This window comes from Mobula birostris, chromosome 10 (assembly GCF_030028105.1).
Source record: "Mobula birostris isolate sMobBir1 chromosome 10, sMobBir1.hap1, whole genome shotgun sequence".
In the NCBI taxonomy this organism is placed as follows: domain Eukaryota; kingdom Metazoa; phylum Chordata; class Chondrichthyes; order Myliobatiformes; family Myliobatidae; genus Mobula; species Mobula birostris.
In genome coordinates, this window is record NC_092379.1 from 91,314,572 (window position 1) to 91,386,660 (window position 72,089).

General features: G+C 40.4%; 3 protein-coding genes across 9 annotated transcripts in view; 2 read left to right on the forward strand and 1 right to left on the reverse strand.

Annotated features, from left to right (window-relative positions):
• Positions 1-2,954: 2,954 nt before the first annotated feature.
• pin4 (protein (peptidylprolyl cis/trans isomerase) NIMA-interacting, 4 (parvulin)) lies at positions 2,955-16,575 on the reverse strand. 2 transcript variants are annotated; one of them, XM_072271256.1, is made up of 4 exons: positions 16,471-16,575; positions 9,229-9,293; positions 3,656-3,775; positions 2,955-3,329 (listed from the first exon to the last, which is right to left on the reverse strand). In XM_072271256.1, exons 1-4 carry the CDS (start codon positions 16,514-16,516, stop codon positions 3,171-3,173), a joined length of 390 nt encoding a protein of 129 aa, XP_072127357.1. In that variant the 5' UTR covers positions 16,517-16,575; the 3' UTR covers positions 2,955-3,170. The 2 variants fall into 2 exon arrangements, with proteins under 2 accessions (XP_072127357.1, XP_072127358.1); XM_072271257.1 differs by lacking the exon at positions 16,471-16,575 and adding an exon at positions 11,540-11,639.
• Positions 16,576-16,757: 182 nt separating this feature from the next.
• On the forward strand, positions 16,758-41,726 carry pla2g12a (phospholipase A2, group XIIA). 5 transcript variants are annotated; one of them, XM_072271258.1, is made up of 5 exons: positions 16,758-16,833; positions 28,397-28,968; positions 31,629-31,705; positions 37,903-38,068; positions 40,671-41,726. In XM_072271258.1, the coding sequence occupies exons 2-5, from the start codon at positions 28,770-28,772 to the stop codon at positions 40,787-40,789; spliced, it is 561 nt and encodes a 186-aa protein (XP_072127359.1). In that variant the 5' UTR covers positions 16,758-16,833; positions 28,397-28,769; the 3' UTR covers positions 40,790-41,726. The 5 variants fall into 5 exon arrangements, with proteins under 5 accessions (XP_072127359.1, XP_072127363.1, XP_072127360.1 ...); XM_072271259.1 differs by lacking the exon at positions 16,758-16,833 and adding an exon at positions 24,082-24,169; XM_072271260.1 differs by lacking the exon at positions 16,758-16,833 and adding an exon at positions 24,218-24,275.
• Positions 41,727-50,968: 9,242 nt separating this feature from the next.
• Positions 50,969-72,089, forward strand: part of LOC140204144 (transmembrane gamma-carboxyglutamic acid protein 3) — a 43,407-nt gene continuing 22,286 nt past the window's right edge. For both annotated transcript variants that reach the window (XM_072270560.1, XM_072270561.1), the window contains exon 1: positions 50,969-51,413. The gene's annotated coding sequence lies outside the window, so the exon portion shown is untranslated. The remainder of the gene's footprint in view (positions 51,414-72,089) is intronic.

A 72,089-nucleotide genomic window follows, 5' to 3' on the forward strand; every position in this document is an offset into this window, starting at 1 on the left:
GTTGGAGAGGTGGTCTTGAGCTGTGAGAACTGACCCAAGGGAGTCATGAAACGGTCCTCAAGCATTAACCCTTTCATTCCCAGAATCATTCTTGTGAATGTCCTCTGGACCTTCTCCAATGCCAGTGCATCCTTTCTTAGATAATGTACTCAAAACTGCTCTCAATACTTTGTGTGGTCTGACCAGTGCCTTATAAAGCCTCATCATCACATCCTTGCTCTTGTATTTTAGTCCTCTCAAAATAAAAGCTAACATTGCATTTGCCTTCCTTACCAGCAACTCAAACTACAAGTTAACCTTGAGGGAATCCTGCACCGGGACTCCTAAGTCCTTTTGCACTTCTGATTTTTTCACTTTCTCCTCATTTAGAAAATAGTCTGCTTTTATCTCTTTGACCACACTGCATAACCATACACTTCCCTACAATATATCCCATCTGCCACTTTTTTGCCCATTCTCCCAATCTAAGTCCTTCTGCAGACTCCCTGCTTCCTCAATGCTCCCAGCCCCTCCAGCTATCTTCCTATTATCTGCCACAAGCCATCTATTCCATTATCCAGATCATTGACATATAACATGAAAAGGAATGTTCCCAATACCAATCCCTGTGGAACACCACTCGTTACTGGCCAACCAGGATAGACCCTCTTTATTCACATTCTTTGCCTCCTACTGGTCTGCCAATGTTCTATCCATGCTAATATCTTTCCTGTAATACCTTAAGACCATAAGGCATAGGAGCAGAATTAGGACATTTGGCACATCAAGTCTGCTCCACCACTTTATTATGGCTGATCCATTTTTCCTCTCAGCCCCAATATCCTGCCTTCTTCCCATATCCCTTCATGCTGTGACCAATCAAGAATCTATCAACCTCTGCCTTAAATGTACATAAAGATCTGGTCTCCACAATGGCCCGTGGCAATGAATTACACAGGTTCACCACTCTCTAGCTTAAGAAATTTCTCCTCATCTCTGTTCTTAAAGGGCACTCCTCTATTCTGAAGCTGTGTTCTCTGGCCCTAGACTTCCACCATAGGTAACATCCTCTCCACATTCACTATCAATGCCTTTCACCATCTGATAGGTTTCAATTAGGTCATCCCTCACTCTTCTAAATTCCAGTGAATACAGACCCAGAGCCATCAAACGCTCTTCATGATAGGCCATTTCAACCTGGAATCATTTTCGTGAACCTCTGTTGAACCCTCTCCAGTTCAGCACATCCTTTCTGAGACTAGGGCCCAAAACTTCTCACAAGACTTACCAGTGCTTTATAAAGTCTCAACATTACATCCTTGCCTTTATACTCTAGTCCTCTTGAAATGAATGCTAATTTTGCATTTGCCTTTCTCACCACAGACTCAACCTGCAAATTAACTTTTAGGGAATCCTGCACAAGGACTCCCAAGTCCCTTTGCACCCCAGTTTTTGCATTCTTTACCCGTTTAGAAAATAGTCAACCTTTTAATTCCTTCTACTGAAGTGCATAACCATACACTTCCCAGCACTGTATTCTGCCATGCCTTTGCCCATTCTCCTAATTTAAGTCCTTCTGCAGCCTCTTTCCTCAAAACTACCTGCCCCATGCCTATCTTCATATTGTCTGCAACCTCGGCATCCAAATCAATAACATATAGAATGAAAACAATCTGTCCCAACACAAACCCCCATGGAACACCACTAGTCAGCGGCAGCCAACCAGAAAAGGCTCCCTTTATTCCCACTCTTTGCATCCTGCCAGTTAGCCACTGCTTTATCCATGCTAGAATCATCCCTGTAATACCATGGGCTTGTAGTTTGTTAAGCAGACTCGTGTGGCACCTTGTCAAAGGACTTTTGAAAACCCAAATAGACAACATCAACTGGCTCTCCCTTGTCTATTCTGCTTGTTATTTCTTCAAACAATTCCAGCAGATTTGTCAGGCAAGATTTTCCCTAGAGGAAACCACGCTGACTACAGTCTATTTTATCATGTGCCTCCAAGTACCCCGAAACCACATCCTTAACAATCGACTCCAACATCTTCCCAACCACCAAGGTCAGACTAACTGGCTTATAATTTCCTTTCTTCTGCCTCTCTCCCTTCTTGAAGAGTGGAGTGACATTTGCAATTTTCCAGTCTTCTGGAATCATTCCAGAAACTATGATTCTTGAAAGATCATTACTAATGCCTCCACAATCTCTACACCACCTCTTTCAGGACTCTAGGGTGTACACCATCTGGTCCAGGTGACTTACCTACCTTCATATCTTCCAGTTTCCCAAGAAACTTCTCCCTAGTAATGGTAACTTCACATAGGTAGGAGATGAAGAGAAGCTGTTTTTCCCAGAGAGTACTGAATCTGTGGAATTCTCTCCCCAGGGAAGCAGTAGAAGCTACCTCATTAAGTATAATGAAGACACAGTAAGAGAGATTTTTTCATAGCAGTAGAATTAAAGATTCTGGGGAAAAGGCAGCTGGATGGAGCTGTCCACAGCCAGATCAGCCATGATCTTATTGAAAGGTGGAACAGGCTTGATGGGCCAAAATGGCTACTCCTTTATCGACTGATATCATTTGGCAATATTCTAGGTCACTCCAGATGCTGCTTATGAAGCAAATCTTTAGCTGTATGCAAGAGTTACACGGAAGGTCTTTATTTCTAACCACTGCACTTGAGAATGGATGTATCTTGATTCTAGATTCAAATAGCTGATGTAGAGTTTGATCCTTCCAATAATGCCCTTTTCTTGTTTGAATTAAGATATTTTGGTGCCAATATGACAGGTGTGAAAGCAATCAATTGCTGAAGGGGAGATTAGAATGGAACTCAGAAGTGAATTGCAGATGAGACAGTGGACTCTCACAATGTTCAAGTGATGTAGTAAATCATTAATCCAAAGGGAAGAATTCTTTTTGAATCAAGGTTGACAAATATGTTTAACTTTAAATCATATTTACAATACAAGCATGACAATTAATTGTTTATTCGGACATATTAAATCAGAATATTTAAAAAACACAACTTGGATTTTCTCTAATAAAAAGTAATGGTTCTCCAATGTAATTATTGCATAAAGAAAAGGATATACAAAGGGAGTATTTCTTCAATTTCATTTTACAACCAATAAAACTGATATGTGTCTAAACAGGTAAAGTTTTTCTGAGAAATGAAGATAAATTTATTTTACTTTTTTCCTTCAACCATGATTATATGGTAACCAAATTTAGTTTTTACAGGTGGGTCTGTGTATATGGGTTTATCTGTTGTGCTGTGGGAGAGGGCAAAAGCAGCTTCCTGGAAGGGTCCCACCATTGAACCTCTGGTCATCCAGCCCAGATCACCCTAAAAATAGAAACAACTATTTACACATCTGCAATTTATTTGAAACACATAGAAAGAAAACTTTTAATGAGCATTTTCAGGTCTTGATGCAGTAAAGATGCCCAAATAACTAGGCTGCAGCCTTTAATTGTGAACTTAAACACACATCATAGCAAAGTTATGCAGGTTCACTGAAATGTCAGCAAACACACAAACTTGTTTTTCAACTAACATTGCAGCCATATACATTTAGTAACAAGACAGTTCAGAAATCTTTACAATCTACAATTCATCAGCATACTACCATAAGGAATCAAATGTTCACATATTTTTTGTTTTGTACTTACTCCTTGCCTAGCTTTGTCTTCACTGTATTGACTAGCTACTTCATTAAATTTCATGCCGGACTTCAACTTCTCCATGGCTTCCATGATTTTACTGTGCTTTTCACAGAGGATGTGTCTTACCTGCAACAACAGAAATATTGTAATGCTTCCACTAGACAACCAAAATCAAATTTTAACAAAAAACAATTGAACCCCAAACTTTCCTGATGGAATTGTAGGTAAATATACCACCAAATCCAGTACTAAGTCCCACAGAACAGGACGAGTGAACACTGAACTCTGATTTCCTTAAACATTATCTTATATAGGAATCAGGTTAGTTTTTCTGGAACTGCAAATTAAAAAGTTAACAAAAAAAATCTACCAGAATTCCTGTATATGATTGTTCCTGTTTCTTGGGCAATTGAAATGATTGAGCCTGTGGGAACATGAGGTGATTAAAATTGGATTAGTGTAAAAATAGAAGCATGGTAGTTGGTGCAGACTTGCGGACTAAAGATTCTGTTTCTAAGCTGCTTCTTCCTACGACACTATGAATCACTTCTATTCTGACTTTTGGGTTCAGGGGAGCTTGATGAAGCCCTATGTACATATGGGACAAGAGGTGCTTGATAGGACAGAATATTTGGGTAATTTCTGAAATGACGAACTCCTGCCACATAAGCAGTACTTCTACAGTGGCATGCAAAAGTTTGGGCACCCCGGTCAAAATTTCTGCTGGCCAAGCGAGTAAAAGATGACCTGATTTCCAAAAGGCATAAAGTTAAAGATGACACATTTCTTTCATATTTTAAGCAAGATTACTTTTTTATTTCTATCTTTTACAGTTTCAAAACAACAAAAAAGGAAAAGGGCCCGAAGCAAAAGTTTGGGCACCCGGCATGGTCAGTACTTAGTAACACCCCCTTTGGCAAGTATCACAGCTTGTAAACGCTTTCTGCAGCCAGCTAAGAGTCTTTCAATTCTTGTTTGGGGGATTTTCACCCATTCTTCCTTGCAAAAAGCTTCTAGTTCTGTGAGATTCTTGGGCTGTGTTGCATGCACTGCTCTTTTGAGGTCTATCCACAGATTTTTGATGATATTTAGGTCGGGGGACTGTGAGGGCCATGGCAAAACCTTCACCTTACGCCTCTTGAGGTAGTCTATTGTGGATTTTGAGGTGTGCTTAGGATCATTATCCTGTTGTAGAAGCCATCCTCTTTTCATCTTCAGCTTTTTTACAGACGGTGTGATGTTTGCTTCCAGAATTTGCTAGTATTTAATTGAATTCATTCTTCCCTTTACCAGTGAAATGTTCCCCGTGCCACTGGCTGCAACACAAGCCCAAAGCATGATCAATCCACCCCCATGCTTAACAGTTGGAGAGGTGTTCTTTTCATGAAATTCTGCACCCTTTTTTCTCCAAACATACCTTTGCTCATTGCGGCCAAAAAGTTCTATTTTAACTTCATCAGTCCACAGGACTTGTTTCCAAAATGCATCAGGCTTGTTTAGGTGTTCTTTTGCAAACTTCTGACGCTGAACTTTGTGGTGAGGATGCAGGAAAGGTTTTCTTCTGATGAGTCTTCCATGAAGGTCATATTTGTGCAGGTGTCGCTGCATAGTAGAATAATGCACCACCACTCCAGAGTCTGCTAAATTTTCCAGTCAAACGGACTTTTGCAGTCAAACGGGGATTTTGATTTGCCTTTCTAGCAATCCTATGAGCAGTTCTCTTGGAAAGTTTTCTTGGTCTTCCAGACCTCAACTTGACCTCCACCGTTCCTGTTAACTGCCATTTCTTAATTAAGTTACGAACTGAGGAAACAGCTACCTGAAAATGCTTTGCTATCTTCTTATAGCCTTCTCCTGCTTTGTGGGCATCATTTACTTTAATTTTCAGAGTGCAAGGCAGCTGCTTAGAGGAGCCCATGGCTGCTGATTGTTGGGACAAGGTTTGAGGAGTCAGGGTATTTACAAAGCTTTGAAATTTGCATCACCTGGCCTTTCCAAACGATGACTGTGAACAAGCCATAGCCCTAACAAGCTAATTAAGGTCTGAGACCTTGGTAAAAGTTATCTGAGAGCTCAAATTTCCTGGGGTGCCTAAACTTTTGCATGGTGCTCCTTTCTTTTTTTCACTCTAAAATTGTACAAAACAAAAATAATACACTAATCTTGCTTAAAATGTTGAAAAGAATGTTTCATCTTTAACTTTATGACTTTTGGAGATCAGTTCATCTTCTATTCACTTAACTATTCACAGTAACAGAAATTTTGACCGGAGTGGCCAAACTTTTGCATACCACTGTATGCGCTCCCCATGCAACTTTAATATCATTAATATACCTAGCATTGATGCCATTGTTGCTTTCAGCTGGCTCTATTGCATACGCTGATCTAGCGATTCAAGGGTTTAAACACCATCCTGAACTCCTTTACTTTAGGCGGTTATGGATCAACAATTCTCAGGAATCACTGAGGTAGCTATAATTCAAAGAAGCTTTGAGGGCTTCTTGTTTGTCTGGCCAGTAATCTCCTGTCATGGCAGAACTCAAAACAGAGAACAGTCTGTTTTGGGAATCTGCTGTTCGATATACAAGCCACGTGGTCTACCCTACTGAGTGTAAATAGAAGTTGGGGTTATGGTACCAGGAGATGACCCTGACACTGGTTTAGTTATCCTTCCACTGAGCTTGGAGGAATTTATAGAGCAGTTGTTCTGATCCAGCCTTACTACCCTGTGACCAATACAGCTGAACAGGTCTTGTTTTAACTACGATTAGACAAGGCTAGGTGAGAAGACAGTATCCCAGATGAAGCTGGAAAGGTCAATGGTAAAGTGGTTTAGTTACATTAGTAATGTCACTACTCACATCTGGAAAGGGGAGGGAACCAGAGATACTATAATTATAACCATATATCGGCATGGTAGCCGTCAGATAACCTCCTTCCATGGGTAATATCTTTATTCAAGTTCTTTTAATTGTCATTCAAACATACATGCGTACAAAGCCAAACGAAACAACGTTCCTCCAGACCAAAGTGCACAACACAGTACATAAACTCACACACATAACACATAAAATAATATTACCACAAGCAAATTAACAAATAATAAGGTGCATTTATGGCAAAAGTAATAAAAAAAACAGTATACTGCTACCGATATTTCATTTGTGATGAGACCTGGGTGGTGACAAGGAGTTCAGTAGTCTTAGAGTCTGGGAGAAGAAGCTGTTTCCCATCATAACAGTTCTTGTTCTAAAGCTACGGTACCTCCTGCCTCATGGTAGGGGGTCAAAGAGATTGTTGGATGGATCATTGCCAATGCTAAGGGCCCTGCATTTGCAGCACTCCTGAAAAATATCTCTGATGGGTGGAAGAGAGACCCTGATGATCTTCTCTGTAGGGACTTGTGGTCAGATGCCTTGCAATTCCCATAGTGTCAGTTGCTCAGGACACTTTTGATGGGTGATCTGATAAAAAAGTGGGTAGAATGGGGGAGGAGGGGTGGAAAGGAGCCTCACTCACCTCTATATCCTCAGGAAGTGGAGCTACTACTGTGCTTTCTTAACTAAAGAGGTGGTGTTGAGGGAGCAGGTGAGATCACCTGCGATGTACACTCCCAGAAAGTGTTTGTAACTCTCTCCACAGAGCGCTGTGTATGTGCAGTGAGGGGCAGTCAGCCTGCACCTTCCTGAAATCCATGATCATTTCCTTGGTCTTATCCTCGCTGAGACTCAAGTTGTTGTGGTCACACCATTCTACCAGCTACTCTGCCTCCTTGCTGTACGCCGTTTTGTTGTTGGTGATGAAGCCAATGACTGTTGTGTCATCAGTGAACTTGATAAATCAGTTTGAACTGGATCTAGCAAAGCAGTCACGCGTCAACAACGTGAACAGCAGCGGGCTGAGCACACAGCCCTGGGGGTCATCGTGCTCAGTGTCATGGAGTTAGAAATGTTTCTGCCAACATGGACTGATTGTGGCCTTTCTGTCAAGAAGTTACAGAGGGACGTGTTGAGACCCAACGAGGACAGTTTACTCACCAGCTTCTGAAGGATGATCGTATTAAGCACCAAGGTGAAACCTATAAGCAACATCCTGGCACATGAAGCACCATTTTCCAGGTGGGGCAGGAGAGAGTGGAGTGCAGAGGCTTTGGCATCATCAGTAGACCAATTTGAGTGATGAGCGAACCGGAAATGGTCCAATGTAGCAGGAAGATAAGATTTAATGTGACTAAAAGTACTTAATTATCATTGGGATCAGTGCCTCTGGATGGTAGTCATTGAGTCAGGAAGTCTTGGGCACCAAGATGATGATGCTGCCTTGAAGCCTGAGGGGGCAGTAGACTGTTTCAGAAAGATGTTGAAGATGACTGTTCGAACCTCTGGGCTGCATTGTCTCTCAGTACCTGACCAAGTACGCTATCAGGCCCCACAGCTTTACATGGGTTGACCCTGGCCAGGGTCTTACACTCGGCAGGTGTGACCAGACAAAGTGCCTGCTCCTTGGCGGTCGGGGGCAAGGGGACCTTCCTCGTGGGTACATCATTCCATCCACAAACTGAGCGTAATAGGCATTCAGCTTATCAGGAAGAGAAATACCACTGTCGATGACACACAGGGTGGCCTTATGGTCTATCATGGTCTGAATGCCCTGCCATATGCACCTCACGTGTCTGGTGTCACAGAAATGGTTGTATATTTCGCTGTGAATAATTCCTTTTGCCTTCCTGATGTTGTGGGAAAGCGCAACTCTTGCTGACCTAAGAGCTGTTTTAATGCCCGATCTGAAGGCAGAATCCCGATCACCTCAGCTGTGCTGGGTCCTCAGCTCTCAGCCCTTGTTTCTGATTTGTCCTCACATAGATACGTTCAATAACACTGACACGCTTCTCTATGTAGCCAGTCACAGCTTTCGCACATTCATCGATGCTAGTGGGATGGCCAAAGGTAACTGCCTTGCTGAACACATTCCACTCTGTGTTTTCACAACAGTCCGCAATGCTGTGTTTGCCCCTTCTGGCCGGGTCTTTATCTCCCTGTGAATGGATTTAACTTATATACTCAATGGACAGTATGCAGGAATTAGCATAATGGAGAATCCAAGGTGAGGGCAGGGAGCAGCTTTGTGTGCACCAGGGACGTTGGCATAAACCAGGTCTAATGTGTAAAATCAACGTGCTGATAGAATTTAGGCAGGACTGTTTTTAGGTTAGCATGGTTGAAGTCGTCAGCAACGATAAAGAAACCTTCAAGATGTGTTTTGCAGGTCACTGATGGCGCCACAGATCTCACACAGATTCCTGTGAAGCGCTTTCCTCTAGCTGTATGTGAAAACCAAATAAACTGCAGATAATGGAAATCTGAATTAAAGGCAGGACATGCTGGAAACACTCGGCAGATCAGGCAGTGTCAATGGAGAAGGAAACAGAAGAAATACTGCTAGGGTCAATGACCCTCATCAAAACTGGGACAGATTAAAAACAAGCATTCATTTTAATTTCAGAGAAGATGGGGGAGGAATGAATCAGATAAGAGCACAGTTCCCAAACAAAAGGCAGACAATAGAATCTGATTATTTACCTTAACTGCATTACCCCCTTTGGGTCCTTTATCTTTCTTATCGGCATTATCACCGCCAGCTGCACCTTAAGGACATAAAAATGGAATGTGTTTATTTATTGAAGTACAGCGTGGAATAGGCCCTTCTGGTCCCCTGAGCTGCGCCACCCAGTAACGCCCTGATTTAATCCTAGCCTAATCACAGAACAATTTACAATGACCAATTAACCTTTCCAATTGATCAATTTCTTTGTCTTTAATGCATTAGTAATTCAGAATTACAGGGAATCATTGAATAGCAGCATAATTGAATAATGAACACATCACTTTTTATCCATAATAAGCTATCCCTCAAAGAGTAAATAATTAATTTGTTAACCAGCTTCCATACCATAGTACCTCCTGTGCTTTTGCATTGTGAGCATATGAATATAAAGCTAATTACAGAAACTAGATTACTCTTAGGGAAAAAATTCTAACCAGAAAGTAAGCTTTCATAAGGAGATATTGTATTTGCAGGAAGACAGTTGAGAATTTTATAGATCTGCAGCCGACAAAAAAATGGGCAAATTGCATTGGTAACTTTCACCCATTATACAATAGAACCAGGATTCCCCTTTAGGAATTGTATTTCCCACATAAAATGAGGTCCGAAGAGCTCAGTAAAATCACTTAACAACAGCAACTGGATCAAACACCAATAAACTACCACCTTTGTAATTTAATCATAACGAAATGAGGAGTACATTAATGTTGAAAGTTGTGAATTCTGTCTGATTTAAAGAGTTACCGCTGGGATCTTGTCATTATACTTTATAATTTAACCTATTGGTTTTTCGGTGAATATTATTGCATCCAAATGTCTGCCGAACAATATATAGGGCACGATCACAACCCTGAATCAAACCTAGCCTGACCTCAGCTGATGAGGTCTGCTGATTTATTATTGGCCCAATTACAACATTTAACCACCAGTCGGATTTCCAACCCCCCACCCCCCCACCTTTCAGCCATCTCAGGGGATCATTCCCTTCCGGACTCTGTCATTCAATCTTCTACCTCGACCAGCCACTCTCCTTGTTAGGGCTCTTTTCCGTGCAATTCAGTAGATGAACCACATGCCACTTTCCCTCTCCCCTTACCATCATCCAGGGACAATAACACATTTCCCACAAGAAGCAGTTACACTTTTTCCAATCAGGCCCACCACATTCCACACTCACAATGCGGCCTTATCGATGTTCATTTAGTCTGCAGTAGCAAACCTGAACTTCAGCTTGCCTGTCACTTTAATTCCCTGGTTGACTCTGTCTGTCGCCTCCTGGATCGTTATAATGAGGCCCGATATGAGCTTGAGGAATGACGACACCCCTAGCGTGCTGCAGCCTTCGAGGCTCAATAGTGAACTCAACAAATTCAGGTTAATTGCTTCCCTGTATCAGAATTGGCAGCCCTGCTGCATTGTGAGACTAACTTTCTCTCTTTCCTAATTCTGCAAAAGGTTAACTTTGCACCCTTTTCCACACATGCCGCCTGACCTGCTGTACCCTGCATTTTTCCCCCCATTTAAGGTGATTATGCTGCTTCGTAGCTCAAAAGGATTCATGAACCATTAAAATCCTTAACTCAAAATCCCAAATTCCTCATGGCTGACATGGACAGATCCCTTTACTGTTGCAGGACCCAAGCACAAATGCCATTGTTAATGTGAATCTAAGAAAGCAGTGCTGATTGAGAAATAACAATGTTGGGTGTTAGTGTACTAATGTCTCTAAAAGATAATAAACCACTGTATTGTTTCATTACAATCTTCGTAATCTCTTGTGACTTTGGACTTTTAACTCCACTTGCATGACAGTTGGGTTCATTTCTTTTCTGTTATAATATAATATATAGAACTGACTGAATTAAGTGCATTCAATTTTGACTTTTTTCTGTATATTACTTTGATGTGAATTAAAATAGATATTTCTATTTGCATGTTATTTTTCAAACCTACTTAAAAACATTGCCTTGTTCTTATACCAATTGGCAAAAACTGGTGACTGAAGCCCCTCACATTCAAATAATCTGCATACGAGGTTTAAAAGATCATACAGAGCTTACAGACGTGATTGATAGTAAAAGGCAGGAGGTACAGAATCCTTGGGTCCCACACCACCAGGTTTAGGAACAATTATTATCTTTCAACTATCAGGCTCTTGAACCACCATGGATAACTTAATTACTCAGTGCTCTAAATTGATTCGTCTTGAATCTAGGTGAGTATGCTGCAGTTGTTACCGACTTCATTGAAACCTGTGTGGATGAGTGTGTGCCTACAAAGACTTACTGTACATTTCCAAACCTATAGCCAGGGATGAACCAGGAGGTACATCGTCTGGTGAAGGCTAGATCTATAGCAATCAAGGCTGATGACCCAGGTCCGTACCAGAAAACCATCCCTCTGCCATCCGATTCCTAAATGGATATTGAATCCATGAACATTAGCTCACTTTTTAAAATTATATATTATTTCTATGTTTGCACATTTTAAAATCTATTCAATATACATATACTGTAATTTATTAATTTATTCTTCTATATCATTATGGGTTGAGCTAAGAAGTTGCAGGGGTAAAAGGACCCTGACGGCAGTTATATACAGGCTTCCAAACAGCTGCAGTGATGTGGACTACAAATTACAACAGGAAACAGAAAAGGCTTGTCAGAAGGGCAGTGTTATGATAATTGTGGGGGATTTTAACATGCCAGTAGATTTGGAAAATCAGGTTGGCACTGGATCTCAAGAGAGAGAATTTGTAGAATGTCTGCGAGATGGCTTTCTAGAACAGCTTTTTGTTGAGCCCACTAGGGAATCGGTTGCACCGGACTGGGTATTGTGTAATGAACCAGAGGTGATTAGAGAGATTGAGGTGAAGGAGCCCTTAGGAGACAGTGATCATAACGTGATTGAGTTCACTGTGAAATTTGAAAAGAGATGTGTCGGTATTTCAGTGGAGTAAAGGAAATTATAGTGGCACGAGAGAGGAACTGGCCAAAGTTGACTGGAAAGAGACACTGGCGGAAAGGACGGCAGAGCAGCTGGAGCTTATGCGAGAAGTGAGGAAGGTGCAAGACAGGTATATTCCAAAAAAGAAGAAATTTTCAAATGGAAAAAGGATGCAACCATGGCTGACAAGAGAAGTCAAAGCCAAAGTTAAAGCAAAGGAGAGTGCATACAAGGAAGCGAAAATTAGTGGGAAGACAGAGGATTGGGAAGTTTTTAAAAGCATACAAAAGGAAACTAAGAAGGTCATTAAGAGGGAAAAGGTGAACTATGAAAGGAAACTAGCAAATAATATCAAAGAGGATACTAAAAGCTTTTTCAAGTATATAAAGAGTAAAAGACAGGTGAGAGTAGATATAGGACAGATAGAAAATGATGCTGGAGAAATTGTAATGGGAGATAAGGAAATTGCGGAGGAACTGAACGAGTATTTTGCATCAGTCTTCACTGAGCAAGACATCAGCAGTATACTGGACACTCAAGGGTGGCAGGGAAGAGAAGTGTGCGCAGTCACAATTACGACAGGGGAAGTACTCAGGAAGCTGAATAGTCTAAAGGTAGATAAATCTCCCGGCCCAGATGAAATGCACCCTTGTGTTCTGAAGGAAGTAGCTGTGGAGATTACGGAGACGTTAGCAATGATCTTTCATAAGTCGATAGATCCTGGCATGGTTTTGGAGGACTGGAAGATTGCAAATGTCACTCCGCTATTTAAGAAGGGGGCAAGGAAGCAAAAATGAATTTATAGACCTGTTAGCTTGACATCGGTGGTTGGGAAGTTGTTGGAGTCGATTGTCAAGGATGAGGTTACGGAGTACCTGGAGGCATATGACAAGATAGGCAGAACTCAGCATGGTTTCCTTAATGGAAAATCCTGCCTGACAAACCTATTGCAATTTTTTGAGGAAACAAGTAGGCTAGACAAGGGAGATGCAGTGGATGTTGTATATTTGGATTTTCAGAAGGCCTCTGACAAGGTGTCACACATGAGGCTACTTAACAAGATAAGAGACCATGGAATTACGGGAAAGTTACATACGTGGATAGGGCGTTGGATATTCTGGTTGGCTGCCGGTTACCAGTGGTGTTCCACAGGGGTCCGTGTTGGGGCCGCTTCTTTTTACGTCGTACATCAACGATTTGGATTATGGAATAGATGGCTTTGTGGCTAAGTTTGCTGGCAATACAAAGATAGGTGGAGGGGCCGGTAGTGCTCAGGAAACACAGAGTCTGCAGAGAGACTTGGATAGATTGGGAGAATGGGCAAAGAAGTGGCAAATGAAATACAATGTTGGAAAGTGTATGCACATTGGTAGAAGAAATAAACAGGCAGACTATTATTTAAATAGGGAGAGAATTCAAAATTCTAAGATGCAACGGGACTTGGGAGTCCTCGTGCAGGATACCCTTAAGTTTAACCTCCAGCTTGAGTTGGTGGTGAAGAAGGCAAATGCAATGTTGGCATTCATTTCTAGAGTATAGGAGCAGGGATGTGATGTTGAGGCTCTATAAGGCGCTGGTAAGACCTCACTTTGTGTACTGTGGGCAGTTTTGGTCTCCTCATTTAAGAAAGGATTTGCTGATGTTGGAGAGGGTTCAGAGAAGGTTCACTAGAATGATTCCGGGAATGAGAGGGTTAACATATGAGGAACATTTGTCCACTCTTGGACTGTACTCCTTGGAGTTTAGAAGAATAAGTGGGGACCTCATAGAAACATTCTGAATGTTGAAAGGCATGGACAGAGTGGATGTGGCAAAGTTGTTTCCCATGATGGGGGAGTCTAGTACGAGAGGGCATGACTTCAGGATTGAAGGGCGCCCATTCAGAACAGGGATGTGAAGAAATTTTTTTAGCCAGAGGGTGGTGAATCTATGGAATTTGCTGCCACGGGCGGCAGTGGAGGCCAAGTCATTGGGTGTATTTAAGGCAGAGATTGATAGGTATCTGAGTAGCCAGGGCATCAAAGGTTATGGTGAGAAGGCGGGGGAGTGGGACTAAATTGGAGAATGGATCAGCTCATGATAAAATGGCAGAGCAGACTCAATGGGCCGAATGGCCGACTTCTGCTCCTTTGTCTTATGGTCTTACATTATGTATTGCATTGAACTACTGCTGCCAAGTTAACAAATTTCACAACCCATGCCGGTGATAATAAACCTGATTCTGATTCTACAACCTACAGACTCACTTTCAAGGGCACTTTACAACTCAGGTTCTCAGTGTTAATCTTATATGAGCAATTTGTTTTCTTTTGAACATTGGGTGTTTGTCAAGTCTTTCAAAAAGTTCATAGTAAATTTATTACCAAAGTACATATATGTCATCTTATACAACCCTGAGATTTGTTTACTTGCAGGCATACTTAGTAGATCCAAGAAACATAATAGAATTAAAGAGAGACCACACCAAATAGGATGAACTAAACAACCAAAGTGCAAAATACAGTAAACTGTGCAAATACAAAACTAACAATAATAATAAATAAATAAGCAATAAATATCGAGAACATGAAATGAAGAGTTCTTAAAAGTGAGTCGATAGGTTGTGGGAACAGTTCAGTGATGGGGTGGTGAAGTTAAATGAAGTTATCCACACTGGTTCAAGACCTGATGGTTCAGGGGTTATAACTGTTCCTGAACCTGGTGGTGTGGGTCCTGAGGCTCCTGTACCTTCTTCCAAATGGCAATGGGAAGAGCATGGCCTGTGTGCTGGTGTCCTTGATGATGGATGCTGCTTTTCTGCAACAGCACTCTGTGTAGATGTGCTCAACGGTGGGGAGGGCTTTACCCATGATGGACTGGGCTGTATCCACTACTTATTGTTGTTTTTTTCCATTCAAGGGTATTGGTGTTTCCATACCAGGTTATCATGGTACCAGCCAAAATACTCTCCAACACAAATGTATAGAGGTTTGTCAAAGTTTTAGATGTCATGTCGAATCTTCACAAACTTCTAAGGAAGTAGAGGTAATGCTGTGCTTAATAGCACTTACAAGCTGGACCCAGGACAAATCCTGTGAGATGTTAATGCCGAGGAATTTAAAGTTGCTAACCCTTTCCACCTCTGATCCCATGACGAGGGATTCCTCCAGTTTCCTCCTCCTGAGGTCAATAATCAGATCTTTGGTCTTGCTGACAGTGAGTGAGAGGCTATTGTTGTGGCACCACACCACCAGATTTTCAATCTCCCAAATTCGTCACCACCTTGGATTCGGCCAATGACAGTGGTGCCGGTTTATATATACTTGTTTGGAAAACTTAATTACATTTCCTTTTTCCTTATCGGCAAGTAAATGGTTCTGAAGATAGTATGTACTGACATTTATGTACTTTGATAATAAATTTATTTTGAACAGAGTAACCTTTGGGGTATGTTTTTATGTATGCTGTGGGAGAGGTGTTTTATGCTGCCTGACCTACTGAGTTCCTCCAGCGTGTTGTGAGTGTTGCTTTGAGCCCAGCATCAGCAAAGTGTTTTGTGAGGTGAGTGTCTGTATTCTTCAGATGGTCATTCTTCAAATGTAGGCCCAACAATGACCAAGTCATTCTAGCAAAGTTTATACTTAAATCAAAGACTTTTCACATGATATCCACTTACACTTCCAGGAAGCAGGAAATGAAATGAAATGAGTGCAATTGCCCAGTTTTTCCCAAAGCTATTTCAGGATCCTGGAGATTATGGTGTTTACTACACCATCAAAAGCAACGCTGGTTAACAATGAATTAATTATTTTCTAACACATAAATCAGTAGGCCATCTCATTACTTATATCGTTGATAACGTTATGCACATATTGTTCCCACAAGATAAAATACAGAATTTTACCGTTGTTTTAAAGTAATTAAATTGCGTTCTATGTATGGATAAAACAAGATTTGTTGATTATGTAGACGGCAACACACAACGTACACTCAATGGACATACATGTTACTGCCAATGAATAGCATTAATGTCACTTGGCATTCATTTTAGCACAATCTGAATTCCACCCACAGCTGCAACCGAGCAAAAAAGACTTCCTTAGAAATAAACACTTCATCATCTCTAGCTGCCCATTACTGATCAACATCGATTTCTGTATCTTACAACGGATTGTAAAAGTTTTTTTTAAATATATATCAAAGTGAGTAGACACAAAACACAGCAATCGTTGTATGTTTGCAAAAGACAGATTTAAATATCAACCATTCTGAATAATTTGAAAGAAACACACCTTTCCCACCCTTAGGAGCTGCCTTCGATTTCCCTTTTGGAGGCATGATCTACAGAGCAGTCTTTCGTCCAGGATATAGAAAGACCCGCATACTAAGTGTCCAGACTCATGCCCGCAAAATAACATAATTCTTGAGATAATAATCGTCCATAAATATTTCTGGGGTCATATTCGCAGTGTGTAACATTTATAAAATGGGATGGCTCTTAAAAATGTTTCTTGCCATCGAAAAAGCGGTTGCAGTCGTCATGAAGTTGCAGCCATCAGATGAAGGACCGGGGGGCCATGATTGTAGTTTCCCGAGGAAGAGTAGCGAGAGCGGTCTGAAAGCGGTGAAGGTGTACGATTTTTTACGTTGGATCTGTACGTGGTAAATTTCTGATACTGCTGCAGTAGGATGGAAACAAAACATTGTAACAAAGCTAACGAATAAGAGATTGTATGCTTAAGGGATAAGGAAGGTGAGGTCTGGGCGGGATGAAGGATTGGGAAGGGCAGATTGAACGAAAACAAATGGAGAAACTCAGATCAATGGAGAAACTCAGATCAATGGAAAAGTTACACACATGCAAAGACAGTGAAGATGTTTCTTTGCTATTGTTCAAGCATAGGAAGTAACATGGTGACAACTCAGTCGCGAGAGAACCATAGGACAGATAAGTACATCTAATTTTGTTGAAGCCAAGATTTATACTTTATACTTTATTGTCGCCAAACAATTGATACTAGAACGTACAATCATCATAGCGATATTTGATTCTGCGCTTCCCGCTCCATGGATTGCAAATCGATAGTAAATATTTAAAAAAAATTAAATTATAAATAGAAAATAGAAAAATGGAAAGTAAAGTAGTGCAAAAAAAAACCGAGATGCATGTCCGGATATTTGGGATACTCCCATTTCCGTCACAATATGTTGTAAAAGATAGACTGAGAGTTTTTGACCGTATAGTTGCATTTTTATTTGGGTCACTGATATTCATAATTCGAAACAACTTTATGGGACTTTCCATTAGATTGATCTACACTGTATATACTGTACTGCAAGAACAAACATGCAAATGAGTGGACTTAAATGTGTCCACCAATTGCTGATGTTCTCACAAATGAATAGCCAATATGCATTTTACAGTTGCTTGTTTTAGTTCTACGATAACATGGCATTTTACTCACAGCTTTGTTGAAGTGCCAACGTATTCAACCTAACAGTCATATGTACGAATTGGAGCTTTCTTATCTAGTTATCAGCAGAACCCATAATAAGCTCCTTTTTCGTCCATTCCTGCACTCAAATGTATCAATTTGTGTCAATCATTCCTTGTAGCCGGCAAGTTCCAGAATCTAGTAATTGTTTCTTTAGAAGTGACCACCTGTCTCTCCCGCCCCCCCCCCGTCCCCCGTCCCCCGTCCCCCACCCCCCACTGCCTCTTCCCGGTGTCCAAACAGCTCCTTCCTGAATCACGGTGTAGATTGGTACAATGGACAGGATCACTGCACAAGAATCTCGGGAAAATGCGGGGAGTATCACAGCCTCTAGTCTCGAAGAAAGGTCTTGACCCAAAAAGACGTTGTGCCCATTTGCCTGACGTGCTGAGTCCTCCAAGATCTTGTGTGTTGCATTGATTCTAACAGTAGGGAGGTAGTGAAGGACACTCTAATTAAATTTACCTACATAATTAATCTCCAGTCACAGGAAAATTACTAACAATACTGTCTTTGGAAAATATAAATTCGCTTGAAAGGGAAATGAACCAATGTCAATGTCTTCTAGTAACTGAGGCCCTGGTTATATTCAGGCCAGAAACATTAGGGAAGGCAAATTATTCACATAGCTGACACCCGATTCTTTGTCATGGGAAAAGATTATCCTGCTGGGAAGAATGTGACCACTGAATGCCATGAGCCTCTGACCCATGACAATTTAGTGCAAAGAAAGACCATTTGTGACGTATTGAGAAACTTGAGGCCTTGCGCTGGAAGCATGTAGATGCTCTGTGTAAGCAGTGGAATGAAAAACGTCTCATAAACCATGCGCCTGTACACCCTCAGCCACCATTTTGCCTATCTGTAGAAGAGTTTGCTGCTCCTATATTGATCCCAGCCATTTATCTTGGAGGACAGACAAAGAAACCCCTGAGAAGGGTTGAAGTTTACTGTTGACACACACATTCAAGAAAGGGGTATGGATAATGCTGGGACTTAGATCAGTGAGTCTTACTTTAAGGGTGGGCAAATTATCGGAGAAGATTCTTAGATTATTGAGCATTTGGAGAAGCATTGTCTGATGAGGGATACTCAGCATGGTTTTATGAGGGGCGGGTCATGCCTCATGAGCTGATTGAATTCTTTGAGAGTGTGACAAAGCACATTGATGACGATAGAGCAGTGGATGTGATGTATAGAGATCTTAGGAAGGTGTTTGATAAGGTTCCCTCTGGTAGGCTCATTCAGAAAGTCAGGAGGCATGGGATCCAAGGAACAGAGGTATGGATTCAGAATCGGCTTACCTATAGAAGATAGAGGGGGCTGAGTCATATAACACTACAACAGTGAAATAGGCCCTTCGGCCCATTTAGTCCATGATGAACCATTGATCTGCTCAGTCATCCATCTATAGCTGTCCAAATCCCTCCCATCCATGTGCCTATCCAAATTTCTCTTAATTGTTGAAATCAAACCTGCGTCCACCACTTTCACCACCCTACGGGTGAAGAATTTTCCCCTCATGTTCTCCTTAAACATTTCACCTGTTACCCTTAACCTTTCTAGTCTTACCCAATCTCAATGGGAAAAAAAGACTGTACATCTGGGTTGTAGGTGAAGAGTGTTCTGCCTGGAGGTCAGTGAACAGTAGTGTTACACAGGGATCGGTTATGGGAACCCTGCTCTTTGTGCTTTTTTTCTACATAAGTGACTTGGATAAGTTTGCAGATGACACGATAGTTGGGTGGTGGTGTTCAGGGTTTTAACAGGACACTGACAGGATGCCAAGCTGGGCTGAGAAGTGCTAGATGGAGTTCAACCTGGAAAAGTGTGAAGTGGAAGATCAAATTTGAAGGCAGCATTCAGGGTTAATAACAGGATTCCTGGCAGAATGGAGGAACAGAAGAACCTTGGATTCCACATCCATAGATCCCTCAAAGTTGCTCTGCAAATTGATAGGTTTGTTAAGAAGGTGTATGTTGTGTTGGCCTTCCTTGGTCGGGGGGTAGGATTCAAGATCCATGAGGTCATGTTGCAGCTCTATAAAACTCTGGTTAGACCACACTTGTAATATTGTGTTCAGTTCAGTTCTGGTCACCCTATTCTTGGAAGGAAGTGGAAGCTTTAGAAAGGTTGCAGAAGAGATTTACCAGGATGATGTCTGGATTGGAGTCGAAGTAGAGATTGTTTTGCAGAGAAAAGAGCCAAAAATACTCAATTAATCTTTTGCTTGCTATTTCTTGGTCATATAGTTTTACATTTGTACATAGCAGTGCAGATTTTCACAAATAAAACGGCAGAGGGTTTTAAGTTTAAGAGAAACCGTATCAGCTCCTTTTATCGTCAACCAAACACAGAGCACGTTGTTACATCATCACGTCAAACCAGCCTCTTAAGGAGAACCCCAAATGAATGTAGGTGGTTGTGAATTATGCATCTGTTGCATTACTCCGCACAGAAACCCCCAGAATTTACCAAAGCCGGCATCGGGAGCCTGCCCGGAGCTTGGACGAGCCGCCCAGCTTAGGTCCTATGCTCCATGACTAGATTAACATCAGGTGCCTCAGGCTGTCTGGAGGTGTGTTGACACACTGCTGGTCATGATGTGACACCAGGGGCATGGTAATGGAACGCACCAACTTTTGGTGGGCCGAAATACATTGAGGTTTCCCCCTCCTATCAATGATAAAAGACTTTTGCCTCCTTTCCAAAATGCAGAATGGGCCATCATAAGGGAGCTTAAGGAGATGTTGTTGTGCATCATTGCGGATGAAAACGAATGAGTTGAACTGTAGGTCAACCAGAACCCAAAAATGCTGAACACCTTGATGGGAGGTAGGAATAGGTGCAAAGGAATTGAATTTTCTGAAGAGGGCAGAATGCTGCTGACTGGCCAACCAGGTGGCCGTGGCCTCAGGAGCAAAATCACCTGGTACTTGTAACGACTGCCTGCATACCGTCTCGGCTATGGATGACAGCAGGTCTTTTTTGAGAGCTGCTCTGGCCCCCAGTAGGACCCACAAGTGGCGATCATGCCAAAACTCATCTGTCAGGGAAGCTGTCAGAGCAGTCTTTACGGAGCTGTGAAACCGCTCACACAGGCCGTTGGACTGTGGGTGATAAGCCATGGTGTGATGTAGCCTAATGCTGAGGTTCTGGGCCATTGCAGCCCAGAGGTCTTATGAGAACTGGGGACCACAGTCAGAGGAAATATCAGATGTGGTGCCAAACGGAGCACCTCAGGTACTGATGAACGTCTGTGCCACGCCTGCGGCATCGTCAATGCTAGCGGAATGACCCCTGGCCAGTTGGTGGTATGGTCCACCATGGTAAGGAGGTGCGTAAAAGCACAGGAGAGGTGAAGGGGACCAACCAGGTCCACTTTGGCATGGCCATACTGTCACACAGGGATCTCATAAGGTGCCCAGGGTGCCTGAACATGACAGTTAATTTTTGCCCACTGGCACTCGACACAGGCTGCTCTCCAATCATGCAGGTCTTTTCTAAGGCGGTGCCACGCAAACTTTAGTGTAAACAGTTTCTGTAAGGCCTTCTGGCCCGGATGCAAGGATCCGTGAATGGAGTTAAAAACATTCCGCCTTCACCTTGCGGGCACTATGGGGTGAGGGGGACTAGTTGAGGCATTGCTCAGGAGAGAAACCCCAGCTTCCCTGAGCTTAATGTCAGCCATTCACAGGCCCGTGACTGCTGCTTAGTAAGCCTGGACCTCTGTGTCAGTAGTTTGGTCGGCTGCCATGCTGGCTTTGTCAACCTGGGAAAGGTCAGCACCCATAAGCCATTACTACTGACCCTTTCCAGGTTGACTATGTTGGGTCAGTAAATTAACCCACATTATTGTATCTATTCTTTGTTACCAATATTTCTTCCTCACAGTTCTTGTTCAGGAATCTCCGCATCCTCACTGTGAATGACATTCCTCCACTTACATTTCCCGCACTCTCTGGGTATTTTTGTTTCAATTTTCAATCAAAGGCAGCCATAATGGAATGGTGGAGCAGACATGATGGGCCAAATAGTCTAATTCTGCTCCTATGTCTTACGGTTTTTATCATCTAAATGCCATCAACCAACAGATTTAACTCTTTCCCTTGCAGATGCATATTTGACATGTTAATTTAAAAAAATAACCCCCCCCCAAGAAAAAACTTCCGACAGCTGAATGAAGGCGAGTCTGAAGTTGTCCTATTTGGCCCCCCTGAATCCATTAAAATGATTACCAACAGTCTTGGTAACCTGTCCACCCTTGTCAAACCCCATGTCAAAAAACTTGGTGTGATATTTGATTCCACTTTGAAGTTTGACAAGCAAGTTAATGCAGTAGTAAAAGCCAGTTTTTTCCAGCTTCGTACTATTGCCAAAATCAAGTCTTTTCTCTCTTTCAGAGATCTTGACAAAGTCATCCACACCCTTATAACCTCCCGCTTGGACTACTCCAACTCCCTGTATACTGGGATCAGTCAGTTGTCCCTGTCCTGTCTGCAACTGGTCCAGAATGCCGCAGCCAGGCTCCTGACAGGTGCCCGGAAGAGGGACCACATTACTTCTGTCCTGGCCTCTCTCCACTGGCTACCAGTACGGTTTAGAATTGATTTTAAGGTTCTCCTGATTGTTTTTAAAGCCCTAAATGGGCTGGCCCCCTCCTATATTGTAGACCTTCTAAACCCTTATTCTACTTCCAGGTCCCTCAGGTCGGCTGACTTGTGGCTCCTGGCTGTCCCACGATCTAACTTTAATCTCAGGGGTGACTGCACCTTTGCTATTGTAGCCCCTAGTTTGTGGAGCAGCATTCCCCTCCCTATCAGATCTGCCCCCTCCATTGACCCTTTTAAGTCCAGGCTCAAAGCTTACCTTATTTTATTCACTAGCTTTTGAATCTTCCTGATGTGGCTGATTTTTGGGCTTGTGCTTAGGCACATGTTTATTTTGTGCCTATAAGCTGTGTGCCTTGTTGTTTATATCTATGTTTCTTGTATTTGTGATTTTAGCTACCTGTTATGGATTGTACAGCACCTTGGTCAACATGGGTTGTTTTTAAATGTGCTTTATAAATAAATTTGACTTGACTTAATTTGATATATTAGTCATTGGTCTGATCAAAACACCATCCCTTCCTGTCCCATCCTGCTGTATCACTGAAAAACAAATATAAAAGTGGATGCAGGAAATCTGAAATAGAAACAAAATATGGTGGAACTACTCATCAGGTCAGGCAGCATTTGTTAAAAGCAACACAGGGTTAATGTTTAAGGTTGATGGTACGGTGTTTCCCTGGTGCCAGGGCCAAGGGTGTTGCTGAACAGCTGCAGAGCATCCTGATTGGGAGGGTGAAGAGCCAAAGGTCATAGTGTTGAGGTCGCAGTACCTGACAAGCTGGATAGAAACAAGCTGACTTTGGGGAGCTAGGAAGGAGGTTAAAAAACAGGATTTCAAAAGTCGTTATCTCAGGAAAGTTCCAATTGCCACATGATAACTAGGAGAATAAAGTAAATGAATAGGTGCCTGGAGATAGTTAAGACGGATTTTTTCTTTCGGTTTGAGGCTTTGGGAATGTTTGTGGGTCAGCTGAGATCAGTACACACGGAATGGGTTCCACTTCAAAGGAATCAGGATTGACATCATTGGAGGGAGGGGTAGGTGTGTGGAAGCAGTTACTGGGGAGGGTTTAAACTACTTTGGCAAGGATAGAAACCTAAAGTGGAATTCAGAAAGGAGAAGATCAAAGCAGGTAGCGTACCAGATGAATTCCAGGGATGGCAGGCTTGCTGTGTGATAGATTAGATGTGTATCCTCTAGAGTTAAGGTAGAATGAGGAGAGATCTCATTGAAAGTTACAAACTTCATACAAGGCTCAGCAGGGAGAATTTTTCCCCAGCCTGACGCGGCTTGAATGAGGGATCACTGTCTCAGAATAACTGTAAACTGTTTAGTACTGACATTGGGAGGGATTTCATCACACAGAGGGTGATAAATCTTTGGAATTTTGTACCCCAGAAAGCTCTTTTGCTCAGTGATGAGTTCATTTAAAGCAAAGATGGATAGATTTCTAGACAGTAAAGGGATGTGGGGGCCCTGGAGGAAGGCGAGCAATCATGTTGATGTATGGTGAAGTAGATTTGAGGGGCTGGTTGGCTTACTCCTGCACGCACTTCTGTTGTAATAATTTTATATCAGAGCAGATGGTCTTGGGTTTAAATATTTGACTGATTTCCCATACAATATAGAAAGGTATGAAATTGCAGATGCGGAAAATTTGAATCATCATCAGAAACATTGCAGCATCTTTTGCTTTTACCCTTCCCTCGTGAATTGTGGGCATGACCCTTCGCTGAAAGAGCAATGACATTTATTGCGATGCAGCGTGCGGGTGTGTTGGTGTCTATCAATCAGTCTTCCGGAACAGGGGGCAGTGTACCTGGTGAGGGTGTTGTAGTGCGCCGAAGATGCGCCGACGCATTGTCGGCCACGTCAACATAAGGTATGTTCAGGAAATGCAGGTAAAAATCTGCTTCGAGCCTTCCCGTAGAGCAGGGCGCACAGATTCCATGTTCACTGTGGGCCGCTTTGTGTTGAATCGTCCCCCGGTTTGTTTATAGTCTCGCACAGACACTTTATGTTTAACCTCGATATTTATCGGACGGTGTTCATGTTGATGTTGATGTCAGATTGCTGACTTATTTAGATTTCATCCAATCCTAAATATTGGATGCTTCCAAGTGTTGAAACCTCAAATCCTATCCTTGCCTTCAAACGCTGTCTTAACGTTATAAATGTAGTGAAGATTTGGGAATTTTAAAAAACTTGCTTTTATATGGGCCCTTTTCGACGTCAGACGCCCCAAAAGCCGAAGTACGTTTTAACGTGTACCCAGATTCGTGGGAAATACAGTATCATTCCACGAACACCCACGGGTTAAGAATAACTTGATATTTGGTGTGAGCTGAGCGTTAGCCAGAGATTTCCAGATAAATCCCTAACCCCTTTCTGTTACGGTCATGCATATCCATTTGACATTAGAGTCAGGTTTAGTTCACTGACATGTGCCGTGAAATTTGTTGTTTTGTGGTACCATTGTATCGGAAGACATAAAAATACAATGTTACAATAAAAATAAAGACTGCAAAATAGGAATAGTGGGGTAACGTTCATGAGTTCATGGATCATTCAGAAATCTGATGGCGGACGGGAAGAAGCTGTCCTTGAAACATTCAGTGGAAGACATAAAATACAAGTGGTAGCGGTGTTCCGTGTTCTCATTTAATATTTATTGAAAGATGATAATTCCAGTAGTAATGAACTCTCTCCGTTCTACACAGATGTAAGGATTGCCCCCGGGGTTTTAGTTCATCTTTTGACTTTTCCCACTGAATCTTTATGTTTTCATGAAAGTACGGGAATACTGGGCACACTGCTTGGGGTGGGGCTTAGTATAGAGCCGACTGGTGGAGATAGGTACTCCCACTAAATTTTTTTGTGTTGTATGTTGATTTGACTCTCTAATTAGGAGTGCATTAACATATTGAATGATTCTAATATGTTTTCCATTTGGATACCATGCCAGAGAGAAATGCAATGTACCAAGAGATATAAATTTAGGTGTAGTGATTTAGGTTGTGGATGTGCAAAACCAAAGTAGAGAAACGAAAGGCAGTGCCGAGGGGACAAAAGTGGGAATGTTTATTTGTTGTTTTACTGCTTGCTTATGTGTTGTATGACATTGAAAATGTAAAAGGACAACTCTACCCATAAACGTAGTATATAGACTGAGATGGCGCAAACATGAGGAATTCTGCAGATGCTGGAAATTCAAGCAACACTCATCAAAGTTGCTGGTGAACGCAGCAGGCCAGGCAGCATCTCTAGGAAGGGGTACAGTCGACATTTCCGGCCGAGACCCTTCGTCAGGACTAACTGAAGGAAGAGTGAGTAAGAGATTTTAAAGTGGGAGGGTGAGGGGGAGATCCAAAATGATAGGAGAAGACATGAGGGGGAGGGATGGAGCCAAGAGCTGGACAGGTGATTGGCAAAAGGGATATGAGAGGATTATGGGACAGGAGGTCTGGGGAAAAAGACAAGGGGGAGGGGGGGAAAAACCCAGAGTACGGGTTCTAACTTCCACTAATGCCCCACCTCCCCCTCGTACCCCATCCATTATTTATATACACACATTCTTTCTCTCACTCTCCTTTTTCTCCCTCTGTCCCTCTGATGATACCCCTTGCCCACCCTCTACGTTTTTCCCCACTCCCCCTTTTCCTTCTCCCTGGGCCTCCTGTCCCATGATCCTCTCATATCCCTTTTGCCAATCACCTGTCCAGCACTTGGCTCCATCCCTCCCCCTCCCGCCTTCTCCTATCATTTTGGATCTCCCCCTCCCCCTCCCACTTCCAGATCTCTTACTAGCTCTTTCTTCAGTTAGTCCTGATGAAGGGTCTCGGCCCGAAATGTCGACTGTACCTCTTCCTAGAGATGCTGCCTGGCCTGCTGTGTTCACCAGCACTTTGATGTGTGTGGGTAGACTGAGATGGAGTGGAATCAGGTATTGTGGTCCTCTGGAACTTTTCAGTGCGGTGGGTTCTGGTTAATTGGGACACATCAGGACCAGTACGTTTTGGCCCAATTAAGCAGCTGCCCCAATTAGTGGAAATTTCATGAAAATAGTTAAGAAGGTACAAAATAGTTAAACTACTGTTTAACTGAGTAACAAATTATTGATTTAAATGAAAGACAAATTAGAACAATACCAACGCTGCTACAATATTGTTCTGCCTCTTGAAGCACTGTTCATTTTGTGTGCAGTTCCTTTTGTACAAACATTACTTCCTGCTCGTAAACTCTTTTATACATAATTTCCGGCGCAGCATAATGCGGATTTCAACTTGAAGCACACACCGTAGAAAGACATTGATCTCCATCTACTTGTTATTTGTCTTTGAAACAGCAATATCTTTTTTCACAAAATGTTCTCATTTAAAAACCCTGAAGAAAGCTTCCAGCTCGCAGGATTTTTGAGGTGTTTAACTCCCTGCCTAGCTTTCTACTGCGAGGGCAGTGGAAGTACTATAAAACAGTGTATTTCTAACAGTTATCAACAGAGGAATTCATCCTGTATATGGGATATTGAGGGAGAGAGGGCACCTCGGGTGAATGGGCTTGTGCTCCAAGCTTGCTCACTCACCTTTGACCCCCAGCGGACACTCAGCTCACACCTATGGCTCCAAGTAGCTGTTAGTTTGCGACGGCAAAGCCGGTACACTGCTTTGACTGGCAGGGTAGCTGACGGGCCTCGTAACCTGGTGATACAGGGACATGGTGGCATGTGAAGCCAGCTCTGGTGGACTGGGCAAGTGAGATCTGATGGCCAAGAAGGTAGTTTGGCAATGCTTTGTGGAGAGCAAAGGGCATGATAGGGTACACAAGAAGTCATCGTTATCCACTGCAACCAAGGAAGACTGCAGTTTGTGATGACTACTCGTATCACTGCACTCTGACTGTAGTTTGTGACGACGACTCGTATCACTGGACTCTGACTGCAGTTTGTGACGACGACTCGTATCACTGGACTCAGACTGCAGTTTGTGATGACAACTCGTATCACTGGACTCAGACTGCAGTTGTGATGACGACTCGTATCACTGGACTCAGTCTGAAACTGTCCCAGTTTAATGGCTTTTCTACTTTAAAAACTCTCCCACACAGGTTTCATTGTCATCGTCCGGTGAGGCGTTCAACGAATACGCTGCTGTGTTCTTTTGATTGACTGCAAATGAACAAAACTAGAGCAGATACCTAGTGCAGATAATGGACCATCCTTTATACAATGCTTTTTGATGATTACATCCTCCAAATCTTCATTTTCATTGTAACATTCAATATGATTGTCGATCCCTTCAAATTCTTTGTTGTCCTAACTTGTTGAAGTAGTGAAATGGTTTTTGGCATCCCCAAGCCTGCTTACTTGAAACAGCAGTGAGCAAAACAGATCTGAATTGTTTTACTGCTTATTTCTCGCCAACTGTCGGTGACAAAAATGACTGCTTTTTGAATGCAAACACGTGCAATTAATGCTATTTAAAAACTGTTTGTTCTGAGCACAGTATAATGTATGGCCATACAAGTTCACACGACTTAAGCTAGTTAGAAACTGTTTAGCAATATACTCCTGCCTTAACAGCATAGTGTCCCAAATAAACTAAGGGAATACCAGTTACTTTCTCGATTAGATTTGTTTTAAAGTTTTCTCAAATAAGCGACTGCTCCGATGAACTGATGGACCAATTAACCAGAATCCACTGTATATAATTGTACATGTTGATATTATGAAGGCGGGGTCAATAATTGGCTTTGAATCTTGAAACATCTCAAGGCTTTGTGGAAGTTTCTGGACATTGGGGCGGGGGGGTAGATTCGGTTTAGTCTAAAACCATATAGTTAGCATGTCTAGCTATATTATTGCTGTGTATTTATTGAAAGATTATATGTAATTGCTGTTAAAATTAATGTCCTAACCAAGAAAGGATAGATCTGTTTTTTTTTTAACTGTAGACTGTAGTGGCCATGCAGATAAAACTAAAGGCTAGCTATAATTACAGCTTTCTGAAGCCTAGATTAGATCAATTTTGAATCCTGTGAATTGAAGAGAATATATCCTGCACACATTTTCTCTACATTTTCACTTAGATTTGCTTTTTTTCTCTGTTTCTAGATCACAAGATTATGGGAGAGGTGACCCTTCATCCAGCATGATTTGCTATTCTCATCCTTATGGCCAGCAGTGATTATTTGAGTACTTTGACAGCAACTGAAAAATATCACACCAATACAAATATGAAAATAGTGTTCTAAAATTTAAGGAATGGTCAGAAGTTTAGTAGCCTAACTGAAGTCGGAGTGAGCCAGTTTACCCTATTACTCACTTCACTTTTGGAATGCAGTACCAACAAATGGTTTTGATTTGGATCTCTCTTCTAGTTGGATAACAATAGTTTCAATTCATCTGTGTAGATACACACAGCAGAAAACGTTCATTATAGCTGAAAAGCAAAAGTGAAAAACAAATCAGTAAAATAATTTTGAGCATGCGTTTCCAAATCTGTGTGTTTCTGGGAGTTATTTTGAGGAGCTGTGGGTGCCGTTCCGAAGATGCAGACTTCAAAGATTGGCGGGGGAAGCTGAAAACAATTCGGAATGGAATTCATAAGATTGACACATATCTGAATGCAGCACTGGATTTACTTGGCGGGGAGGATGGGCTCTGTAGGTACAAATGCAGTGATGGTGAGTAAAATGATCAGTAGTCAATTTTGCCATTCAATAAAAGCATACATAGTTATAAAGTTAAAATATGACTCATTGGATTGGGGGACTCGTGTCATAGTCATCATGAATAACATTTCCTTCTTTACACTATTCCCAAGATATATTTTATCTGCTTGTCTCGTGAAGTTGATGACCTGGAATAATTTATTGAATATATGCACATTCTTGTGACCTTATAAGAGGTCGTGTTTAACTACTTTGGTTAGTGAAGTGATTATCTGTCTTTGTGAGGTAACAAAATTGAGCTCTAAACTATTCTAACTTGTTGAACAAGATTTTTTTTTGATGGGGAATTCTGATAGCCAAAATAAACCTGTGGTTGATGACTGTCCTTTCTAAACAGTGATCACCATGGTGGTGATGCAGTTCTAGTACTGAGATTAGCTAATTTGAACCGGTGATCCTGGTAAATGCAGTACATTACCATATATTGCAGTGTTTTTACAAAGCTGGCAACCAAAGTGTGGCTATTACTTAAAGAATTTTGAAATGGTTCAGTCCGATTTTTTTTTTAATGATTACGTACCATTCTAGTTTGATTGAAAATTGCTTTAATTATGTCTGCTGATCAAAGTATTTTCTGGTGAATTTGGATTCTGTGCCGTAGGTTGTTGTTTGCTATACTTTGTTCCATGTGGGCCTTGTATCTTGCAGAATTCTTAAATCTTGTTCTTTCTAATATCACAATATAACATGAATTTTATCATTACGTCTCTTAATTATGGGAATAATGAATAGGGAACATGAATAATAAAATCATAGCAGAGGACTATTAGGGATATTTTTCTTAGAGTCACAGAAAAATACAGCACAGAAACAGGCCCATCGGCACATTTAGTCCATGCTGAACCATTTGAACTGCCTAGACCCATCGACCTGCACCCAAACCATAGCCCTCCATACCCCTACCATCCTTGTACCTATCCATGCATGTACCACTTGCGATGGCAGCTCGTTCCACATTCTCAAGATCCTCTGAATAAAGAAGATTCACCTCCTAACTCCTTAAACTTCTCACTTTTCACCCTTAACCTATAATCTCTAGTTGTAGTACCACCCAACCTCAGTGGAAAAAACCTGCTTGCATTTACGTTATTTATACCCCTCAAAATGTATACCTCTATCAAATCTTCCCTCAGTCTTCTACGTTCCAAGTAATTAAAGTCTTAACCTATTCAATCTTTCCTTGTAACTCAGGTCTTGCAGTCCTGGTAACATCATTGTAAATATTCTCTGTACTCTTTCAATGTTATTTACATCTTTCCTGTAGGTAGGTGACCAAATCAGCACAGGTACTCCAAATTAAGCCCTAGCAATGTCTTGTACAACTTCAACATAACATCGCATTTCCTGTACTCAGTACTTTGATTTATAAAGGCCAATGTGCCAAAAGCTTTCTTTACGACCCTGTTTTCCTGTGCAGTCACTTTCAATGAATTATGGACCTGTATTCCCAGATCCCTTTGTCTTACCACACTCCTCAGTGCCCTAGTGTTCACTGTGTAAAACCTACATCTGGCTGGTCCTACCAAAGTGCAGCACCTCACACTTGTCTGCATTAAATTCCATCTGCCATTTTTCAGCCCATTTTTCCAGCTGGTCCAGATCCCGCTGCAAGCTCTGATAGTCTTCCTCACTGTCAACTACACCCCCAGTCTTGGTGTCATCCACAAATTTGCTGATTCTGTTAACTGCATTATCATCCAGATCATTGATATAAATGACAAACAGAATAGACCTAGCAGGGATCAGTGCTAGGTCTATTCTGTTTGTCATTTATATCAATGCTCCCATGCTGGACCTTGTCAAATGCCTTGCTAAAGTATGTGTAGACAGCATCCACTGCCTTGCCTTCATCAACTTTCCTGGTAACTTCCTCAAAAAACTATAAGATTGGTTAGACATGACCTACCATGCACAAAGCCATGCCAACTATCCCTAATCAGTCTATGTCTATCCAAATACACCCTTACACATCCAGTCCCTCAGAATACCTTCTAAATTCTTTCCCACCACTGATATAAGCTCACCAGCTTATAATTTCCTGTTTTATTTTTAGAGCTTTTCTCAAATAGCAGAACAACATTATATCCTCTAATCCTCTGGTACCTCACCTGTCGCTAAAGATGCTTTAAATTTCTCTGCCAGGGCCCCTGCAATTTCTGCACCTGCCCCTCACAGGGTCTGAGGGAACACTTTGTCAGGCTCCGGAGATTTATCCATCCTAATTTTCCTCAAGATAGCCAACACCTCTTCCTCTGTAGTCGGTATAGGGTCAATGACTTTGCTGTTGCTTTGCCTCACTGTGCCTGTCTCCTGAGGATTAATTTTGTCACTTGTAATTCTTTTGCTCTTAGCATATCTGTAGAATCCCTTAGAATTCTCTTTCAGCTCGTCTGCTAAGGCAACCTCGTGTCTTTTAGCCTTACTGATTTCTTTCTTAAGTGTTCTCTTGCATTTCTTACACTCCTGAAGTACCTCATTTTGTTCCTACCTGCCTATACCAGCTATGCACCTCCTTTTTTTTCTTAATCTCTCTTCAATTTTGAACAGCTAATGACATTAGTATTTTTGATAATGGTTGAAAATGATTTGATTACTATAAACATCTTTTTCAGGATCCAAGCCAGTTCCTCGTTATGGTTATAAGCCTCCTCCACCCAATGGATGTGGCTCTCCTATGTTTGGAGTTCATGTAAGGAATGTTGTATTTTTCCCAAGTTTATTTCAGTTCAGTTACAAATATTAAAAGTATTCAAAGTTCAAAATAAATTTATTATCGAAGTACATATATGTCACCATATACAACCCCGAGATTGATTCTCCTGAGGGCTTCAAAAACTATACAAATTAGTGGAACAGATGGAGACTTTTTTGTGCCAATGACATATAAGCTAGTTGCAAAACTATATAAACAATATTCTTTGTACAGTTTTAAAAAGCAATATGATGCTGAAAGTCAAGATTGTAATTTTCATTTGTCCCTTGAGCCCTTATTTCTCAGTATTACTAGCAATCATCATTTATTACACATACTAAACTTGTAGAAACTGCACCACATGATTTATGAGAAGGAAAATAAAATCATATTTATCTTTTCATTTTGAAATAGCTGAAGCAAGAAAAGAGCGAAAAGAAATTTCCATTTTCTTTCTGTTGTTATAATATAAGCTTCTGGGCTACCCACCAAAAGATTGAATTGTTAAAACAATTTTGCATTTCTAATAGTGTGACTAGTTGGCCGGTGGCATAGTGGCATCAGCACCGGACTTTTTTGTAAATTACTTTATTTTCAAAATTTTCAAAAAAAAACAATGAGATCAGCAAAAACATACCAGCTCAGACATGTACAAAAAAGAAATAAGCAAAAAAAAAGACATAACATTAGGGGAATGCCTATTGTACAAAATGCTCAAAAATACTAAACATTAAATCTCAAATGAGGGCCATGAGAAATCATCTGGGGGGGAAATTGCTTATCCGCCCCCGGCCTCGTCCAGGTAGGCAAGAAATGGATCCCAGATAGCCAAAAATTTTTTAATTGAATTGGTTCTCAAGAACCGAAGTTTCTCCATCTGTATGACTGAGATCATATCAGCCATCCATCTCCGAGAGGAAGGGGGAGAGGGTGATTTCCATTCCATCAAGATAAGTCTTTTGGCAGCAATCATCTCCACCATAAGAGGCTGTTGTATGGCTGCAGGGAAACAAATAGATTGCGAGCAGCCAAATATAGATCAGCAGTGGACTTTGAGGAGAGTGGCTCTGGGTTCGAATCCGGCCAGCTCCTTGCATGCTTTCCATCCATGCTGGGTTGAACATTGAGTTAGCAAGTCAGCCTTGTTAAAAAAAAAACAGACCAAAATGCTAAAGAATCTGCAAGGTTGCAGCCTGATGCACTTCAAGGTGCGGAAAGGAACAGCAACAATCACAATAGTGTGACTTGTTTAGCCCAGTCCAATCAGCAAATAATTGTTAACCAATTCTTGTAATTGCTGCCTTTCTTAAGCCAATCCTTGCCTTATTTTATATGTGCCAAACAGCCTACAAAATTATCAATTGTTTCTGTTTTACTTTGTCCATCAACGTTGCTTCTTAGTTCTGCTGGCTCCATGTTTTCTTACTGTGCCATATTTAAAATCATCTTATCTGTTAGTTCTGTAACCTCACATGAACCTTTCCCAGTCCTGTTTCATGTACTGCTATCCATCAGTTCCAGCTAGCTTTATCTCCACTCACTGTATTCTTCTTTTTAGCTGTGATGGTCCTCTTTGGTGTGCCCTAAATAAATCAATTTACTTTGCTACTTTCCTAAACTTTCAGAAACCTTCTCAAATATATTTTAAAACTGCGAAAAATTTTGCAGATGCTGGAAAACCAAAGCAATGCTCACATAATGCTGGAGGAACTCTGCACATCAAGCAGCATCTATGGAAATGAATGCTGATGTTTCAGGCTGAGGCTTTCTTTGGGATGAGAACGAAAGGGGGAAGACATCTGAATAAATACATGGGGGCAGGGAAAGGAGAACAGCTAGAAGGTGATAGGTGAAGCCGGGTGGGTAGGAAAGGTAAAGGGCTGGAGAGGAAGGAATCTGATAGGAGAGGTGAGTGGACCGTAGGAGAAAGGGGAAGAGGGGGGTACCCAGGAGGAGGTGATGAGCAGGTGAGAGAGGTAAAAGGCCAGAGTGGGCAGTACAAAAAGAGGAGAGTGGGAGGGTATGTATATAGCGGAAGGAGAAATAGATATTCATGCCATCAAGTTGGAGGCTACCCGGACAGAATATAACGTGTTGCTTCTGTACCATGAGGGTGGCCTCATTGTGGCCCAAGAGGAGGTCACGGACCACCATGTTGAAATGGAATGAGAATTGGAATTAAAATGCTTGGCTACTGGAGAGTTCCGCTTTTGGCGGATGGGGCGGAGGTGCCTGACAAAGCGGTCACCCCAATTTACGAGAGGTCTCACCTATGTAGAGGAGGCTGCATCGGGAGCACCAGATACAGTAAATGGCCTCAGCAGATTTTCAGGATAAGTGTTGCCTCACCTGGAGACCCTGAATGGAGGTGAGGGAGGAGGTGAATGGGCAGGTGAAACACCTAAGCCACTTGCAGGGACAATTGACAGGAAGATTAGTGAGGAGGGAAGAATGGACAAGGGAATCACAGAAGAACTGACCCCTGCAGAAAGCAGAGAGAGGGGGAGGAAGTAAAGATATTTTTGGTATTGGGGTCCATTTGGGGATGGTGGAAGTTGCAAAGAATGATGTGTATGCAGAGGCTCATGGGGTGATAGCTAAGGAAGAGAGGAAACTATCCTTGTTACAGCTGCGGGAGGATGGGTTGAGTGTGGATGTTCAAGATATGGAGATGCGGGTGAGGGCAGCGTCAATGGTGGAGGAAGGGAAACCCTGTTCTTTGAAGGAGGACATCTCTGATGTCCTGGAAAGGAAGGCTACATCCAGAAAACAGATGTAGCGGAGATGATGGAACTGAGAAAAGGAAATAGCATTTTTACAGGAGATGGGCTGAGAAGAGGTATAGTCAAGATAACTGTGGGGAATCAGTAGGTTTATAAAAGATGTCAGTTGACACTTTGTCTCCAGGGATGGGGACAGAAAGGGGAGACAGGAGTCAGAAATGGACCAAGTTAATATAAGGGCAGGGTGGAAGTCAGAGACAATGTTGATGAAATTGACAAACTGAGCATAGATGCATGAAGCAGCACCAATGCAGTTGTCGATGTAATGGAGGAAGAATTGGGGAGCATTACCAGGGAAGGCTTGGAACATGAACTGTTCCACGTTGCATTTCTGTGTTTTTAGATAACACCAAGTTATTTCCTTTCCAGCTGATTCCATTCTTCCCCTTGAAACACATCTTGGCTTTTTTATTGTTTGAAGATGTTTGATAAATGTAAATTATGGTTAAGGAGGATTACTGTTCAAAGGTTCAATCAAATTATCAAGGGAATCTCTTTCCTCACAGTAAACAATAAGGAACTGGGGAAGGAGCCAAACAGCTGGAAACAATATCATTTAGATGATGACCAAAGAGGGTGTTGGGAGTCACCCAATCTGTGATGTGGAAACAAAAAAGGAAAAAAGCACGGCAGAAGACCTGTAGGCAAAAAAAACTAAGGGAAGACTCCAGGAAGGATACCAATATTGCATGTACAGCATATCCTTAGCTCATTCATTGTAAGAAGTTCTCTTAATGACCTTCTGTTTAAAAATGCATTATCTTCAGCCATGAATATTGGAAAACCTCAGATTTGTTTATAAGCTATTGGTTTTTATACATTTGAATCTGAAGCTTTTGGAAGGAGATCAGCCAGGCTTCTAGTTCCTGTCTGCCTTGAAGTATCTGTATAAAAAAGAGAATATGATTTGAGCTTGAGTTTATGACTGAATAAGCATGGCTGAGTTTATACATAAAGAACTGCCACTTGAGAGACATGCTGAATCATAGCTTGTGTCCATACAACTAGACCCCAACAAGCAGCTCCTGAAAGGATGAGAAGTGGAAAAAAATTGTCACATATCTCTTTGTATCAATTGCCTTTGCCCTTTGTGTTCTAATCACATATTACTTTTTTAATCATGCAGTTTCAATTATTGTGATAATGATCAATACTGCTATTCTATTTCAAGCAATATACTTAATTCCCAACAGGCACATAAGGGTGATGAAGACTTCAGATTTCTTCTTCTGTATTACATTTTACCTTTAGTTTGGGCAGCAAATAATAATCAATAGAGAATAATATTGATTATTACTCTCTCTCAGTAACTGCTCCAGGCATCCAACAAAATTTACATAGGCTGATATGTATTGTCTTTTCCAAATTGTCCATCTGTTTTAGTACCCCTGAACTCTGTCATAAATGGTTATGTCCTCCCTCTTTTACAGAAAGGATTCTTACATTTGATCTTGTTACTCAAAGAGTTTTAGTTTTGCCATTCAATCCAATTTCTTTTTTCAAGCTCCACTTGGAGTTTCGGAGTCAGAGAGATGTACAGGTCCTATTCGCCTTCGTGTCTCTTTTGGCCATCAAATACCCATCTATACTCATTTTCCAGCAGGTGGCCTTCTTTGCCTGGTGATTAGAGTGCTTGTCTAAATTCATAAATCTACTACGAGTCTTCTGCCTTTTCCATCTACCCAGTTCTTTTCAACTACCACATGGGTGAAAAGGTTCCTTCTAAACCTTCTAATCCCTTGTCATAAATGTTTGCCCTACAGTTGTAGATACCACTGCTGTGGATACAAAATTCTTGCTATCCATCCTACTTATGCCACTCATTACTTTGTATACAGCATTGAGTTCTACTAAGTGTAATGTGTCTAAGTTTGCTGATGATACAAAATTGAGTGGAAAAGCAAGTTGTGCAGAAGATATGGAGAGTCTGCAGAGAGATAAGGATAGGTTAAATGAGTTGGCAAGGGTCTGGCAGGTGGAGTACAATGTTGGTAAATGCAAGGTCATCCACTTTGGAAGGAAAAATTAAAGAGCAGATTTTTACTTAAATAGTAAAAATCTGCAGCAGGCTATCAAGAAGGCAAATGGAATGTTGGCCTTCATTGCTAGGGGGATTGAATTTAAGAGCAGGGAGGTTATGCTGCAACTGTATAGGATACTGGTGAGGCCATACCTGCAGTACTGCATGCAGTTCTGGTCCCCTTACTTGAGAAAAGATATACTGGCTTTGGAGGCAGTGCAGAGGAGGTTCACCAGGTTGATTCCTGGTGATGAGGAGGTTTGACTGAGGAGAGATTGAGCCGCCTAGGATTGTACTCGCTGGAATCAGAAGAATGCGAGGAGATCTTATAGAAACATATAAAATTATGAAAGGGATATCTAAGATAGAGGCAGAAAAGTTGTTTCCACTGGTGGGTGAGACTAGAACTAGGGGACATAGCCTCAAGAGCTGTTGGAGTAGATTGAGGATGGAGTTGAGGTGAAACTGCTTTTTCCAGAGAGTGGTGAATCTGTGGAATTCTCTGCCAAATGAGGCAGTGGAGGCTACCTCAGTAAATATATTTAAGACAAGGTTGGATAGATTTTTGCATAGTAGGGGAATTAAGGGTTATGGGGAAAAGACAGGTAGGTGGAGATGAATCCATGGCCAGATCAGCCATGATCTTATTGTATGGCAGAGCAGGCTCGATGGGCCAGATGGCCTACTCCTGCTCCTATTTCTTATGTTCTTAGACTCTACTGCTCTCTCCTGTCCTCCAAAGAAATCAATTTTGCTTCACAACTGAAATATATCATCATAGACAAAATGCTGATGTGTCTCCTCTCTACCCACTCCAGTGAAATTGTGTCCTTCCTATAGTATGGTGGTCAGAACTGCTTACTCTGATCTAGCTTGACCTAACCATTAGTTTATAAAGCTGTACCTTCCCGTTCTTGTACTGTGCCCTGGCTAATGTAGGCATTCAGGATTCTTGTCCTCTTCACCACGGTATAAACCTTTGCTGCCACTTTCAGAAATCTTTGGATATATACACCAATGTCCCTTTCTGGGAACCCTTCCTGGGGTTCTGTATGTCCCAGTCTTCTTAGTCATTGCAAAACACATCACCTCACTAACCTCTTGGAAGTGCATCCCCATTGATGAAGGAATGGAGTAGCAGGGAATTTCTTTAAAAGCAATAGTTAGTTGAATAAACCAAAACTAAAAATTGATTGTAAATATGCCCCCAGAAACTCTTCAGTGACCAATGCTAGTAGACATCAAGAAATTCCTCCAGAATTTTGAAACATCAACCCCAGCATCTGCAAACTTGTAGTGTTGATTCCAAAACTGAATGCAGATTTTATCATGATTAGAACACAGCTTTTGAAGATTTTGAATTTCTAATGTTCATGTATATTTTTATGAAGTTAGATGTGGGAATTCCTTCCATGACGAAGTGCTGCAATCAACATGATCGTTGTTATGATACCTGTGGTAATTCTAAACAGGACTGTGATGAAATATTTCAGTACTGCCTTTCAACAATTTGCAGAAATGTACAGAAAACATTAGGAATAGATGCAACTGTACAGGGTAAGTGTTGGTAACATCTGCTCCTCATTGCATTCAGTTGTAATTTGTAACAGCTCATGAAGCATTGACATTGTAAGACCACATGAAATTGGAGCAGAATTAGCCCATCAAGTTTGCTCTACCATTCAATTATGGTTGATTTATTTTGCTTCTCAACCCCATTTTCCTGCCTTTTCCCCATAACCTTTGATGCCCCTAATTAATCAAGAACCTATCAAAATCTGCTTTAAATATTGGCCAGTGACTTGGCCTCCACAGCCATCTCGCCAGTGAATTTCATAGATTCATCAGCTTCTAGCTGAAGAAATTTCTGCCCCCCCCCCCCCACACGATACTAGGCTCTCCCACTACTGGAAACATTTTCTCCACATCCACTCTGTCTAGGTATTTCAGTATTTGGTAGGTTTCAATGAGATCTTCCCTCATTTGTCTGAACTCCAACGAGTACAAGCCCAAAGACATTAAATGCTCCTCGTACATTAACCCTTTCACTCCCAGGATAATTCTCGTAAACTTTGGACCCTCTCCAATGGCAGCACACCGTTTCTTAGATATGGGAAGCAGAACTGCTCACAATACTCCAAATGTGGTCTGACCAATGCCTTGTAAAGCCTCAGCATTACATCCTTCCTTTTATGTTCTCGTCCTCTTGAAATGAATTCTAACTGCAATTGCCTTCCTTATTTGCAAGTTACCCTTTAGGGAATTCTACACTTGGACTCCCAAGACCCTTTTCTGATCCAATTTCTGAATTCACTCCCCATTTACAAAATAATTTTACACCTTTATTCCTTCTACCAACATGCACGTTCATACATATACCTACACGGTATTCCATCTGTCACTCTGCTCATTCTTCTAATCTGCGCAAGTCATCTGCAAATTTCCTGCACCCTCAGCCCTACCTGGCCCCACCCAACCACAAAACACCTATTTTTGTATCATCTGCAAACCTGGTCACAAAGTCATCAGCCCCGTCATGCAAGTCATTAACATGAAAAGCAGCAGGCCTGAGATTGGCCCCTACGGAACATCACTTAGTCATAGGCAGCCAACCAGAAAAGGCCTCCTTTATTCCTACTCTTCACCTTTTGTCAGTCAGCCAATTTTCTGTCCAAGCTAGTAGCTTTCCTGTAATATCATGGGCTCTTGTTTAGCAGGCTCATGTGTAGCACTTTCTCAAAGGCCTTCTGAAAATCCAAGTAAACAACATCCAGTGATGCCCCTTTGTCTTTCCTGTCTGTTATTTCCTCAAAGAATTCCGAAAGATTTGTAAGGCAAGATTTCCCTTAAGAAAACCATGCTGACTTTAGCCTATCTTATTATGTGCTCCAAGTAGTCTGACTTAATCTGACAGTAAATTATAGACCAGTAAACCTGATTTCAGTGATTGACAAGATATTAGAGTCCATTATTAAGGATGATGGACTCATCCTTATTAAATAATGGACTTTAATATCTTGCCAACCACTGAAATGAGGTTTACTGGTACACAATTTACTGTCTTTTGCCTTCCTCCCCTTCTTAAAGAGTGGAGTGACATCAGTGATTTTCTAGTCATCTGTAAACTCCTGGTGACTTACCTATCTTCATAGCTTTCAGCTTCCCAAGTCCCTTCTCCTTTGTAATAGGAACTATACTCACTTCTGCCCTTGCCACTCTTGATTTTTCTGGCATGCTGCTGGTGTCTTCCACCGCTAAGACCAACAAATCTACTTATTCAGTTCATCCACCATTTCTTTGTTCCCTATTACTATCCCTGCATTATCATTTATCAGCGTCTGATATCCACTCATGCCTCTCTTTTGCTCTTTATATATCTGAAAAGCCTTTCGGTATCCCTTTTTATATTATTGGCTAGCTTACCATTATACAAGTTTATTTCTCCTTACTGGTTTTTTTTTGTTGCCTTCAGGTGGATTTTTGTCAAACATTATTTATCTCTTTTAAAATGATGTTGACTATTTGATTGATAATTTTCTAAATGTACTGCTGTTATCTCCTTATTCCAACATTTCCCTAATGATAGATGCAAGGTTATCTGGTCTATAGTTTCTTGCTTTCTGTTTTCCTCTCATGAATAGTGGCCTTACACTTAAGATTCTCCAATCCTCTGGGACTTGTCCAGAACCCACATAATTCTGGTAGATTACAAATAATATATCCAGGATCTCTACAGCCACTTCTAAAATCTGGAATACAAGACTAGGAGATTTGGTTGGTCTTTGGACCCATTAGTTTGCTGGTATATTTTTTGAATGTTTTTTACAAACCAGAGGGTATCGAGTTAAGGAGATCAGGCAGGAAAGATCAAATCAGCCATCATATTTTCAAATACAAGCAAGCTCAATGAGCTTTAACACCAATGAGCATTTGTGCTCATCTTCTGAGGAGTTAAAAAAGTTCTGCCAATAGCAGTTGTTACTTTTAAGAGAAAGACTTCATGTTGAGCCCTATCTTGTCCACATGGAAACTTTGTACAGCTAGTAACTAGATATAATTATTTAAATCTCCATCTACATAATGAAGGTAAACTTATTTTCTTGATGATTCTAATTTTTCGAAGGAATGAACCTAATTTTGTTTTGTTCTCTTTACATAGCTTGTGAGAATGCTGTAGAAATGCTTTTCAATGCAGTAATGCATTTAGGATGCAAACCCTACCTAGACAGTCAGAGGGCCTCGTGCATGTGCGCTTATGAAGAAAAAATCGACCTTTGAAGTGAAGAATGAGGGGGGAGAAAACTAAATGTGTGAAATAAGGACTAAGTGTGCTCAATTGATTTGAAAATGTTATGTTTTCTTGGGAGAACTTCAATTATGTCAGATTTATAATAACATTTTTTGCATAACAATCTTAAAGACAATGCTCATTGTTTTTCCTATGAAATGTTTACATAATTTAAAATTTGAATTATTACAAGTTACTATACCAGAATACATCTTACCCCAAGTGTCCTGCATATTGTAGGTTTGTGGTCTTGCACTGAATTTAATCTTTTCTGAGATAAGCCATTAAACGTTGGTGAAGTTCTTCTTTATATTCTCCCATTTCTTCGCAAATGTCATCAAGAAGAAGAATCCAAAAACTGAATACAGAAACCAGTCCCATACACTGCCTACTGGCAGGTTATTGAGTGATCCTGCCTCATGACCTATTTGAAAATGATACTGGGCTTTGTGACTTTAAAATCAGCTGTAGAAATAATAAATGGTAATTTAAATCAATATTAAGCTAATTAGAACTAAGTATGTCTTGCATTGTGTCAGTAAATCCAGCTTCTCACACTTACTAACATTCTATAGGTGGCTTGCTTCTATGAATACTCAGAATTGAAACCTGTGAACACTCAACTCATCAGGCAGTATCTGTGGAGAAAGATGCAGAGCTGGGTTTTGGTTTCAAGTGATTGACCTGATTATACTGGCTAGAAACCCAAATTATGGGGATAGAGTAATGTTAATTTGTGACATGAATATTGTCATTTTGGGAGAAATGACTTTCGTGGCCGGTCCTCATCATTGTATGATAGCTTGTGAATAATAAAATGTAGAGGAAAATGCATTTCAGATGAACCATTTTCTGAATTTAATATGTTATCATGTGCAGTGCATGGTTCCAATACCCTTTTCAAAGGATTTACATCTGTGCTTGTAAAATGTAATTGCAATTTCTAATTCCCTTTTTGAAAGATGGGGAAATACAAATTTATTTTTCTTTGCTGTTGTTTTATTTTTAATTTAAGATGCAAGTTTTTTTAATGCAACATCTTTTATATTTTAAAAATGCCCCAAACCATTTCACTAGCAATTGTTTATTTGGAAAGTCAGACAGTATTTGTGGAGAGAAGAAGCAACAAACATTTTAGATCAGTTGCTCTTCATTAGTTTTTTACTTTGTCTTTTTTCAATATGTGATATTGCATTCATCATCCATGTTGAAATTCTCGTGAACAGAGTGATTTGTAGGGACATATCAGAGTTGGGGGTCAGGAACTATGTTATAATTCAGACCATGTGCATTTCCTCCCCTGAAGGAAGAAAACATTATTGCATAAGAAGAGAATTTTATGATATTCTGATAATATTGTAATAATCCTTTTAAAATTTAAGGTTATTAACTGAATTCAAATTATATAGCTGCCCGGATGGCAATAAAATTGATATCTGGATTGCAATTTAAGGCCTTTGGCAAATTGCAGTAAGTGCTTGAAAGGCCAGCAATCTGAAACATTTGTCAACAGCAGCCTCCACCTTCAACATATAATCCTGAGACTTGTGATGTCACCAGTATACTCATCTTCTAGTTCTCCCTTCAACCTGTCAAAACTCCTTAAAATCTTATATTTCAATCAAGTGATCTTTTAATCTTCTGAATACTGCAGGCACAAGCCTAGCTTGTCTAAACTTTCTTTGTAAGGTTATTGATACTGTAGATATCAGACAAGTAAAACTCTAAACTTTAAATTGCATTAACATCCTTACATGAGACCAATACTGTACAGAATATTCTAGGTAATCACTTACAATTATATTAGAATCATAACTGTTGGACTTCTGGATTTGATTCCTTTTGCATAATAACATGCTGTTAACTTTCTGAATTACTTGCTGTAACCGATTACTGACCTTTTGTGAATCATGCTGCAGAACACCCAGATTGACACCCCATTCTCAGTCTTTATTTATTGTTCTGCGATGTGTTACCCTCTTGACCTTTTGAAAATTTACATCCTCTATATTATTACTACTTTCTTCATTATCATCAAAAATTCAGTAAGAATGATGAAGTAAAACATTTATAAATTTGTGTTAACTTCATTATTATACTTAACATTTCTAAATAATCATCTGCTCTCCATACTAATAAGGATACCTATTAATCTCTCTTACCATTGATATTAATTCTCCAGATCCTCCTCACTCTCCACTAGTCCTTGGATATTACACATTTTACTAATGAATTATTAGATATCTATAGTAGTGTCTCTATTACCTCTTCACTAAATGCTTGGGTGCAATTACTACCACTGATTTTGATGCTCAATTTTTTCCCAGTTTCACCATCTCTCTCCCAATGCAGCTACACCCACTAACCTTCTCTGCAACTTTTTCTTTGTTGTATTACTAACTTTTAAAAATTCAGATATAAGGCCATTGACCTGAAATGTTAACTTTCCTTCTCCACAAATGCTACCTGACCTGCAGAGTATACCCACATATTTTAGAAACATAGAAAACCTACAGCACAATACAGGCCCTTTGGCCCACAATGCTGTGTCGAACATGTACTTAACTTAGAAATTATCTCGGGTTACCCATAGCCCTCTATTTTTCTAAGCTCGATGTACCTATCCAGGAGCCTCTTAAAAGACCCTATTGTATCTGCCTCCACCACTGTTGCCGGCAGCCCATTCCACGCACTCACCACTCTCTGCGTAAAAAACTTAGCCCTGGCATCTCCTCTGACCCTACTTCCAAGCACCGTAAAACTGCGTCTTCTCAAGTTATCCATTTCAGCCCTGAGTAAAAGCCTCTGACTATCCACACGATCAATGCCTCTCATCATCTTATACACCTTTTATTTTACATCTGAAATACTAAATCTTCTCATACATATGCTGCTTGAACTGTGGAGTTATTCCTCTATGTGTAGAATTTTACTTTATGGTTATTTGGAAGAGTAATTGCTGATTATGTAAACAAATTACATGAGCTACTACTCAGTGCAGCAGAATTCACCAATGAAGTAAATTATCAGTTCGTCGGCAATAGTGCTTGAAGAATATCTTTTAGTCATTACATTGTGAGAACTGCCTTCTTTCTGACAAGAGCCATGGAAACATTACACTTGTATGAACAACACACACAAAATGGTGTGAACAGAAAGTTAAATGTCCCATTAAAGGTACAGCAAACAGAATATTGTGGCTGTTCTCTAGGATTTTGATGGTGACATGAGTCGAAATATGTAGAGTTTGCACTATTTCATACTTTTTCTAAAATTCATAAGTAACTGAATACAATTTTTTCTAATTAGTTATTCAGAAAGTAATTTGAGATAATGCACATAGGCTTTTTTGATGGTGAGCTCTATGGCACTCCAAAATATTCCTGCTGAAACAGATAGGACCAGGGTCCTGTATAGCTGCAACATTACCCCTCGGCTCTTAAACTCAGTCCCACGATTGATGAAGGCCAATGCACTGTATGTCTTCTTAACCACAGAGTCAACCTGTGCAGGGTACCTCCATAAGGGTACACTTTCAATTAGTTTCATTTCAAAGTCAACCATGAATAGAAATTTGCCAATCTTTGTAGAAAACACTTGGATTAAAATTGCGTTCCTCCCCCCAATACATGAAACATCTATTGAAAATTCTCCCAGGGACTCTGCATCTATCTGTTGAGGTAAAAAAATAATAGCTACCATAAGACATAGGAGCAGAATGAGGCCATTCAGTCCATTGAGTCCGTTCTGCTGTTTCATCACGGCTGATCCCGGATCCCATTTAACCCCTTACACCTGCCCTTTCACCATATACCGTGATGCCCCAATTAATCATGAATCTATCAACTTCTGCCTTAAATACATCCACGGACTTGGTATCAACTGCAACCTGTGGCAGAGCATTCCACAGATTCACCACTCTTTGGCTAAAAAAATTATTTCCTACTTCTGTTCTAAAAGGTCGCCCCTCAATTTTGAGGCTGTGCCCCCACCCCACCAGTAGAAACATCCTCTCCACATCCACCTTATTTAGTCCTTTCAACATTCAATAGATTTCCAAGAGACCACACACACACACACTCACACTTCTAAATTATAATGAGTACAGGCCCAAAGCTGCCAAACACTCCTTATATGTTAACCCCTTCATTCCCAGATCCATCCTCGTGAACCTCTTCTAGACCCTCTCCAAAGACTATACATCCTTTCTGAGAAAGGGGCCCAAAACTGTTGATAATAATCCAGGTGCAGCCTGACTAGTGTTTTATAAAGCTTCAGCATTATCTCCTGGTTTTTATATTCTATTCCCCTTGAAACAAATGCCAACATTGCATTTGCCACCTTTACCACAGACCCTCTTCTCACTGTTACCATCAGGTAGGAGGTACAGAGGCCTGAAGCCACACACTCAGCGATTCAGGAACAACTTCTTCCCCTCTGCCATCCGATTCCTGGATGGACATTGAATCTTTGGACACTACCTCACTTTTTTTTAATATACTCTATTTTTGTTTTTGCACTTTCTTAAAATCTATTCAATGTACGTAATTGATTTACTTGTTTATTTATTACTATTTTATTTTTTCTCTGCTAGATTATGTATTGCATTGAACTGTTGCTGATAAGTTAGCAAATTTCACGTCACATGCAGCTCTGATGTTTGAATTTTCTCCCCATTTACATAATAATCTGCACTATTATTCCTTTTACCAAAATGCATTATCATATATTTCCCAACACTGTATTCCATCTGCCACTTTTTTGCCCATTTTTTCAATTTGTGTAGGTCCTACTGCAATCACATCACTACCTGCCCCTCCACCTGTCTTTGTATCATCCGCAAACTTTGCCACAAAGCCATCAATTCCATTATCTAAATCATTGAGTAGCAATGTGAAATGTCTACAGAAGCCATACTGACTTTGACTTATTTTTATCATTAGGATCCAAGTACCCTGAAACCTCATTTTTAATAATGGACTCCACCACTTTCCCAAACACTGAGGTTAGGCTAACTGGCCTATAATTTCCTCTCTTTTGTCTTTCTCCCTTCTTAAAGAGTTGCAATTTTCCTTTCTTCCAGAACCATACCAGAATCAAGTGATTCTTGAAAGATCATCACTAATGCATCCATTATCTCTTCAGCAACCTCTCTCAGTACTCTGGGATGTAGTCCATCTGGTCCAGGTGACTTATCCACCCTAAGACCTTTGAGTTTGCCTAGCACCTTTCCCCTTCTAACAACAATGGCATTCACTCCTGTTCCCTGACACTCACCAACAGGACAACAAGTTAATTCGTATATTCATAGAAACAGAAAACCTACAGCACAATACAGGCCCTTCGACCCACAAGTTGTGCCGAACGTGTCCCTTCCTTAGAAATTACTAGACTTACCTATAGCCCTCTATTTTTCTAAGCTCCATGTACCTATCCATAAGTCTCTTAAAAGACCCTATCATATCCGAGGCGGCATTGCCGGCAACCCATTCCATGCATTCACCACTCTGAGTAAAAAACTTACTCCTGACATCTCTGTACCTACTCCCCAGCACCTTAAACCTGTGTCCTCTTGTGGCAACCATTTCAGCCCTGGGAAAAAGCCTCTGACTATCCAGACGATCAATACCTCTCATCATCTTATACACCTCTATTAGGTCACCTCTCATCCTTCATCACTCCAAGGAGAAAAGGCTGAGTTCACTCAACCTATTCTCATAAGATATGCTCCCCAACCCAGGCAACATCCTTGTAAATCTCTGCACCATTTCTATGGCTTCCACATCCCTCCTGTAGTGAAAAATATTCGTGAAAAATTAATGAATGATATTATCAGTGAAATATTAACAGTGGTGTGATTTGATATAATAGCGATAAAATAGAGCTACACACTGACGAAGGCTGGGAACTAATGATGCTGGAATATTTGACCTGATGAAAGGACAGGTAAGACGGAAAAGTGCTGGAAAATTGGATGGAAAAATTACTATAGCGATAATAACCTTTCATGTAAGGACAGTAGTGAAGAATGGTCTTGGCTGCAAAGATCAGAAAGTGGAAGTAATATGGATGGAGTAACAAAAAAAGAAAAGAAGAGTATGCATAAAGTGATGATTTCTGAGTGGCTATGGTCTTCAGTTAGTCCAGATGTGAGGTTAATTTGAAAATTAGATTAAAACATTTGTTTTCAAATTTCATATAGTTAAAGACTTATTTCTTCTTTCAGTTAACATAGTTATTTTCTCCTCATGACGATTCTGTTGTATTAGCTTCTAAGATGCAAATCTCTGCTCCTTACTATTTTTTGCTCATTAAACCTCTTAAGTTCCAGTATTTCTTGTTGATTTACTCATTCTAATTTCACTCTTTCATCATATTCTGATTTTTAAACTCTACTCATTCTCATTAAAAGTAATCTAACTGAGGATAAATGGAGTTTAAAGAGTGCTGTAGTTATATTGAAAAGAAGTTCCAAGATAAATAATAAACCAAAGGACTGAGATAGTTTTAGAAACCAGCAAAGGGTAGCCAAAATATGGATAAGCAAGAGCGGGGAAATGGAATGCAAGTGTAAATCTCAAGAAATACGGGACACCTGGGACTTGTTGAAGGATGGGGCCTATTTCCTTTTCTGCATTCCTCTTTACCATTATTTAAACAGAAATAATTTACTGCATGAGGAATGAAACTAGAGTTTAATTTACAGTATTCCCTTTTGGGAGCATATAGATATATAGCATTTCAGAAACATAAATCTCTTGGTTAACAATATAAAGAACAGTTAACAATCAGGCCTAACCTTTGCAATGAGTTCAATTTGTATTAAGAGTACAAGAGCAGAAATTTCTTGAAACTTGTGTGGAGGTGGCAAAAAAAACATATGAGGGCAGAGGTGCAGTGGTGCAAATTGTGGCAATTTGTAACTTACAGAGCAACTCTGGAAGAAATTGTTAAACTACTTACACACTCACACTAAGATAATGAGAATATAGTGTGTCAATGTTGCCTGGCAGTTATCAAACTCAGTCAAAAGCTGGCGCAAAAATAAAGCACTTCGAAAAAAATGTTACAAATAGTTTAACAACTTAAAATGAGAAACTAACTTGAAAAATAGTTCACAATTACTCAAGATGCCATGACAAACAGCAGTACTGGGACACAAAAATGGTACCTTTCAGCTTAAAGCTGGTTGCGGTGTTTGGTGCACTTAATGAGCTACAGGCATTGAGACATTCATGAAATTTAATTTCTAATACTGTACTTTGGGATTTACCAGTCCAAAGGATAATAGGTTATTCTGTGGTTTCCATAAAGGTACGCTACAGTATCTTAAGGGGTACAAAATGTTTGAAACGCCTTTTTTACTAATATGGACACAACTCAACTTTGAAGTAATGCATCGAACTGTTCTGATTTAATTTTCAATTAATGAGAAAGTTCACTAAAAGTACACATTCCAAGCACTGATAAAGCATCCAGTATGTAATAATAATAATAAATATATGTGTTTTATCCAGTTATGTTTCTCATAATTTGCCAATATTATGATGTTTTAACTTTGAACCAAGTATAACACATCAACTCCTAGATTTACTTTAGGGATATCAGTGAAAATAATGCTCAGGAAATGGCTACATGCATTGAGATATTGAATGGCCTAAAATTATCCAACAAATAATTTGTCACTTCCAAGATGCTGCAGGAATTTAAAAGAGAATTTTATAATGAATCCTTGGACTTATTTAAAAAGCATGAGGAAGCATTAACTATTAACCACTGTGGTCTCTTGACACCTAAGCTTATGCCAGTTTAGAACCATTTAGTATGCATCCATTCAGTGATGGATCTGGTCTAAAATAATAGTAGACCATTCAGTTCTCAGTCTATTAAATTGTGTGCAGTCTGTATCTCAATAACATTTATCAATCTTTGAATATTGTCATTTGCCTTAAGTCTATCGATTTTGATCTTGATTATTTAAATTGACCCAGTGTTTGGAAAAGTGCTTCCTCATCTCATTCCTACTTAAATAATGTCATACTTGCAATTTTCCATTCCTCAGACAGTTCTAAAAACAAGAGAACTTTGGCACCTGCAATTTTTTTTCCATCAAAGCCTTGTGATTTGTACTGCACAAGGCCCATTATTTTATCCATTTCCAATACTCATATTAAATTTACAAAATTCTTTCCCATGTCCACATCTCAACAATTTCTCCATGGCAGGGATATAAAAGAACAAATGTTTAAGGTGAAGATTATGCAGGGTCTGAAGTAGAATTTTCTCAGCTAGAGGATGGTTCTAGATTTTCAGAAGGCATTTTAGTAGGAATAGAAAATGCTGGAAATATTCAATAGGTCAGGCACCATCTTTTGAAAGAGACACATCAGTGGAACTGGAAAAGTTCTCAAACAAGTTTATGTTACAGTGGTGGGGTGGAGAGATAGATGGGACAAAAAGAAATATCTTAGATGCAGTGATGCCAAGGTTGCTGAGCCAACTGATTACAAAACCGTCCAGTTGATAGATTATTGAAAGGGATGAGAAAGAAACCAAAGTGGCAATTTAAAACTGAAATAAATATCAATATGTTGCTGAAGTGAACCAAAAGGAGGATGATAGAAATGCCAGAAGATCAGGCAGTGTGGAAAGGGAAAACTTAGTTAATATTACAAATGGCTAACATCAGAGCAGAACTGGTCAGGTCATATACAAACTGGTAAACAAACTATGTGAAACTGTTGAATTCAATATTGAGTCATCAAGGTCTTAATTCGGAATCTCACTCCTACTCATATATCTGTCTTTGGCCTATTACACAATTTCAATGAGGCCTAACCCGTAAATTTGAGAAATACTGGCCACATTACAGCCCTTAAGACTTAGCTAAAACTGTTACTTCAATGTTACCACCCTTTCTAATTTGTGTCAGAGCAGCACACTTCTAATGAAAAGTCATCAAAAGTAGTTTTTCTTTGTTCATGGACTTCACACGACCTGCTGATTACTTCTAGTATTCCCTTTTTGATTTAAATTTCTGCTTTCTGATTTTCTACTTGCATCTGCCCCAGCCAAATCAGTTGCTATTAAACTTTCATTTTCTTCCCTCTTGCTTTCCATGCTCCCAGAGGAATTCCAGCTATTTTCACCATCTCTACAACTTAGTAAAAGGTAGAAGTCAACCACAGCCAATATTTCGTCTCACACCCAGAATTAAGTAGATTGGTACACTAATTGGTCACCATAAGTTTGCTCCTAATGTGTTGATGGGAATGTGAGGAGAACAAAATCTAAGAATGAGCAATCCATGGTCAGCAAGGACTTGGACGGTCCATCCCACATTTCTATTAGATGGAAGATCTTAGACCTGGTAATGTTAACTGTTTCTATATCAACAGATGCTGCCTGACTAGCTTCTTATTTCTAACGCTTTACAATTTGATTTCACGTTTTTGACATCTACGGTATTTTTGCCCAGAAAAGAATAACCATTTGTCTCGCCCATCCTGCACACCTTTTTACCACAAGAAGTTTGTGATTATGTCGATCTGGTATCCCTATATGAAAGCTGTATTTTATCCTGAAGATTAATGAAAAATAGTTCTCACAAGCATTGATATTTTTAAAATTACATAGTGACCTGAAAATCGAAGCACGCAGCATTTCACTTTGTGCCTAACCAGACATAAATACAATTTCATTTTCCTGACGCCAAATGTATTCGACTTTTAACATTTATTTTTTCTCCCAACCTTACAGTCAATCCCTTTTAAATTCGCCACTCCAATCAGCAGTGAGTGCACGCATGATTCTCGTTAGATCTGTTCGTTATAGCCCACTACCTAATTCATTCCCTAATCACAAATTGGATAGTACTTTTCTCCAGTCGAACTCAATTTAACCCACATTAGTGGTTCTTACAAATTTAAATAACTTTACCTCTCAATTTATTGTAAGAAATACTACCTCTGTAAGATTAAGTAATCAATCAGTTGTGTGCTTGTCTCCAATTTAAATTAAGTGCACTGAATTACCCTGACATTCAGCCAAGTTTTACAAAGTCGTGATGTATCAAAGTGCCCGTGAGCAGCTGTTTCCAAGGATACCGAGGGGTGCGTAGGTGTTGCATTCCCATTTCGTGTAGCTAGCTGGTGTGATTCCACTGACACAACTATCTGCTGGTAGGAAGGGTGGGGGCTGCACGCCGCAGAATTTCGGCAGGCTGGCTTTAATCCCGATATAAGGCGTGGTCGCCGTCGACAGTCCCCAGAGGAACTTTTTTTAAAAGCTTACGATTTGAGTCTGGAGGCGGGCTCGGGGTTAATTTTTTGTGTTTTTTTAAAGAAAAGGCGTCAGTGAGTCATTCCTACAGAAAAACTACAAGTTCCAGCACCCCTCACGGCAAGGCTGAGTGAGCAAACCAAACTTGATTAACGACTGGACTCAATCTGTAATAGTGATTGGCGGATGGACCGGGACTGTTGTGTGTGTGGCTAAAATATCCGTCAATCAAGGAAGATAGGCGGGGTGCTGGTGCCAGCACTGTAAGTTGCACGGAGCTGTGGCTGTGGTGCGGGGTTTGCTCGGAACGCATTTAAAGACGTGACGTGTGAGGTACGTACTGTCTGTGTCTGGCCCTCTTTTGGTTTCATTAATTAAAGTCTAAGGGCTATTTTATTTATCTTTAAAGCTTGTAAACGATTCAGCTGAGGGTATTTCCAAGGTGTGTCCTTTAGATGATGATTATTTTGCTGCAGCATCACTCACTTGGTACCTTCTTCTTTCCGCCCTCACATTCCCGTTTCCATGGAAACCCTGTGTAATATTTAAGAGTGAAATGATTTATGCCTTCAGCAATCTAAATTTAATCAGCTGCTATTCCCTATACATAATTGTTGAAGTCTTAAACCTTTTAATAAGAAACCTTAAGTAGAGCAAACATTCACACTGTTGATCAGCCGTGAGTGTTCAGTTTTCATTTTCCGGGATTGTCATTGCATTTTTTCAGCTGCTTTTAGTGTAATTTCCCTTGCCATGACATATTTAACTGAAGATTTTATTCCCCTTTTCACATTTCTGCAGTGTAGCTATGGTAGATTTGTGGGTGGTTCTGGAAGCTCTGATCGAATACGCTTTGGTATTATCTACAGTTCTGTATTACGGTGTGAATTAAGCTTTATTTTTATTCGTTTAAAAATGTAACAAATTCCAGCGTGCATAACTCCAGTAAAATGTATGGAATTAATAACAACGTAATTTTATTTTCGAGGTCGTTGTGTTGCGATTCTCCCACTAGGTACCAAGTCTTAAGGCTTTCATTGAGTCTAGCTGCAGAGGTGGAGGTCGGATGTTAAGGGGAAGGAAGCAAGGTGTGCCAGGATTGAGGAGATGAGGAGGCCGTGGGGTAGAGAGATAGTAAGGTAGGATCTGAGAGATTGGACATGTGGAGTGTATGTGATCGGATGGAATCTGCAAGGAGTGCTGTGGCAGGAAGGCTGCATCCAATATCAAGGACCCCCACCGTCCAGGCCATGCTTCTTTCTCGCTGTTGCCATCAAGAAGAACGTACAGGACCCGCATCACCAGGGGTTCAGGAACAGTTATTACCCCTCAACCATAAGGCGCTTGAATCAAGAGTGGATCACTTCATTCACCCAGCATTGAACTGCTTCCACAGCCTATGGACTCACTTTCAAGGACTCTACAACTAATTTTCTCAATATTTATTGCTCATTATTATCATTTTTTTCTTTTAGTATTTACACAATTTGTTGTCTTTTGCACACTGATTATTTGCCTTTGTTGCATGCAGTTTTTCATTGTTCTTTCCTGTTTTTATTTACTGTGAATGCCCATGAGAAATTAATTTCAAAGTATATAGTGACATATATGTACTTTGATCACAAATTTTACCTTGAACTTTGAAGAGGAGCTTAAAGAACTTGAAAATGATTCTGTGTGGGAGGCATCCAAGTATTGAGGATCAGTGTGGAAACATTTTAAAAATCTGTTGCAGTTTTGTGTGTATTTCATTTTGGTGGGGTTAGGGTGATATTAGAGAAATTGAACACAGGATACTGACTGCATAGAAACAATAAGATTGGTCATTAAGTAGATAACTTGCATTCAAAAGAGGAAAGCAGTTTGGCTTAGTGATGGACTTGGATGAGTTCCGAAACTTGGCTCATGGTTGGAAAAGGCTTTAATAAATTTGTGATTTTTTTTTTTTTTTGTGTTCAGCTGGATAGATAGAGAAGAAAGATACTACTCCCATAACCTTCATAACTTAAGTAAGCAGGATGACTTAAATCAGAGCCTGAGAGGGAAATGATGGAAGAAAAGAATTTAAGATTGTACTGGCGATGTAGAAAAGTGAGAAAGGATCTAGCACTTTCCCAGTGTATATGATGAATAAACTCTACTCAGGCTTCCAGCTGGGTACAGGTATCAATTTGAACCGATGTTTTGATGACAAACGCTGCCATTTTCACCAGGGATGATCCCTATGCTGCTGAACTACACATGCCTAGGCATCATCTCTGAAGATGAAGGAATTTGTCATCAAAACGTAAGTTAAAATCGATACCCATACCCAGCTGGAAGCCTGAGAAAAGTTTAATGTAGAAAAGTCTCCAACTGATCTTGTGTAATTTTTGACAAAATTAGGATGTAATTAGGGAATGAGAATGGACCAAGGATAGGGTTAACAGCTATTGGTGATGTACAGAAGGAGGAACTGATAGAAGAAAAATGCTGAGTAGGATGGAAGTTGAAAGCATTATCACAGCTTGTAGTTATTGACCATATGGAAATTCTAGGCACTGGTAAGCAGTACTAGTATCACATGGAATATCTTTGACATTGCTGAAGGTGATCTTAGAAACCTGGAGATGCTGAAGTAGTGAGTGGTCTGAGACACACTTGGATTTTTTTTGCTGATCCTTGACCACGTTTTGAGAATATGTAGAGATAAATTGTAGTGTAGAAGAACAAAGGAATTTAGACCAGATTAATTGTAGAAGGAAGAAGATCAAAGCAATTATTATGGATAAGGAAGGAAGAAATAACTACAGGGCAAAAGAATAGATCAGTACTGTGAGAATCATCTCTAAGAGTATTTTTTGATATTAAGGAATTGGGTTAGCTTAATGGTATACTCAGAAAGTGAGAGCTGTATTCTATGCATTAATCCGCACCTTCATGTTGGCCTCAGCTTTCTATGCTTTACCTATGATTTCCTCTCCCACCTGCCCCCCTGCATCTAGATTCCCAGTTTTGATTTCCATGATTATAAAATTCAAGCTACACTAAATATTTTATTTACAGAAGAAATGGATGAGTTTTCAACTCTCTTGGTTTTCCCGGTGACTAAAATTAGAAAAGCCATTGAAGGATGTTGTAGATTTTATTGGTGAGCTGACTTGTTACAGTTAGGAACAACCTAACCAGTCTTCTCTCTTCTTGTTATCCAGTGAATTATGTTGACATGATTCAGTGGCCAAAATATGATTGAATCTGGTCATAATGCTACTTTAACCAATCTGAATCAAATTACCAGCTTAACTTTTCTTGAACACGCACTGGGTGAGCCACAGGTTAACTTATGAGGACTCTGACATTTCAGTGTGATTTTTCAATATTTAGAAAATGAGAAAACTACAGGAAGAACAATTGTTTAGATTCTTTGGGCCTGCCTTTATGGTTAAAAAAAGCAAGAATCCTATTGCTTTTCAGTGTCCTTTTGAAGTGTGTTCATTCTTATGCTGAATATTTAAAGTGTAAAGCTGGTTTTCATCTTATTATATTTTTTTTCCTGCATTCTATGGCGGTTTTCTTTTTCTCATGGACAATATTGTTTAGTGTCTCTTACTGATCCGCAGACCAGAGTCAAAAAGTTATCCATGTTATGAAAAGTTGACTTTGTCTTTGTTCAGTGGCATGTATTTATGGTTAGAATTCTACTCCTATAATAAGTCTAAAGGTCAGCTATTTGAAGAAACAGATATTCTGGATGTACTTTTCAAATTTAAATAGACAGTATTTATTTATGGTGGAAAATAGTTTACTGTGATTAGTTCCCTATTTCTTCACTAAAGGGAAAAATACCTAATGAGTGATGTTGATAATCAGAGGATACTAGTGTAAGGTGAGGGAGGTGGGTACTTGAATATAATTTTTTCACACAGGAGATGGTTGGTATATGGAGCAAACTGCCCGAGGAAGTGGTAGAAATGGGTACAATTACAATATTGAAAAGACATTTCTAAAAGTACATGGATAGGAAAAGTTTAGAGGGATGTTGAGCTAACTCAGGTAGGCACTTTGGTTGGCATGGACTAGATGGGCTGAAGGGCCTGTTTCTTTTCTACATAACTCTATAATAGTTGGCAAAAGAAGTGGGGAAATTTGGCAGTCTTTTCAGTTCACCAGGTTGTCATGATCTACAGTACATTTCATGAAGGGGTGGTGGTAGCAAATATGGGATTCATTTACAAAATGGAATTGGATACATTGTTGGAAAACAAAAATTTGAAGGAGCAAATAATAAATAAGAGATTCTGCAGATGCTGGAAATCTTGAGCAGCGCACACAAAACAATAGAGGAACTCTGAAGGTGAGGCAGCATCTACACTACCTCACTTTTTAAAAAAAAATACAGTATTTCTGTTTTTGCATGTTTTTAAATTTATTCAATATATGTTATTTATTATGTTTTATTTATTATTATTTTTCTCTCTGCTAGATTACGTATTGCATTGTACTGCTGCTGCTAAGTTAACAAATTTCACGTCACATGCCGGTGATAAGCCTGATTCTGATTCTGAAAAGTTCAAAGTAAATTTATTATCGAAGTACATGTATGATACCATATGCAACCCTGAGATTCATTTTCTTGTGGGCATTCACAGTAAATACAAAGAGACACAATAAAATCAGTGAAAAAAAACACAAGCAGCAAGACAAAACAAACAACCAATGTGCAAAAGACAACAAACTGCAAATACAAAAAGAAAAATACATAATAAATAAAATAAGCAATGCATATCGAGAACATGAGAGGAAGAGTTCTTGAACGTGAGTCCATAGGCTCTGGGATTAGTTCAGTGCTGGGGTGAGTGAAGTTATCCCCCTCTGGTTCAAGAGCCTGATAGTTGAGGGGTAATAACAGTTCCTGAAGCTGGTGGCATGGGTCCTGAAGCTCCTGTACCTCCTTCCTGATGGCAGCAGTAAGAAGAGAGCATAGCTTGGATGGTGGGGATCCCTGATGATGGATATTGCTTTCCTGTAGCACCGCTCCATGTAGCTGTGCTCACTGGTGAGGAGGGTTTATCCATGATGGACTGAGCTGTATCCATTACTTGTTTTTTGTATGATTTTCCATTCAAGGGCATTGGTGTTTTCATACTAAGCTGTGATGTCACCGGTCAATATACTCTCCACCGCACATTTATAGAAGTTTGTCAAAGTTTTAGATGACATGCTGAAACTACGTAAACTTCTCAGAAAATCAGGGTACTGCCATGCTTTCTTTGTAATAGTATTTACGTGCTGGACCCAGGACTGATCCTCTGAAATGATAACACTGATGAATGTAAAGTTGTTGACCCTGTCTACCTCTGATCCCCCACTACGAACTTGTTCATGGATCTTCTGTTTCAGTTACTCGGTCTTGCTGACATTGAGTGAGAGGTTGTTATGGTGGCACCACTCAGCCAGATTTTTAACCTCCATCTGAAATCCTGATTTGTCACTACTTTTGATTTGTCTAACGGCAGTAGTGTTGTCAGTAAACTTAAATATGTCATTGGAACTGTGCTTGGCTTCACAATCATAAATATAAAGCACATAGAGCAAGGGGCTCGCACACAGCCTGGTGGTGTATCTGTGCTGATGGTGATTATAGAGAAAATGTTGTTGCCAGTAGCTGACTAGGGTTTACAAGTGTGGAAATCGAAGATGCAGTTGCACACAGATGTATTGAGGCTTGGATCTTGGAGCTTATTAATTAGTTTTGAGGGGATGATATTATTGAATGCGGAGCTATAGTGAATGAAGATTATCCTGATGTAAGTCATTATCCAGAAGTTCCAGGGCTGAGAGCCAATGAAAAGGCATCAGCTGTTGACCTGTTGTGACAGTAGGCAAACTGGCATCGATCCCAAGCACCTCTCAGGCTGGAGTTCATGTCTTTCATCACCAACCTCTCAAAGCACTTCATCAGAGTGGATGCAAGTACTACTGGATGATGGTCATTGAGGCAGCTTACCACGTTCTTCTTGGGCAGAAGTATAACTGAAGCCTGCTTGAAGCAAGTGGGTACCTCAGACTGACAAAGCAAGAAATTAAAAATAGCAGTGAAAACACCAGCCAGTTGATCAGCACAAGACCGTAAGACATAGTACTTGGCCAGGTGCCCTGTCTGGGCTGGATGCTTTCCTTGGGTTCACCCTCCTGAAGAATGCTCTCACGTCGGCCTCAGAGATTGAAATCACAGGGTTGTCGGGGTCTGTGAGAGTTTGTGAAGGTGCTTCCAAATTTTGACAGTCAAAGTGAGCACAAAAGACATTGCACTCCTCCGGGAGTGGAACTTTGTCACCTATGTTGACTGTTCCAGTTGGTGTTATTTTGTTGGAGGTAATAGCATTCAAACCCTCCCACAGCTGTTGAGCATCCTTCATTGATTTAAGTTTAGTTTGGAATTACCACTTCACATTTGAGATTGATTTCCGGAGGTCGTACCTGGACCTCTTGTATTTTATTTGGTCGCCAGACCTGAACACCATTCATCTGTACTTCAGCAGATTGCAGATCTCCTGGTTCATCCAAGGCCTCTGGTTAGGGAAGACTGAATGATTTTGTGGGGACACACTTGTCTTATGATTGTTTTTATAAAGTCTGTGACGACCATGGCCTGTGATGTATTCATTCAGATCCTCAGAGACCTTGAACACAGCCCCAAAGCAATCTTGTGGCAGCTTCTCTGCCTCACATGATCTCTTTGTTGTCCTTACCTCTGGAGCCTTGCTGTTTAGCCTCTGCCTGTATGCAGGAAGGAGGACAGCCAGATGATTAAATTTCGCGAAATGAGGTCTAGGGATCAAATGGTAGACATTCCTAATTTTAGTATAACATTGTTTGAGTATGTTGGGACACCTTGTGCTGCAGATGACATGTTGATGATACTTGGGCAGAGATTTCTTCAAACAAGCCTGGTTGAAGGCCCTGGCAGTGATTTGAAAGGTGTTGGGGTAGGCTGATTCTTGTTTGCTGATCATGGCACTCAGTACTTTGAGTGCCTGCTTAACATTGGCCTTTGGCAGTATGTAAACTGCAGTCAGGATCATGGAGGCGAATTCATATCTTGTTAAGTAGAATGGTCGGCACTTAATCATTTGATGTTCCAGTTCGGGGGAACTAAAGTGTGACAAGACAGCTACATCCGAGCACCATGAAGAGTACTTCATCCTTCCTCCCCCACCCACCCGATTTTCCCCTCTCGCTTGGTCTCACCTGTCACCTGCCCACTCATACTCCTCCTTCTTTCCCACCTGGCTTCTGCCCTCTTCCTTTCCAGTCCTAATGAAGGGTCTCAGCCCAAAGCATTGGCTGTTTATTCCCCTCCAATAAATAACAGGGGAATATTTGCCTATTTCTGCTTGACTTGCTGAGTTTATCCAGTGTTTTGTATGTGTTGCTTGAGAAACTTGAAGGATTAGGCAATAAAATCAGATGAATGATGAACAGAACCAATTAAATGTTTCTTCGGAACCTAACAGAATCAATTTTATCTTGTACATACAAAGGAAGAGGCCATTTTGGCCCATTGTATCCATGTTGGCTCCTTGGGAGCAAGCCCATTAAACCATTTGCTTTTCACATATGTCCTTCTAACCCTACAAATTATTCCCTCTTACACATGCCCATCAATTTACATTTAAAGCCATTTTTTTTGCCATTAACCTACAATAAAAGGTCATTTACAGGAGGCAGTTAACCTTGGGATGCAGGGGGAAACTGGAACACTTAGAGGAAACCAATGCAGTCATGGAGTGCAAGCTCTGGGCGATTAAGTCTGTGTCCCTGGAGCTCTGAAGCAGCAGTAACTTCTGGGCCACTTCGAGGCCAAATGGTCTCTATTTGCATTCCATGGCTCTGTCTTTTTTTTTGATTCTATATCACATATGAATTATATTAAGGGTGGGTATTACTAATGAGGTAAATTAGCTGTGTTTGAGATCATTCCTTGAAAGTGGCTGATAGATGGCGCATTGGTGTTTAGGTGAAAATGTTGTTCACAGACTGGATGTGGAATGCTATGCACCCTAAAAAGATTATCTTTGACTTGATGACTAAACACATCTACAAATTAGCCTTTACACATAAATGACAATTTATGCATTTAGAAGTGTATTCCTTTTAATTATAAACAGCTGGTATTCTTTAGTTTAAGAACAAACATCAGAAATATGCACTCTTGAAAAAGGATTTAATGGCATATCAAGCTGGAAGTGGAGTAGTCTTCTCCTGTACTATTTAATTTTGAACAACCACTATTTCAGTGTTATAGTATTACTAAATAATAGGTTAAAATTTATCTAGCATTAGTTTCCTTTTCCTATGTCTACAGCAATTTGTATGTCTCCCCCCACCCCATTATTCAAGATATTTCTGAGATTATGCACTTAATCTGCAAATTAGTAACTTTATTGATTAAGTTTAATCAAAATAATTTTGAATTTGCGTTATTTTCTTCAGTGTTTTAAATTCTGTTTTGAGAGAATGCTGCCCCTCAAATTTGGCAATAAACATATCTGCATAAGTAAATTAAGCTGCTACAGATATTTAATAGCAAGCTCTGTACTTTTTGTTAAAGGTGACATTACACATCTGTTTGGAAGAAAAATTGAGTTAATTTTTATTTTTAAAAAGCTCTTGTCATTCCTGGACTATAGAACCACAAGATGAAAAAAGCATCCAGATCCAGAATAGATACTGGATGGTAATGGTGAAGGACAAAATAAAACCTTGCCCCTGCTGTTATTCAAAGTAATGGGTATGACTTGCATTTAAAAAAGAGATTGAAAATTTTTTTTTCCTTTAAGTTAGTCCACCTCTCATTGCCCACACCATTGCAGACTGTATTTGTGAACTCTGTTGGAGAATCTGATTCTTTTGTAGATTCTTTCTGACTCCTTTTGGAAGTTTTTGACCTGTGCTCTTTTTATTAACACAGCTGTGATCATAAGTTTGGTATATAAAAGATGTGGTGCAGCAAATAATTGCAAGGTCTCTAAAATAACAATTTGGTTTGATAGTACCTTTGTAAAGAATTGAGTAGACTCGGATTGAAGATGAGGAGATATTGGCATTATTCATCCACTTAGCAGGAATGGCCAATCCTTTTGTGAGATTGAGGTGTTTAATAGGCCAATTACAATCTAACTTGTTTCTTAAAATTATTTGCGCTATTTCCTTATGCATCAGAAGTTGCAAGATGATGATTAAGAGCAGGATACACGGCTGAATTTTATATTGCTTCATAATAGTCAAAAGGAATAGTAGGAGAAATGGACCAAAAAGCCCCTCAGGCTTGGCCCCTCTTCAGTATTATTGTAGCTGATCTCTACTTTGCCAGGTCCCAATAACCTTTAATTCCAAGATCTTTTAAACTTTTATCGGGGTGGGGGGGGGACCCCCATGCAGTCTTCACAATACTCTTGGGTAGAGAATTTTAGGGATTCATCATTCTCTGCCAGAAATTGCTCCTGTGCCCCTCAGTTTCGAATCACTGGCCTCCAATCTCGTAAGTTTGTCTGGTCATTTGAGATTCTCCCACATCTCAATATCTTCCCTGCCTTGCGCCTTAAGGATCTTCCATGTTTCAATAAGTTCACTCCTTGTTCATCTGAACTCCAAAGAACATTGATCTAATTTTTAAGCTTTATCTGACTATAATGATAAATTATAAATGGCAATGTATCCATTGCTGTACTTGTGTAGATAAGCTAAGTAAACCACATCAGAATTGTTAACATCATCTTTAATAAAGTTCAACTATGCTCAAGTAATTAAACATGTAAATTTTCAGCCTGCATAGTATTGTGTTTAAGTGCTCATACCCTTACAGGGATCACCCTCGGATGTTGATTTGCTACATGGCTCTTACATAAAACTTATGAAAATAGTGCTGTAAATAACAATAAATTCAGTAAATCAGTGTTAATAGGGGAGAAAAGGTAAACCTGATGGCCATTGCTCTGCGAGTTAAGTGGAAAAATTATCTCAAAGTAAAGCTTGAGTTCTGGCACACGCCATTTTGGAAAACCAGTTAGTCAGAGTACTGTGGGTTTGCTACTTGAGACTATTAATGGCATTTAAGTGCAAAGCAAACATCATGAGTTAAGAACTGAATCATCTGTTGGAAAAGTAGATTAAGATAAATGTTAATTTACTTTTATTGGAATATATTGTTTTTTCATATGGTGTGCATATTCTATGTTGTGGCTAAATATATTAATAATACAGAAGAGCAGGGCAGATATCCCATGTGTACTATGGTAAATGTCAATCTTTCTGCCAATGCAACTAAAAAGCAGACATTTGTGGACTTTATCTTTTACTTGTGCGAGAGATTTTGTTTTGATGGGTTATCTGTTGAATTTGATATTTAGATATTTGTAACTTTAATCATCTCAATATTTCTACAGTTTATGAATGTTCATGTGAGCTGAAATGCAGTTCTTTCATGTTTATTGTGAAATAGATTGCGCAGATTCTAGTTTCAGTATATTTTACACTTACTGAATCTTTTAACAATCTTAATGCTTATGGTATTCTTTCAGTTAATCTAGTTCTGGAGGTACTTGATGCTGAAGGAAAATTTGGGAATATTTTTGAGCTAGTTTATAATGTATGAAGTAAAATTATATCCACTTAAGTTTCTAACAGAGTTTTGGGATTTCAACTAATGCTTAAAAAGTGATAGGAACCATGAATTTTGGAAAAAGAGGGAGAAAATTGTCTTTCTTCTGAAACTAGTGAAGTATATTAGATTATCACTTGATTATGTTTTTAATTAGACCAGAAACTGGATTTGAAGGATTTAAACAGTTATTTTTATGTTAAAAACAAAATTCACAGCTATGACCATTATCTTTTGGCTTGGAATATAGAAGATAAAATTCACATCACAGCTGAACAGACTGTTGATTAAGTTCCATCTGTAATATTACATTCAGTTCTGAGGAATGAAAGACTAATGCAAATGAAATCTGAGTGTAAGGGGTTGGAGCAAACAAACACTCTTGGATGTGTATGATTAATTAAGTTAAAAGATGAGAAAGAAAAATACATTTTCTTTAATGCAGAATAAGGGAGCATTACCTTAAAACTGTAGATTGGTGCTTCCACAGTACTATCAGAATAGACCACTGCACTTGAAGGTTAGTGTAAGTCTAGAATTCATTTTCCCTAAAAGTTAAAGGTCTCAGCTATTGAAAATTCAAAGCTGAACTTTTACTGGGTAACCGTATCAAGATTTTTAGAACCAACAAGGCTAGTGTGAGTGAAAATGGACAGCCACTATCTAATTTCTAAGAAAAGGTTAAGGATCTAAATGGCTTATAGCAGCTCCTATAAGACTTCAAAGTGGTCATTTGGGTTTTGAAGTGAGTGAGAAAGTGAACCATTGACAATGTCAGCTTGCGTTTGGAAAACATGGAATATTCAAATGGAATTGCGAAGACCGCAGTTGTTACCATGGATGTTTTTCTTGAAGAGGGAAGAGGTAATGTCTTTAGAAACAATAGGAAATTTAGGCTGTGGATAGTAGGGAAGTAAAGAAATAGTGAACACAGCTGTTTAAAATTTGACTAGTTGTGTAATAGCTGATTGTGAAGTACAAAATAATTTGTGACTGTTTTAAGAGGGCCTTGTTAAAGTCACGGCTAATGGCGGTATGCATGTGTAAAGGCATCTTTGTCATGCTTTTTGGTTCTTTGTGATGATTATGGCTTGGAAGTTAGGCACATGTTCCTATTGTTCTCCTCCACTCTGCCGACAACCTTTTACTCCCTGCTGTCAAATAATCTATCAAAGAATTGGCAGTATGAATGCCTGGAAAATAATTCAGCCTGTGCACTATGTCAATATCAATAAAGGCAAAGTTACAGTCATTTGGCAGGAGAGATTAAACACTAATGTTGCGCATCTGAAATAACAGTACAGTTTACCAGGAATGTGCAGTAAATTAATTGGCCTATGCATGGAATGGCAAGGTTATGGCTTTTGGCGTAAAATGTCGTCAAGTTTAAAAAAACAACTGCTTTGTTAAATTAAAGTTAATAATACTGCTAAAGAAACACAGATGGAAATGCAATTATGTGTATCATTAATAACATACACTCTCAACTTCTATGGCGGCAGTAGTGGAGGCAGAAACGAGAGAGTCTTTTAAGAGACCCTATCGTTGGATAGGTACATCAAGCTTAGAAAAATAGAGGGCTACGGGTAAGCCTAGATAATTCCAAAGTAAGGACATGTTTGGCACAGCTTTGTGGGCTGAAGGGCCTGTATTACGCTACATGTTTTCTATGTTTCTATTATTTCGAAAGCAATCATGAACTATTAACCATAGAATGATTGCTGTTTAGTGTGATTTGACTAGTTGTTTTCCAATAGTAGTATTTATAAATATAGACCCAGAATACAGAAATACCTTGTCGTAATATAAGTTTTCAACTGACATAATACCGAGTTTAAAAATAAGAGCTGTTTTCACACTTGATGGCTTGCTGGGTATTTTTAGAAATGGTGTAACACCAGCTAAGCTTACGGTACTTTCAGCTGTCTTCACTGTGTGCTGCATCTGCTACAATTCTGATATGATCACACATTCTGAATGAAGCATTGGAGGAAATACAAACAAAAATCTCTTCTGTTATTAGTCTAGGATCTTCTGCGGATTCATTTGTATGAATTGGAATATATGAAGTTTGGGCACAAACTTTCTCCAGTACTTACTCCAGATAACAGTGATAATACATATGGAGTTAAATTGGATAGGCTCTGAAAACGCTGCAAGGGCCAATGTTTCACAGTTAATCTGCACCTATTGATCACAGTTGAAGTCACAGATACAGAGAGCAATTCAGCAAGGATACAGACCCTTCAGCCCAACAAATCCATGCTGATCATGGTGCCAACCCACCTAGTCTCTGCTTCCTGCATTCAGCCCTGCCTCTGCATGCACCTATCCACGTGCTTCTTAAATGATACTATTATACCCGTCCCAAACACTTCCTTTTGCAGCTCATCCCATGTACTTACCAACCACTGCATGAAAAAGTTCAGCCTTGGGACTGTTTTTAAATATTTCCCCGCTCACTCTAAGTCTGTGCCTCCTATAAAGGGTGTTGAAAACTGTACAGTGCTCCCAGTGTGACCTCACCAACAACATGAAGAACTGCAACATCATTGCCCTGACTGTTGAAGGCAGCATGCCAGATGCTTTTTTCTCTACCCTGTCTATCTGTGATGCTTCTTTCAAGGAGCCCTGCAATTGTACAGTAATCTTCACTATCAACAATACCTATTTTCATGTCATCTGCAAGCTTACTGATCAGGTGATGTTCATTCATATCCAAGTCATTTAAATAAATAACGAATAACAAGGGTCCCAACCCCTATGGCACACAATTAGCAACTAGTCTCCATTCCAAGAAACAATTTTCGACCATCATCCTCTGCTTCCCACCTCGGAGTCACCTGACGAGCTCTCTGGATTCATTGAGACCTAACATTCCAGAGCAGCCTACCCTGTGGGACTTTGTTGAAGTCTTGCTAAAGTCCAAATAGACAACATCCTTCATCTACCTCTTTTTCGGTTGCCTCTTCAAAAAAAACAGAAGGTTTGTCAAGTACAACTTCGACATATGAAGCCATGCTAATCAGGCCCTACCCATCCAAATACTGATATATCCTATCACTCAGAATTCCCTCCAGTAACTCCTCCACTACTGATGCCTGTAGATCCCTGGTTTGTGCTAGCTACCTGCTGAAACTATGGAAAAATATTAGCCAACTTCCTGACTTTGAAAACTTCATTAGTGGCTAACAATGAAGAAAATGTCTCTGCAAGGCCCTGCAATTTCTCCTCGAGCCCCCCACGAAGTCCAAGGATACACACTATCAAGATCCACCTTAATGCACTGTGGCAGCAAGTACCTCCTCCTTGGTAATGTAAATGTTTTCCATGCCATCTCCACTAGTTCCCCTTGTCTCTTGTGAAACCATGAGTTCCTCATTAGTTAAACAACAAGGAGAAATATTCATTAAAAATCCTACTCGCGGCTTGTGGCTCAAGACATAGGAAGACCTGCTGTTCTCTAAGGGGACCTACTGCCTCCCTGCCACCCTTTCACTCTTAATATAATTATGGAACTTCTTGGGATTTTCCTTAATCTTACTTGCTAAAATTCATCCCATACCCTCTTTTTGCTCTCCTGATTTTCCACGTAAGAATATTATTAATCTTTATATTAAAATCAAGGGATTCATTAGTCCCCAAGTGTCATGGACTGGGTTAACCAGACCCAAACTATGCAGGTGTCCAGGAGATGTGACAATCAGCATACAAGTGCAACAAAGTAACTTAAGCCAAACTTGTTATCATAAGATAGGAAAGCCAAATAAACCACACAAAATACTACATTGTAAATCATAAAGATTTCCACAAGAATTTCTGGGCTCACAATTCTTAGTCACTGCTTCTTCGGGGGAACTCCAAATTCCAACTCACTTGTGAAACCATCCCTGGATTCTAGGCACTGATCACGATTTCCGGTCTAGGCAAAGCCCAATGAATTTAGGGAAGATACTTCAATAAATATAAATTTCACAAGGCAGAGACAGGCAAACAAGTTTATCTTCTTTTCTCAACGCAGCCTGTCTTTTTCAAATACATCCTGAGCCCATTAACACAGTGTTCAGCATACCCTCATAAATCAGTTAGACATTGTAATGTTCACTCCTCATCCATTAGTACACCAATGTTTTGGACACAGCATTCCACGGGCTTACAAAGGAACATTAATATTACATACATCCAATAAGCCAGAATCTAGGAAAGAATCCATCAGGCCAATGACAGACACAAAGAAAGAATCAATTAACCTAGCTCTCAAAGTGATTAACAGACATCCTCATGTTAATAGTGGTTGAGACAAATAAAAAATTCAGCTGCAATCAACAAACATTAGGCATTAACACACATACAGACCCCACATACCACGAGTTCAGAAAGAGTTAAATTGTCATTTTGAACTGTTCAATGTTTTACAAAATTTAATATGACACACCAAATTCCTAAATCCAATGTATACTTCTTTTTCTTCAACAGAGCCTAATGTTCTTCATCAGTCAACATTTCCTAAATTTTCTAGGTTTATCCTTCACCCTAACAGGACCATGCTGCTACTGGACTCTTGATATCACCCTCAGGCCACACTTAGCCTCCAGTTCGCCTACCAGCCCCATCGTCTACCTGCTGAACCCTGTCTACGCCCACCTGGACAAGCCAGCGAGCACTGTGAGGGTCATGTTTTTTGACTTCTCCAGTGCGTTCGACACCATCTGCCCTGCTCTGCTGGGGGAGAAGCTGACAGCGATGCAGGTGGATGCTTTCCTGGTGTCATGGATTCTTGATTACCTGACTGGCAGACCACAGTACGTGTGCTTGCAACACTGTGTGTCCGACAGAGTGATCAGCAGCACTGGGGCTCCACAGGGGACTGTCTTGTCTCCCTTTCTCTTCACCATTTTTACACCTCGGACTTCAACGACTGCACAGAGTCTTGTCATCTTCAGAAGTTTTCTGATGACTCTGCCATAGTTGGATGCATCAGCAAGGGAGATGAGGCTGAGTACAGGACTATGGTAGGAAACTTTTGTCACATGGTGTGAGCAGAATTATCTGCAGCTTAATGTGAAAAAGACTAAGGAGCTGGTGATAGACCTGAGGAGAGCTAAGGCACCGGTGACCCCTGTTTCCATCCAGGGGGTCAGTGTGGACATGGTAGAGGATTACAAATACCTGGGGATACAAATTGACAATAAACTGGACTGGTCAAAGAACACTGAAGCTGTCTACAAGAAGGGTCAGAGCCGTCTCTATTTTCTGAGGAGACTGATGTCCTTTAACGTCTGTCGGACGATGCTGAGGATGTTCTACGAGTCTGTGGTGGCCAGTGCGATCATGTTTGCTGTTGTGTGCTGGGGCAGCAGGCTGAAGGTAGCAGACACCAACAGAATCAACAAACTCATTCATAAGGCCAGTGATGTTGTGGGGATGGAAATGGACTCTGACGGTGGTGTCTGAAAAGGGGATGCTGCCCAACTTGCATGCCATCTTGGTCAATGTCTCCCATCCACTACATAATGTACTGGTTGGGCACAGGAGTACATTCAGCCAGAGACTCATTCCACCGAGATGCAACACAGAGTATCATAGGAAGTCATTCCTGCCTGTGGCCATCAAACTTTACAACTCCTCCCTTGGAGGGTTAGACACCCTGAGCCAATAGGCTGGTCCTGGACTTATTTACTGGCATAATTTACATATTACTATTTAATTATTTATGGTTTTATTACTATTTAATTACTTATGGTGCAACTGTAACGTAAACCAATTTCCCCCAGGATCAATAAAACATGACTGACTTAAAAGCTTCCCATTTGCTGTCCGTTCCTTTTACTTCAAACAGGCACACCTGATTATCTTCTGCTTAATCCCTCCAAAATTAACCCTGCTTCAGTTTAGACCCTAACCTATGGACCTGTCCTATTCTTTTCCAACCCCATCTTAAAACCAATGGAATTATGGTCACCAGGCCCAAAGTCTCCCTGACCCAGAATATCTGGTGGTCAAGTATCACTCATTCTATCTGCCAAGGGAGTTCTTCATCCTGGTTGCAGTGTAGCTTCCACCATTGGCAAACATCAAATTGGGACTGGAGGAGCTGAGTACTGTGATCAAATGTCACAGGACAGTGCACCCTGATGTCTTCCTGATCATCATGGGTGACTTCAACTAGTCTAGCTTGAAGAAATCTCTGACCAACCACCACTAAAATGTCAGCCGCGGAGCCAGAGCAGCCAACACATTGACTGCCGTTACACCACTATCAAGAATGTTTTCTGTACCATCCCATGCCCACACCTTGGAAAGTCCAATCACCTGGATGTACTAGCATTAAGGCAGAGGATCACAGCACCAGTGGTGAGGACCATGAAGATGTGGTCAAGTGAGGTGGAGGAGCACTAGCAGGACTACTTTGAATTGGTGGACTGGACAATATTCAGGGATTCACCTTTGAATCAGAATATGCCACAGTTGTCATCGACTTCATCAAGACCTGTGTGGATGAGTGGGTGCCTTCGCAAACATACCAGACATTCCCAAACCGAAAGCTGTGGATGAATCTGGAAATGCACAGTCAGCTGAGGGCTAAGTCTGTGGCATTGAGGACTGGTGATCCAGAATTATATAAGAAATCCAGGTACGACCCATGGGAGGCTATTTTAATAGCATCAAAAACAACAATTCCAATTGAAATTAAAGATGGAATCAGATACATGTCAGCTCTGGCAGGGTTTGCAGGCTATTACTTCCTACAAGGCAAACCCTAACATCATGAAAGGTTGTGATGCTTCACTCCCAGATGAACTCAATGCCTTTTATACACACTTTGAAAGAGAGAATAAAGCTATACCTGTGTGAATCATTGCAGCATCTGGTGACCCTGTGATCTTTGAATCAGAAGCTGATGTCAGAACATCTCTCAAGAGGGTGGACTCTTGAAAGGCATCAGGCTCCGATGGTGTGCCTGGTAGGGCACTGAAAACCTGAGCCAGTCAACTGGCAGGCGTGTTCAAGGACATCTTCAAGCTCTCACTGCTACAGTTGGAGGTTCCCACCTGTTTCAAAAGGGTGACAATTATACCAGTGCCCCAGAACTGCTTCAATGACTATCACATCTACAGTGATGAAGTGCTTTGTGAGGTTGGTCATGGCCAGAATTACCTTCTGCTCCTGCCGAAGCAAGGAGGTGGACCTGGACCTGTTTCAGCTTCCCTATTATCATAATAGGTCTACAGCGGATACAAAGCCTTGAACCACCTGGACAATAGCAATACCTACATCTGGCTTTTGTTTATTGACTACAGCTCAGTGCTCAACACAATCATACCTTCAGTACGAATTAACAAGCTCCAAAATATGGGCCTCTGTACTTCCCTCTGTAACTGGATCCTTGACTTCCCCATTGGGAGACTACAGGCAATGCAGATTCTCTCTGGCAATCAATAGCAGTGCACCTGAAGAATACGTGCTTAGCCCACCTCTCTACTTTCTCTACACCCATGACTGTGTGACTAGGAGTTTATAAATTTGCCAGTGACCCAACTGTTGTTGGCAGAATTTCTGATGGTGATGAGGAGGCATCCTGAAGTGAGATAGATCAGCTAGTTGAGTGTCATTGCAACAAAAACCTTGCACTTAATGTCAGTAAGACCACAGAATTAAATGTGGACTTCCGGAAGGGGAAGTTGAGGGGATACACACCAGTCTTCATCAAGGGGTCAGTAGTGGAATGGGTGAATGGTTTCAAGTTTCTGGGTATCAACATCTCTAAAGATTTATCCTGGGCTCAATATATTGATGCAATTACAAAGAAGGCAGATTGTTGAGATTTGGTATGTCACCAAAGACTTTAGCAAATTTCTACAGGTGTACTGTGGAGCGCATTTTAACTGGTTGCATCACTGTCTGTATTGAGGGGCCACTGCACAGAATCAGGAAAAAGCTACGGAAAGTTGCATACTTAGCCAGCTCCATCATGGGCACTAGCCTCCCTCTTACTGTACAAATTTCATGACGTATGCCAATGATATTAAACCTGATTCTTATTTTAATTTCCAAAAAGTTTCTGTACCATCCCAGGCCTACACTTTGGCAAATCCAATCTTTAGGAGTGGTTCCACTCCCAATGTATCCTTGGAGACCAATGGTTGCTGTGAATGGATGGTCAAGGGAGGTGGAGAAGCACTTACAGGACTGCTCTGAATTAGTGGACTGGACCATATTCAGGGATTCATCTTTGGATCATCACCAACTTCATTAAGACCTGCATGGATGAGTGTGTGCCTTTGAGAGCATGCTCAAACCAGAAGTCCAGAGAGATTCTCATTCCATAAAAGGCTGAATTTGTGGTGTACAATGCTGGTGATCCAGAACTCTACAAGAAGTCCTGTACAGCCTATTGTGAGAATGAAAAGGCACTTCAGTGTGAAGTTAGAAACCCAATTGGGTGCATAACAGCTGTGGCAGATTTTGCATGCCTTTACTTCCTATAGGGTGAAACCTGTTGAGATTCTGAGCAGGAACAAGTCACAATGTAAAACAGTAGCCAGCAAGAGCAAGTTTAGTAATCAGGGTAGGCAAGGGCCTACTAAAGGTAGGGAAAGGAATACTAGGTTAAACACCATTTATTTCAGTGCATGAGGTTTAACAGGTAAGGTGGAGACTGGTCTCCCTTCTTGGCAATGTGAGATTTTTAAGTCTCAAGCCAGCATGAATTCTGACATCCACTCTACTATACGCTGCAGGGCCTTTTCAATTCAGGCAGCAGAAACTTATCAGTGATCTGCCTGATCAAATATCATGCAGCAGCCTTCTCAACCAGTAGCCACCCAGTGGGCTGCCAAGGTGGCTTAAAAGCCGATCATACAATGTGTTGCTGCAGAGTGAAGACATCATGACAGCTGCCTATGCAATTTGTCAGAAGTAGCTGGGATAGTATTTTTTCATTTGGTAGTGGTAAAGCTGTTGAAAGGCAATGTGTGTACTGTTAAGGCATTGGAGGTAAGCTTACAGTTACAGCAAATCCCCTACTGTCCCTGTCTGCTTCTGACAAGAGAAAATAAAACGAGTTCTTGCCCTATTTTCCTGCTATTGTAGCTGCAGCAGCAAAATAATTTGAACTATTTGTATTCATTATTCTTGCCAAGTTTCAGGTAGGAGAATTATTGTATAAACTCTGTTGCGTTTGTCCTCCTACGGAGAGCTATTATTCTCTCTTTCATTAGTTTATTTTGTATTGTATTCTCTTAGATCATCTTTTAGTATTGCTGTATTCCAGGGAATGCCAATTTCCACAGCCATTCATGGAGAGAACTTGTATGTATGGAAACTTGCCTGTCAATTTTGATAGCTCAAACAACTATAGTAAGCATCAGGTGCTTTTGAGGAACAACTTGAATAAATTAATTGGACAGTAACATGTGCCTTTTATGATTAAAATTTGCTGTATTTTTCAGGGGGAAGCATGCTGAGTTGTATGTGTTTAAGTGTCTTTGAGTGGATAGTTACCTCCCATAAGTAACAGTGAGCAGCAGACTGGGATGTTGTAAACGTTGATTTGCAGGGGATATGAGAAGTTGTGTGTGTGAGCTCCAAAATGACAGTGTTAACATTAAATCTGCATATTTTCAGCAGGCGCTCAACTGAATGATCAGTAAGAGAGGAGTTGATGTGCACATCACTACTTCTACGGGCACTTGAAAAGCTAGTCAAGACAATCTCAAGCCTCAAAGTTAGACTGTGATGCCTGAGGTGTGAAATGTGAATTGTGCTGACTGGCATATGGGAAAGGGTAGTATTGTATGCAACAATCTTGAATGCTGTAAGTGTGTAGGGTATGTAGATCATGACTCTGCTGCTACTGTACCTATAAAAAGTATTCTGCCCCCCCCCCCCCCCCAGGAGTCTTCATGTTCTATTGTTTTACAACATAAAATCACAGTGGATTTAATTTGGCTATTTTTGACACTGATCAACAGAAAATACTCCTTTGTGTCAAAGTGAAACAAATCTCTACAAAGCAATCTAAATTAATTACAAATATAAAACACAAAATAATTTTTACATAAGCATTCACCCCTTCAAGTCAGTATGTAGTAGATGCACCTTTGGCAGTAACTACAGCCCTGAGTCAGTGTGGATAGGTCTTATAGCAGACTGCTTCAGGTTTTCCTCCAGAATTTCCCTGTATTTTGTTACATTCATTTTACCCTCTACCTTACCTTCACAAGCCTTCCAGTGCCTGCTGCAATGAAGCATCCCTACAGCATGATGCAGCCACCACCATGCTTCATGGTAGAGATGGTGTGTTTTTGATGATGTGCAGTGTTTAATCTGATGGCCAAAAAGCTCAATTTTGCTTTCACCAGACC

Coding starts and splice junctions, on each gene's coding strand:
- pla2g12a (XM_072271258.1), top strand. CDS start 28,770: ATGCGTTTCCAAATCTGTGTGTTTCTGGGAGTTATTTTGAGGAGCTGT. Junction 28,969..31,628: donor TAGGTACAAATGCAGTGATG/GTGAGTAAAATG, acceptor CATCTTTTTCAG/GATCCAAGCCAGTTCCTCGT. Junction 31,706..37,902: donor CTCCTATGTTTGGAGTTCAT/GTAAGGAATGTT, acceptor ATTTTTATGAAG/TTAGATGTGGGAATTCCTTC.
- pin4 (XM_072271256.1), bottom strand. CDS start 16,516: ATGCCTCCAAAAGGGAAATCGAAGGCAGCTCCTAAGGGTGGGAAAG. Junction 3,776..9,228: donor AAGGGGGTAATGCAGTTAAG/GTAAATAATCAG, acceptor CTGTTGTTGCAG/GTAAGACACATCCTCTGTGA. Junction 3,330..3,655: donor AAGACAAAGCTAGGCAAGGA/GTAAGTACAAAA, acceptor TTCTATTTTTAG/GGTGATCTGGGCTGGATGAC.